We start from the raw sequence: 66123 nt of genomic DNA on the forward strand, positions 1-66123 counted from the left end.
TATATCAGGAGGGCTCGAGCTCCAATCACAAGCCAATCTGAGTTGCATTTGCTGAGCATCTAAATATTGTTATAACCCTATTCGCGACGCAAAAGGGTTAACTGTGTTTGATCAGCTGACATATGTAACACAGGCCAGTAATACAGTTTAGCGTGCTATAGTGAAAGGCAAGGGACAGTGCTGGCATGAGCTTTGCACTTGAATAGCGCCCGTGTTATGGTCATCTGATCATAAGCCTGCGCAGACCAGAGACAGTGTGTAAGAAAGCGGCAGTTCAAGACCGGAAAGCGTTGAGACCGGGACTGTTAGTCTGGCCATGAAGTCGGTCCTGGTTGAGTCCTCAAGTGTTGTGTAGGAGTCCAGGAAGAGATAGAGACAGTAGAGTTTTGTACGGTGATGTACAATGCAACATTTTAGTGGTTGATGTGTTGCCAATAGTCTAGTATTGGCTGTTTCATTGGACCCTTATTAAAGTACCAGATTATTTGGAGCCTTGTTGTCAAGTTCTTGATGTGTTGATGTGTTGTGTTGTGTTTAGCAGTGTTTACAAGAAGCCCTGATTAGGAGGAGAGATCGTAACAATATATTTACGCTATCACAAAAGAGAATGAACCCTTGGGCATTGAGCATGTTACAACACGAAAAATGCTTACAATGAATATGTTTTAAACAGGTTGAAATTCCTTGCTGTAAATATACATCATTTTTCAGTTTGCTTGCTTTTTATTACACAATAACTTATAGCTGCTAGGGACGGGGATACCATCACATATTTGAATCCTGGCCTACAAGTATCTTGCTACTCCACTGGTTTTGTCAGTATATGAAGTGTAGTCTTATCGTTGTGGTATAAGCTATGACTATTAATGTATTATTGTAAGTTTTATGGATAGGTATTATATCATTATGATGCGCCACTGCCCAGAGGGATAGACAAACCGTCTCGCTAAGGCCAACAGCGCTTTTTGGTCGCCTCATACTGAGACTGATGAGGCGCGGTGGCTAAACGGTAAAGCGTTTAGCTTCCTAACCGGGGGGCCCATTGTTTGAATTCTGGTGAAGACGGATTTTTAATTTCGGAAACTTTGGGTGCCCCTGAGTCCAGCCAGCTCTAGAAAGTATTTGACATTAGTTGGGGAAAACTTATGGCGGTTGGTGGTTGTGCTGGCCACATGACACCTTCGTTAACCGTGGACCACAGAAACAGACAATCTTTACATCATTATATTACTAGATCATTAGATCGCAAGGTCTGAAAGTGGAATTTTTATACTGAGAGTATGTCAATGTCAATGTTTATAAAGCAGTGGTTCTCACCACACTTTAGTATGGCTATGAGACCTGGGTTCTCTTATCAAAGGCATTTAAGGCTTATTGAGACCTTCCATCAGAGATGCCTTTTCTCTATAATGGGCATACGCTGACAAGACTACATTGAAGCCGATCGCAACCTCACATTTAAAAAAAAAAGGCTTGGTAAGAATATAATCTTGATGACGTTAGACAATTCACAAAATCAAATAAAACAAACAAAAGTATGAAACTCTCTACCTCTCTCTCTTAACCTTTCTTTAAATTTCTTTAGCTCTAAATCTTCCTCTCCCTCTCTATATCTCAGCCTCTCTCTCTCTCTCTCTCTGAATCTCTGCCTCTGTCTCTGTCTTGGCCTCTCTCTCTCTCTCTCTCTCTCTATTCAAACTCACTTTCAATCTTTCTATCTCTCTCAACCTCTTTCTCTTTCATTCCTTCTCTTTCTTTTTCAACCTTTCTCTCTTTCCATTTCTCTCCACCTCTCTCTCACACACACACACATTTCATAGACAGAACAAGGAAGTATCAAATGACCACGTATATACACTCCACAATGCACGGAGACATGGCGAGACACAATAGAACACTGCAACATTTGGTGCAGTCGAAAACTGTCTCAGTAAGTTGTTGTTTTAGTGTTCATTAAACTATGTGAATAAAGTCTGCTAGTGCTATATTCTTGTCTTTAGTGCTTCTAAGTGATCAACTATTGTCTCCTCTGGTTTCACGTTTCACAAATTTTAAACAGACAGCATTTGAATGTTTTAAAAAAATATTTCTACGGGTAGGTTTTCATTTTATCAATGGATATATTTTTTTACATAATATTATGTATGTAATAAACGATGGATGATTGTTTGATTAATTGATTGGTAAAAGGATGGATGGATTAATTGACAAATAACTTAGAGAGAGAGCGGGAGAGAGAGACAGACAGACAGACAGATAGAAAGATATATATATAGACAGATATAGATTGAATTCCTGTAGTTGCAATACTACAGAGTTTTCGGAAATGTTAATATTTCAACAAGGATAATCTTCTTAAGGGTCACTGTACAAGTACTTTACTTTCTTACAGGCAGTGCTTTTTTTTCTGACGGTACGCACCGATGCTGCGGACCGGCACCTTTTTCAATTTGGGGAAAGAATATTACTTTTCTTTCAGTTTAACGAATATTATTAATTTATTAGCAGTTAAAAGTTAGACAGTTCATCACTGAGTACCGGGACATTTTTTTTTTAAAAGCACTCCTTTCAGGTATGTTTTCATTATACATATATTGGTATATAGGTAGAGAGAGAGAGAGAGAGAGAGAGAGAGATACAGGCAGATAGATAGATAGATAGATATAGATATAGATAGATATAGATAGATATAGATAGATATAGATAGATATAGATAGATATAGATAGATATAGATAGATATAGATAGATATAAATAGATATAGATAGATATAGATATAGATATAGATATAGATAGATTAGATAGATAGATAGATAGATAGATAAGATAGATAAGATAGATAAGATAGATAAGATAGATAAGATAGATAAGATAGATAAGATAAATAAGATAAATAAGATAGATAAGATAGGTAGGTAGGTAGGTAGGTAGGTAGGTAGGTAGGTAGGTAGGTATGTAGGTATGTAGGTAGGTAGGTAGGTAGGTATGTAGGTAGGTATGTAGGTAGGTAGGTAGGTAGATAGGTAGGTAGGTAGGTAGGTAGGTAGGTAGGTAGGTAGGTAGATAGGTAGGTAGGTAGGTAGGTAGGTAGGTAGGTAGATAGATAGATAGATAGATAGATAGATAGATAGATAGGTAGGTAGGTAGGTAGGTAGGTAGGTAGGTAGGTAGGTAGGTAGGTAGGTAGGTAGGTAGGTAGATAGATAGATAGATAGATTGATAGATAGATAGGTAGGTAGGTAGGTAGGTAGGTAGGTAGGTAGGTAGGTAGGTAGGTAGGTAGGTAGATAGATAGATAGGTAGGTAGGTAGGTAGGTAGGTAGATAGATAGATAGGTAGGTAGGTAGGTAGGTAGGTAGGTAGGTAGGTAGGTAGATAGATATGTAGGTAGGTAGGTAGGTAGGTAGGTAGGTAGGTAGGTAGATAGATAGATAGATAGATAGATAGATAGGTAGGTAGGTAGGTAGGTAGGTAGGTAGGTAGGTAGGTAGGTAGATAGATAGGTAGGTAGGTAGGTAGGTAGGTAGGTAGGTAGGTAGGTAGGTAGGTAGGTAGATAGATAGATAGATAGGTAGGTAGGTAGGTAGGTAGGTAGGTAGGTAGGTAGGTAGGTAGATAGATAGATAGGTAGGTAGGTAGGTAGGTAGGTAGGTAGGTATGTAGGTAGGTAGGTAGGTAGATAGATAGATAGGTAGGTAGGTAGGTAGGTAGGTAGGTAGGTAGATAGATAGATAGATAGATAGATAGATAGATAGATAGATAGATAGATAGATAGATAGATAAATAGATAGATAGATAGATAGATAGATTTTGTTAAAATGTTTCTTTTTCCAGATAATAGATAAATAGATAGATAGATAGATAGATAGATAGATTTTGTTAAAATGTTTCTTTTTCCAGATCCTAGTGGGCTAAAAGTATTTTTTTACAGAAATTCTTTTTAAAAAAATTCTCCTTTCTATTGGTTTTGAACCCCAAAAAATACCTATAAAAATCAGTACTTCCTACCACTTATAAAACAAATCTAGTATGTCACTGAATAGTCCTAGTGATCCTGGAAAAAGGAGGATATTAGCTTCTGCATATTTCCCGTTTAAGTCGACTTTGCTATGTATTTCTGAAAACGATCCTGTTTGATTTGGTCAGTCATTGTCAGCTGTTCACATATTTGTATAATTACTTCGTTAGTACATCTAATAATATTGAAAACAAAATATAAATAAAATTATTCTAATACATATTTGTAGACGACAATTTGAATTGAAGGTCCGTCTTCTATTTTGTTTCCTAAAATAGTTACTCGCTAGTTTGCAAATGAGAGCGAAGCCTATGTATGGGCACAGCTTTGTGGTCAAATGGTCTACATTTAAATAACACTTTCTACATTGTAAAACCAACCCTAGACCAGCGTCATGAAGGCAGATACGGTTTTGGATAGCTTTTATTACGAAGTCTGTCTGTCTGTCTGTCTGGTATAATTTTTGTACATTTCATTTCTCCAACACCCATTGCCGTTTTGTTGAACTTGAAAGTTGAATTATTTATTGAACATAACCAAACATGATTCAGTAAAAAAATATAGTGAATAAATTATTAGTAATTAATAATTTTGTTACTTAGCGAATAAAGGAAATAAATGCTAATTGAGACATGCACATATTCCACAAATCATGTTTTGTAGAAGCTTTTCTCCCATTTCCCATTCTCGGGTCACGTTGAAATTGTTTATTATTATTCATAGTTTATGACAATACATAAATCAATTAAAAAAAATAATAATTCGTCAATTTATAAGTGGTAATAAATTATTTTTGTTTTATATAGAAAAGGGAGTTTATTCCTGCACAATTTAGATATATGGCAGTGATGTTGAGGTTCTTCCCCTTAGATAAGATTTAAATATTCTGCTACTTTTGTCCTGGGTACATTCCGTTGGCTACTGATGTTCACGGGCATTGACTACAAAGTGGCCAAACTTATCATTCCCTCGTACTTAGTAATCCGGTCACTTTGATATTCATATGACCATCATAGAGCCGTGCGCACCATGGATTCCACGCATCTAGTACCTGCGCGTAATTCCCTCAAAATGTATGAGGTCTAAGTATATCATTTATATTATGCTTATTAATAGCGATGTATAAATAACATTTCTATTATTGAGCATTCACCTTGAGTTGGGCGCATAAGGTCAAAGATTTGGTACCTACCAAAGGGGTATAATTGACAGTCACATGAAACGTACCTGCGTTTCCTGCTTTATAGAGCGAATAATTCGATCCGCACTATTAGTGGAGCGTAAGAAAAAAAGCGAACTCAGGAAGAAACCAAGTGTCAGAAGTTGATAGTGTACACGTATAGCCCATATCTATCCAGTTTTATAGTTTTCTTTTTACAATACCTCTATTCAGGTAACACATTCATAGACACGGATCTCGAAATGGATATAACGATTTTCCTAGAAATTTGACAGTTGATGTATATCGTTTGGAAAAGAATCACGAGCTTGTTGGCCACGCTCGGACAACTCTCATTTGAACATTATAATTTTTCAAAGTATAAAAAAAATATTGAATATGGCAATAGGACTAGAACATCTTTATCTTGAATAGATTGTCTTCGGGTATTGAATTATGTCGATCCTATTCATCTTCTTATCCTATCTTCTATAATACAGACGTTATTTCAAAAAAGAAGATGATTACGTCCTACGCGTCATGCATTTAGTCATGCATATTAACCAATGACTTAAATTCTGCCAAGTCACTGGTTTTCCTGGCTAGCTCAGGCAACCCATTCCATGCTCTAATAGCACTAGGGAAGAAGGAGTATTTGTACAAATTTGTCCTAGCATATGGAGCGAGGAATGTGCCTTTATCTTTGTGTCTTTCGGAGTATTTTATTAAATTTTGTTTTTTTTATTTGAAGATTATTGTTCAGTATTTTATGTATAGTTGCTACTTTACTTTTGAGTCTTCTGTCCTGAAGGCTTTCTAAATTTAGTAATTTTACTAAAGGTGTTACTCTGGTTAAGTGTGAATATTCGTTTGTTATGAATCTCACTACTCTATTTTGTGTCTGTTCCAGTTTCTGTTATCTTGAGTTGAGGGGTCCCAAACAAAGGATGCATATTCTATTATTAAATTAAATAGATAGATAGATAAGATAGATAGATTAGATAGATAGATAGATAGATAGAGAGAGAGAGAGAGAGAGAGAGAGATCGTTATGTACGTAACCCTTTTTATAAGCTGTTAGGAAAATCGATCTTAACTGTCTTAGAAAATTAATAATCTTTAGTTTTCAAATTTTAGAAATAATGCAATACCATTTTGAAAAATTTAACTTTACCTATGGTAGGGCTTTAATGAATTGGTATCATGAACTTTATCATTTGTATGTTTATAAAATGGAACTCTGAATGTAGAACCTATCAGGAAAAAAAAAAGAACGGGTCTTTAAATTTTTGTGAAACATGATAATAAGCCAATATATCGTTATTTGTTTTGTATAGAAAGTTTGTCTATTTTAAAAAACAACAACATATAAACGGTATTATAATAAAAATATGGCGGCATTCTTGATTTTAGCAGAGAATAAAAAGATTCTGAAACTACTGCTAGAGATTGGAATATCCATAAAAATATTTACCAAAAAAGATAGGAAATAAAATAAGTCAAAGGTAAAGCTAACTACACTGTTGCTCACATTAAAAGTACAGAAATAAAGCCATTTTCTGATGCGTAAAAAATATAATCGTCTAATATCCCATTAATTATTTATAAAACCATGAGTTTCTAATAAACTAGTTTCATAACAATTTCCTTTCGCAGACGAGTGTTGGGACTTGAAATGGATCGCAGATTGAATAGGGTTGGGCCTCACTGCTGTATACTAAACGTAACTTAGTTAGCATTAAGGCCTCACACATTGGTTAGGACGTAACTTACACCTGCTGTCTTTCCTGCCTAAAGAAGTTTAGTTGTAATACAGTTTACAATACAGGGTCCGTCTTAGTAGAGTTCTGTGCCCGATAAGTACATGCTGCGTTGAGGCATTTGTAAGCTCTTCGGTGATACATATATACCAATACCTCATCATCATCTCTCTATCTCTTAAACTGACTCATTCTCTGTGTCTCTTTCTGTCTCTTTATGACACACTCTCTCTCCAGAGGCGGACACCCACCAAACAACAAAACAAAACAAAAAAAAAGGACTTTTTAAAAGCCAGGAGCCTGCTCTATCTGATCCTGAGGGCTGGGAATCTATTTACACTACATAAAGTAATCTCTCATACACTTAAGCTTAGGGCCATGTGTCGTAGCAACCAAAGGTTTTAATCTAGAGCCCTCGAGATAAGTAGATAGATGTTTGAGAACTTTCACGACAGATCTACATACATTTAGTTAAACATGTTCATAAAAAAACTTTTAAATTTCGTAATAGTTCATTCAGTTCGATTATGTCAATTAAATGTTTGAGTATTTATCGATAATAAGATTTTTTTAAATTAAGATTTTATTAGAAGCAATATTTGTGTATAGGTCATGTACGACATGGCAACGAGCTATTGGTCTAAACTGCCCACAGCTTGTGACGATGCAGGTCATTGTTCAGGCCTTCTGTAACAAATAGCCTCGGCTCGACACCCGACGAGAAAAGAGTTGTGTTTGCTGAGTGCCTAAAGGCAGCACGGAAAGCCTTCTCCCAGGTACCCCCCACCCAACTGGTCCACAAAATGAGATTGGACCGTAGCGCTCTGAGCATGCTATAAGCAAGAAAGTTGCGCTATTTATATTTAAAAAAATAATTTTGTTGTCATGGGATTGTCTTTTAAAACTACGTTTTAATATGAACGAATATTTTGTTTTGTTTTTTCTACTAGTGTACAGGAAAATGGATACAGAACCAGAGACTCGTTCGTTCAAGGAAAAACTGAAACTTCTTGAAACACAAACCTCAGGTGCACTTGAAACAGAAAGAACAAAAACTTTAGTCAGACAGAAAACGTTTGTAGCACTTATGACTAAAGCTGATTGCCCAGAGCCAAATAGCTCGGTTGACGTTCTACTCAGAAACAAACCCCCATCAACGCCAGTGCTTAAGCCGAAGACCTCACTAAACGCAGTGACTCAAAACACGCATGCACCAGAGACAGCGTTTCTACCTCATGCCTGTGTAGGCAAAGCATCCCAAAATAACTCCTCTTTGAAGACAGGATCAAACGCCACACTAGACACTATCAAAAACGTGAAACATGCAAGAAAGCCCATGCCTCTTCCAAAACCCTTTCAAACAGGTCATTCTTCTGAAACACAAGACGAACCTAATAAGGCAACAATCCCGAGTAATGCAGAACTTTCCAGCAAACCACGAAACTATACGAACGTTTATGTTTTTCAAATCCCAGAAGACAAACAATCACTTCCGGGTCACGACAACAAAACAAAGCCAATTTATTTGACTGCTAGCGAATCTTTAGATACATGTTTCACCAAACGCAAAAGAAATCCAAGGGATGACTATGAAGACTATGCAATAAATATACAAACTCCTATTCTCGAAAATGAGGATGTTTGCCAAAGAGATTCAGACGATGATTATGAAAACAGCGATTTTCGTTTAAACGCCCAACTATGTGTGGTTGACAGTGGGAAACAAACTTCTTCGTATGATGAGTCAAAGAACGTGTTAAGTTTAAGGCAAGAAAATTGTTTACAAGAAATTTCTCCTGAGAAGTTTTACAACACATTGCCTAAGCGAGACGACTCTGTCCAGAAGGTGGTGGTAGGTTTTTTTTTTTTTTGTTCTACATGCCTCGGACGTTCGTTAAGAATTGAGGACTATAAAAGCCTAGCCCAAACGTTATGGGGGACGGAGGGGGGATAGAGAGCAGGGGTTCAAATCCCGGACTATCAAAAGACATTCCACCGTGCATACCACACAGCCAACCAAATGTCATATTAATATTTTAAATTATTGTCATTCTATAATTTCATCTAAGTTTTATCTTTATTTATTTTTTTTACTCACTCGGTCACAAACAATAGACAAGTCTTTCAACAGGTCTCTGCTGTTGTTGTTTTTTTTAAACTAAGAATTCAACTTACAACATGGAATCCTCATATTGATGAAATTATTTAAAAAATCAAGCGCAAAATTAGGGTTAAATAAAAAAAATGTTTACAAATCAAACAAGAACATATGCGAAACGCTATTTAACTTGAGTTAGACAAATATTAGAATCCGTATCTTATGTTTTGGACCCTTCAATTCAAGAAAATACAAAATAAAGCAGAGAGATTTATAACAAACGAATATTCCATTTCATTAGAGTAACACCAATAGTAAAATCACTAGACTTAGAGACACCTCAGGGCAGAAAAATAAAAAGAAAAGTAGCTATAATACATAAAACACTAAATCATAATTTACTTAAAGAAAAACAAAACCTATGAATTGCCTTGAGATACACAAAGCTAGAGGCAAATTTCTTATTCCATACGCTAGAACAAATTCGTACAAGTGCTCCTTCTTCCCTATTGCCATAAGAGAATGGACTGGGTTGCCTGAATCAGCCAGGAAAACCAACCACAGAGTTTAAGTCATTTGATTAACATGCATGACTAGATTGACACATGAAATGCGTAGGACGTAATTATCTTCTTGTTTGAAGTAACGTCTGTAATATTTAAGATAAGATGAAAAAGATTATATATATAAGATTTAAAAATGAGTTGTAAACTATGACAAAGAAAACACATACTTTTGTACTTTTACTTTTCGTATTGTTCTATACTCTCTACAACACACGATATCTAGCTCAATTTTTTTTTCTGTATTATTAGCCTTATTTATATGTCTTTTAACTGCTGGAAAAAAAAATGTTTCTTGGGTTCGTTTCATTGTGGTTCGTTTCATTGTGGTTCGTTTCATTGTGGTTCGTTTCATTGTGGTTCGTTTCATTGTGGTTCGTTTCATTGTGGTTCGTTTTAATGTGGTTCGTTTCGTTTTCTCAGTTTTACACTTTTAGGACGCTCCTTCAGAAAATGATGACATCAGAGCCCAAACCACCTGAAGGACGGGGTGTGGGGGGGGGAGGGGGACGCCAGCGTCAGATTCTAACCCGGGACCATCGTGACAATAAGAGACATTTCTGTTCATTTTAAGACTAAAATAGTTGACTTTAATTCGCGTATTTCTTATTAAGAATGACTTAGAACGTTTAATCATGCAGCTATTTTCACGAATTAATTACGGTATGTAGATAAATCAAAGTGGCACTAAGCGATTCTTATTTCATTTTTCAATTCGTTGCTTGAAGAGAGACTTTAACGCTTTTAGTCCCAACAGAGGATAGCTGGGACCATTGTAGCATGGGGCGAGAAGTCTGGAAGGTTCTCAAAGGCCCAAACAGAAAGAACGAATGGTGACAGTTAGACAGAAAAGATCAGGCTATTTTGCCACGGTATCGCAAGGGAAAGCAGATGCTAAGCAGATGGGCAAGAAATGGGGACAGTTTGAGAGACTCACCCAGAACCGAGATGCCTGGAGGAAGCTGGTTGGTGGCCTGTGCTCCAGAAGGAACCACAGGCAGAGATGATGATGAGATGAGACCGCACGGGGCACTGTCTGATAGGAGCCTACTTCACTAGGATCCGGGAGAACAACAATCCCAGATGTCGACGCTGCACACGGGAGATGACTGCATGGTGCTCAGAAACACATTCGAAGATACTAGCCTTGGAAAAAATAGAACTAGTGCGTGCAAAGGTCTCGCCCTGTACGGAGACAGGCAAACTCTACAGAACACTATCAGATACCTGGACCTGTGCTTTAAGGGGTTAATCTCTGCAGTTAGCTTTAGTGAATGGAGGCTTACAATTGTATTTCCCTCTCTCTGACATGCGCATTCAGAGGTGCCGTTGATATAAATCACACTCTACTAAGATGCAATAAAATTGCACAGTGTGGATATAATTTTCTTGAATATAATTGTTTAAAATTTCGAACTTGAAATAATAAATTTAGATAAAATACAATTCAGATACATGATATTATAATATTAATAATAATGCTTATCTTCGAGTCCGAAAATTAGTGTGGAATGTAGTATTTCCCGTGGATGCGCAGCCCCAGCTGTGACCTACATATTTTGCCTCAAGCAGAGCAAGCATAACCATTGTCCGAAGATGGTCGATTTAGATTTTCTTTTCGCCGTCTGTGTCTGTCCTCGGCAGTAGATTTTCTTTAGGTCTCAAATGTGTATCTTGCGGCTACTATAACATCAGTATTGATTAAATAAGCTAACCAACTATATACTTTGCACTGGCGACTTCTAGAGTAGTTTATGCTATTCGGACACATATAGGCCAAAATTTCAAAGTTTGATAGCATTATTTGACAATGGTTCGACATAGAAAAGATAATGAAGTACCAAAATTTTCTTTAGTTTAAGGAGAATAAGGATGACTTTGTACACCTAACCTATATTTGTTTTTATATTTAAGGTTAAAGAGGCCATGTGTTTTCATTTAATTCAGACAATTTTGACCCAAATTATTTATTCCGGACACCATAATTTATTTCAGACAGTCTTTATATTTAAGCATTAAAAAAACTCAGATTTTAATTCTATATTGACATTAACTAAATTTTAAGATCCCCAGGCATAGCCCCTCACAGGAAACCATTAAGATGTTTCCCTATTATGCATAAATACGAACACAAAAAAAAAAAATATGAACACACTTATTCTACAAAAGTTAGGTCACTGGGATAGTGACTTCTACAGTAAAAAAAAAAAAATCCGCGTCAACTCTTCTTTAAAAACTCGACGCATTGAGCCTAATCTACGCATGTATTCGCAATGTCGAAGTGACAATTTAACATGCCTACAATTATGTAAGGCCGGACCTTTCATACTATATTAAAAGTAAAAGGTAAAGTCCCATTTATACTCAGCGATCAATTGGGCAGATCATGTAAAGGTCAGCTGTAGGGCAGATGATGTAAAGGTCAGCTGTAGGGCAGATGATGTAAAGGTCAGCTTTAGGGCTGACGATGCAAAAGCTTTCTGTAGGGCAGATGGAGGTCTAAAGGTCATCTGTTGGGCAGATGATGTAAAGGTCATCTGTAGGGCAGATGATGTAAAGACCATGTTTCTGTTGCCTATTGCTATTATTATTATTATTTAAGAATAACAGTTTGGCTATTAAAGACGATATGATGATAATAGTAATATATCTTGGGTCTTGGGTTACAATCATATAAAAAAATTGTTAAAGTTTGAGTTTTTAAGGAACTCACCAATTATCCGGTCGCCGCTCCCTGATTAACGCCGCCTTCACAGGAAGAATTATCCAGATTTTTAATCCAATATAGTGAATTAATAATCCCGTGAAAGAAATAACTAGAACAACACTGCAATGACTTCACAAACAGTAAAATAACTCCTTCAACTTTCAATCCTTTGTTCTTTACTTCCAAACGCTCTCTCCGCCCTCTCCACATGTGCGTCTGCACGAGACGCACACGAACACACTCTTGCAAAACAAAAGGAGTCATGCCGACCTATAATAATGTGTACTAAAATGCTAATTAAAGGGGGCATAAATGGTTCACTACAATTTCTATATACCTTAAAAAAGGGGAGACAATATCGTTGTGCTTATTTCCATGAGCTAATCTTGTCATCTGGGTTCATTATACACTTTAATTCGGGTAATTGGTTTTCTTATTTGATTCAGTCAGCATTTTCCATGCTCGAATGGAACTAAGAATGAAGGAGTACTTATAGGAATTCTTCCTAGCATTAGCCCGTAAGTTAGTGTAACTGTTACAATAAAATTTGAGTCCCGCTCTCTCATTCTCTCTCTCTTTCTCTCCCTCTCTCTCAGCAAACCGAGCAATATAAGCTCCCATATTGTCTTCAATCCAGAACAAGGTTTAGATATGCATAATATCAAGAAAAATAGATTTTGATATATAATCTCTCCTAATCAGGCCTTCTGCCTTCTCCGGTCTTGAACTGCCGCTTTCCTACACACTGTGTCTCTGGTCTGCCAGGCTTATGATCAGATGACCATAACACCGGCGCTATTCACGTGCAAAGTTCATGCCAGTACTGTCCCTTGCCTTTCAATATAGCACGCTAAACTATATTACTGGCCTGTGTCACATATGTCAGCTGATCACACACAGTTAACCCTTTTGCGTCTCGAATAGGGTTATAACAATATATATATATTATATAATGTTTGTCTTCGAGTCCAAAGATTAATGAGGGATGCAGTATTTCCCGTGGCTAACCAGCCCTAGGTGTGACCTACAGATTTTGCCACATCCAGGGCAAGCATAACCCTATATTCAGATAACAAGAAATTGTAAAATGATATAGCCTCTAAATCCGGATCCGGGAAAACTGTTTATTTATATTCCAGAACGATGCAGGCCTAGACAAACTGTCAGAACCAGAAGAAAGTGTAAAGACCCCAAGGTACGATCAAAGGTAAATTGTATTTCTGTGTCTTTTTCTGTAAAATGTTACCCATGTTTTGGGGTGTTCCCTCAGAGTTGAAGATAATCTACTTCGTACCTCAAACTTCCCCCACGACGACAGGGGATAGTAGCGGACATGGTATGTACCCTGGACAATCATGTCGACAAAACGGCAGTCCAGCGCGCATAATATTCTTGTGACTAACTCTTTCTCTACTCATTGACGATGGCAACATTGATTTGACCCCCATGAAACTAAATTGACTTTTGGATTTATAAAATGTAATTTGTTTAGTGTAAAAAGAGCATGCATTTCTTTATAATTTAATACCAATTATAACATTTTCTGATAAAAAAAAACAAAAAAGTTAATCAAAGTTTAATCATAACAGGAAAGTGAAATACAAACAAACATAATGAATAATACTACCGAAACGCGAAAAATAATTACGAAGAGAAAGAGTTAAACTTGACATTGATTCTACTTGTTATAAAAAAAAAAAAACAATACTGGGTTAATGTACTCGTTTTTACAGCCTATAATTGGAAAAAAATGAATTCGATCTTATTAAATGCTTAGGGCGTAATTATCTTTATTTTTGAAGTAACGTCTTTAATATATAAGATAAGGTAAATTATTAGCATATTGTACCAGTAGCTCTATATAGCGTTTCAATATTAAACTGTAACATTTACTAAACTGTTTCAAGTTAATATATTCACGTCTTTAATATATAAGATAAGGTAAATTATTAGCATATTGTACCAGTAGCTCTATATAGCGTTTCAATATTAAACTGTAACATTTACTAAACTGTTTCAAGTTAATATATTCACTAATATATTTCTGTTTGATTTCGTTTAGAGGTCATGACACAGCCCATATAGATCTTCTTTTAATTGGAAAAACTGGCAATGGGAAAAGCGCTCTGGGGAACTCTATCCTGAACAGAAACGCCTTTGTGAGTAAGAACAGCACAAGTTCAGTCACTAAGATTGTTTCAAGGGAGACTAGCGAGGTCAACGGAAGAATTGTTAGCGTGGTTGATGGACCTGGAGTCGGAGATACAGACTTAGGAGCCGAACAAGCTCAGAATTTGGTCATTGAAGCTTTATCAAGTGCAGTGGCAACGAATCCCAGAGGATTCCACGCCTTTTTGTTAGTCCTTAAACTTGGGGGAAGACTTACCTCTGAAGAAATGGATACCATTAACTTTTTGAAGAAAATATTAGGGAAGAATTTCTTTAGAAAGTTTGGTATTTTGGTGATGACCTGCGGTGACCAGTTGGAAAAAGGAACGGATTTCCAGATATGGGTATCAAAGCAAGAAGGAGTCTTGTCAGATCTTGTCAAAGAATGCAATAACAGAATTATTTTATTCGATAATAAAACTGAAGACAAAGAAGAGAAAGAAAAACAGTTGAACGATCTAATGAGAATCATTGATCATCTTGTCCTGGAGAACTGTCGGTATTCAAACGAACAGTTTGACCTGGCTCGATCAACACGAAATGCAATCATCTTAGAATCAAAGAAGCCGGTCATAGTGGAGGAGTCGATGCTTGAGGCCAATCTAATAATGCAGGGAATTGAAAGTTGCCAGGTTGACGCCATGGACACCAAATCCACCATTCGTTTAAATGTACTTTTAACACGAGCAAAGGCTTTGCACAAAAAGCTTATTGTTGATGATAAAAGCACGGGGGTTTTGAGAGAAATGATTTCACACGTGGAGTCGGTTCAGAATACAATCCAAGTTGAAATACAATTGTCTCAGAGATTGTCTGAGATTTATAGAAAGATGGAAGAAAAAGAGTTGCAGTATTCCAGAGATGTACACAACAAATTAGGGAGAAATTATAACACTTTGAACGAAGAGATGTGGAGAAGGGAAATGGATGACTGCTTGGCGAAGAACCAATCTCTGCAGGCGGAAAAAAACAGATTGTTCCAGCAGTTGAAAAGCATTGAACATTCAAACCGAGAAACGTTCTTGTCCAAAGTGCAGTCCAAAGTGTCTAGAGCATTCATGTTTAAAATGAAACAGAAACAGAAGATCAAGCAAAAAGAGCTTCATAAAAATCTGGATAAAAATTACGACTTGGTTTATATTTAAATGAACTTTATAAATGTGTTCAGATCTAGCATAGAGCTTATCATAACGGAATTGATTTTTTTTAAGAGAAAAAGTAACCTAATGGTTTGTTGCTCACTTCATTGTAATATCTCTGATTTTAGATATTATTGAATGTTAATACGTAAATAATGGTACATTTTATTGTTTATTTGGTTATAAAAAGCATTCAACTTAGACCAAACTTGTAAAAATGTTTGTAAAATGTTTTACATGTTTCGGATGTTACTTCAGAGTTGAAGGTAGTTTACTTCCTAGTCCAAACCTCCCGCAGGACGACGGGGGATGGGAGCGGGCAGGATTTGAACCCTCGACCATCGATAAATCCGAACGACAGTCCAGCGCGCAAACCGCACGACCAGGCAGCCATCCTTTTAAACTTTTAAAAACATCGTCACTTCCTTAGACAATAAAATACATATTAATGGAAACAGATTATGTCAACAAAAACAGACACTATAGATTAAGAATGAAATGTAAGTTTTGGTAGTTTGTTTGTTTTTACATGTTTCGAATGTTCGGACATTTGGGGCCCTTCTAAAGTTGGGGCCGGGGGGACTTTCAAATTATGACTCTACCCTCCTTCCAACCTTAGCTACGCCACAGTCCAGGACGCATACAAGGCAGCCATGTCATTCTTTGGTGTTAGCAAAACAGCCTTGACTCTATTTTACCATGCGCTCATCGGCAGTATTTTAAGTCTTAACACCTATGCCTTTTTTTAAATACAAACATTAACACACACACACAAAAATAATAACACATCCAAAATGGCAACAATGAAAGAAGACGTAGACTCATTTTAAATGTAAAGCTGACAATTAGTGTAAAGTTTCCATTTTAGACCTTGCTATATATATATATGGACAGTCGTTGACTTGTAGTACCAGATTGCTGGTAGACATTTAAAACGCGTTATATTTTAAAACTTGAAGTAACTTAAATAACTTCTTTGTCTACCGTTGTAGATATAACTTTTATTACACTTTAGTCAAATTTAACTTACGATGAAATAAAATAAATTTGGTAGACCCTTGCAATAATATAAAATTGTAGGCCTATTTTTAACAAAATCTAGCTCACTACAAAAAACACGTCTTTTCACTCTGGCTTTCTGGAGTCGTGTGGTGTACTCAAAACAGCTTAAGACAGTGCCGCATATCCTGCATCATTCACAGTGCATAGCCCCCAACCAATCTCTAAATTCTTTTAACCGTCACTAGAGAAACACAAAAACACACACTCCATAACAAAAGCAAAAATAAATTTTACAAACTTTTCCGATCGCTGTTTTTTAATTAACTTTTATTCTGAATTCCAAGCTTTCGTATTGAATTAAATTATTGTAAATCTTTAGTTTTTCCATTTCATCAACCATCATCCTTCAAATCTTAAGGTCTTCTGAAAATAAGCGTAAATGTACATACTTTGTTTTAAAAGCATTTTGACTGATTTTAAGATTATTTTTATATGTCTTTATTTTCTTACATAAACAATGAGTGTTCTAGACGTGCTCTTTGTTTAAGAGACATTGCAGATATTTAACAGACCACATTATCAGCGTGTACTTACGAAAGCTGTTGGCACATTGGTAGGATGGCAGGCACGCTTCCGACAAAGGCCTAGTAAACTATATAAGCAGATGATTAGACCAGACAGAAAGGATGTGTGGTTAGACAAATTTAAAATTAAGACAATTTTGAATTTAGAACTAACATAGATAATTTTTAAAAATATCAAAATTCAAGGAAATTGTGTCATCTCTACATCGCGTCGGTCAAGTCTTAATGCTCCACTACAGCACACAATTTACGTTCGTCTCTGGTTTCGACACTTTAAGTCAACCTGTAACAATGAATCGTAACATTCAGTAAGCAATGTTCTACGTTTTATTTTGATATCGTTAAACTAAACGATGTTACTCTAACACAGTGTTGCCCAAAATAAGGCCCGCGGGCCATATCCGGCCCACAACGTGCTTCCATCAGGCCCGCCGAATCGTCGGCACAAAAGATAGACCCCCCCCCCCCCTTTCTAAAACAATGTTCAAAATGTATCTTTTCTTTACCTACGTTAGGGCCTTCACTTTTTTCTAAGACTAATGGATTACTATCTAGACCAAGGCATTTAACATTTGTGCGCTCATGAAATAGGACTATACTGACAATAGAATCTACTAGGAAAAGTGAACAGATCTTTACTTTTTTAGTAGCACATGATACCATTGCTAGCCAACATGTTTGTTTTTATAAAGAAAGTCTGAGGCTGTTTTAAAAATACAAGAATAACAAAATATAAACAGAACTTACGCCATTTTTTTTTTTGGAAGTGTAAAGAGAAAACTCAGATATCCGAATAGTTCAATGAAAGTAATTGATCCTCGGGTTTGAAATAAAATAGTTTCAGGTCAATTTCATTAAGTTTATGTATCTTTTTCATCATGTGGCCCGCGACACGAGTGTTGGAAATTAAAATGGCCCCTCAGATTGAATTAGGTTGCTGCTCTAATAGATATAGTTATATTGATGTATTAGATCAAAACATTTTTGCAATAGATAAAAGAAATGTTTACCTCAAGACTATAAGGTTTATCATATTAATGAACTGTTCAAGACCTAACAGATATCAGATTTATGCATAACACGCGCAAGAACGCCTATAATTTAAACAAGAAGAAAAAAAGAATACCAATAAATAATAATTATTAAAACCGTAAAAAAAATGTAGTGGTCCACACGTAGTGTACAGTAAGTGCTGTTCTCTTCCCACACTTGATTGTCTTCCCCTGTTGTGTCATTGTTTTGTGTGTGCGTGTGTGTGTGCTACTTAATTGAATATTGAGCTAGTTATGCATAGCTTGGCCTATTACAATAATCCTTTGAGAGAGGGAGAGATGGATAGAGAGAGAGAAAGAGAGAGAGAGAGAGAGAGAGAAAGAGAGAGATGGGGAGAGAGAGAGAGAAGGAGAGAGAGAGGGAGAAAGAGAGAGATGGGGAGAGAGAGGGAGAGAGAGGGAGAGTGAGAGAGAGAGAGAGAAAGAAATGTATAAATAAAAAGAAAGAAATAGAGAGATACTGGTAAAGTTCTTAATCCGGACACTCTATAGTCTATAATTGTAGGCATTCTATAGTGTGCCTTGGCGTCAGTTTCGGCCTTGGGCCAATTTGACCGATTGCTCAAATCGGGACCCGCGCCTGGTAGGGACCCGCAATTTTCATTAAGCATATCCATGCTCTTGTCACATGCTTTTAATGATGTAGGATGTTATGAGTTAACATATTTAGTGTCTTGTACGATAGGCGTATTTTTAATTAACCAGCTGGCGCCTAATGAGATTAAATTTCTTCCCATGCATGCTGTTTAACAGATGTTCATATAATAATCTAATTCTAAATTATAGTACCAGATGTTATTGTAAAAAAGATTTAAAGATGGTCCTCTCAAGTATTTATTAAACATGACCTTGTGATTCGTAAACCCAGCCCTGCTTGGCATTGTACAGTATGTATGCGTTTTTATTCTAGGTTACGGTGGTCATATTTATTCAGGAGTGTACTGGTGGCGTGAAAATACTGCTTATCAGAAGCCATTTAATGTTGAAGTATTAAATGTTGTTTTAAATATCTTATGTCACACGCGAAGGGAATTAACTCTTCTGAATACTTAGCTAATTATATGTCAGACATTATTTTGTTGTTTCCCTTAGATTTTGTTTTTCACTGTCAAAGGTCACAATAAGAAACTCTGTACGTTGAATCAAGACGAATTTTTCAAGGATGCCATATTCTTTAACCATTGTCAATAATGTTTCTGGATGGCCGGTCTTAGATAATTAAAGGCCCTAGGGACCTAGGCGAAATGAATTAAGTGGCTCCAAATGAAAAAAAAATAAATAAAACAGCGAAAGACTCAAATTATGCATTTAATAAGTGAGGTTAGGACATAGCTTTGCATGAGGTCTTGTGGGACATGTTCTCCGACAAAATGAACTATGCATACCAAGAGTTGCGATGACATGGAGGCCTATACAACAAAAGCGCAAACAAGGACGTCCTCGTAGAACTTGGCGCCACGCCTTCATGGAGGACCTCAGAACAGTAGACACCAGGTGGGAAGAGGCTTCAGACATTGCTAGTGACAGATCTTTGTGGAGACAGCTGGCCAACCAGTGAACCAAACGACGTGGGAGGACATAAGTCTAAGTCTAAAAAAATCCATAAATTGCAAGATCTGAAAGGATAAATTTACTTATACTTTACTAATTACATGACGTCTCTGTGTATATGATATTGAACTAACATGACGTCACTGTGTATACGATATTGTAATAACATGACGTCACAGTGTTATATGATATTGCACTAACATGACGTCACTGTGTATATGATAATGTACTAACATGACGTCACGTTGTATTTGATATTGTACTAACATGACGTCACTGTGTATATGATAATGTACTAACATGACGTCGCTGTGTATATATTATTGTACTGACATGACGTCATTGCGTATTCGATATTGTACTGACATGACGTCACCGTGTATATGATTTTGTTCTTACATGACGTATATGTGTGTGAAATATAATGTGCTAACAATACGTCTCTCCGTATATGATACTGCACCAACATGACGTCTCTGTGTCAATGAGATTTTACTAACATGACGTCTCTGTGTCAATAATACTGTGCTAACAGGACGTCTCTCTCTCTCTCTCTATATATATATATATATATATGAAAAAATGTGCTAACCTGACGTCTCTGTGTATATGATACTGTACTAACAAGACGTCTATGTGTTAATGTAACTGTACTATCAAGATGTCTCTGTGTAAATGTAACTGCTCTAACATGACGTCTCTCCGGATATGATACCATACTTACATTAGGTTAATGTGTTTATATCATCTGTCCTATAGGTCGCAAGGTCTGAAAAGGGAACTTAACTTAGTCAACCTAGTTTACTTTAACATTAACATTGAGGACAAGATTCCCTTTTTTTTTTCTGTAAAAGTAATTATTTGTAGTTCTGCCCGAGGCCCCCACCAATTGGAGGCTCTTGACGGCTGCCTAATTTGCCTATACCTAATGCCCTGATCTGTTACTAAACTTAAATAAAGAACGCAATATATAGGTACATGATATTAAAAGGAGAATTTAAGCAGTTGGTTATTGCGCTGACCACATAACATTGTCCTCAACTATTAGCTACAGAAGTAGGGAACTTCCTTAAAGGAAAACATATAAACTAAACAAGGTTACACGGACAGTTTGTGTACAAACACAAACTCAAAATCGACCCCGCAGTGGTCCACTTTGGCAGGTAAAAAGGCAGGTTTCAATATTTTCAGAAAGAATATCAAAATGAAATTCTATCAAAGCCAAATAACAGAGAAGAATGGAGAAAGAACGTTGAGAGATCTTGTATGAAGCCCCAACGATTCAACAGACTAAGGGATAAGTGCAGGTGAAGTTAAATGTGAACCTGGCCTAAATTATGTTTTATAATGAATATCTAATTGATCTAATTGTTTGTATAGGGTCAATCTCTTATTCAAAGCCTCATAAAAAATAAACGTTTCGTAAAAAAAAAAATAATCCTTAGTTAAGTGTCTTACAGACATGAAGAATGGAGAAAAAGGTTGAAAGATTTTGTGTGGTGCCCTAGTGGTCCAGCAGACCAAAGGATGGGTGAAAGTGAATGTGAAGTTAGATGTGAACCTGGCCTACCTGATGTTTTATAATGAATATCTAATTGATCTACTTGTTTTTGTAAAGGATCAATCTCTTATTCAAATCCTTAAGAAAGAAACATTTCGTTTTAAAAAAAAAAAAAATAAATAATGTAACTATGGTTAGAAACATCCTGCAGTTTGTTACTATTAATAGTGAAAAGTTGTAAAAGTGGTGTATTTTTTATGAAAAAAAAAAAACTGCATAAAAGTGATTTAAAAATATTAAATGTTATGTTGTCGGATTTTCACTACCTTTTCTAGTTTACGAGATCTAAACGGGACGGACGGATGGACGGACAGACATTCGACACAAAACTAATAGCACCTTTTTCTCTTTCGGAGGCCGCTAAAAAACATCATTCAAATTAGAGCCTTTATATTAATTGAAACTCAAGTGCTGATGGGAAATAGAAGCAATTTTTTTTTCTGTTAAAAGAAATATAAACTGTGAAAACAAGAAAAAATAAGTATAACCCTTCACCTTCACCCTGCCTAAGTCTATTGGACCATTGGGGCACCACACAGGATCTGTTGACATTTGTTCTCCATTCCTCTCTTTACCTTGGTTAGAATCTCATTCAAATCCATCCATTATTGTTGTCTTCTTATCGCTTTCTCTGTCTGCCTCTTCTTCTTTTTTTGCTACTGTTCCCTAAAGGAAAGTCTTTGAGAGCCCTGATGAACTTGTTATATGGCCATAGAGTTTTAGTATGTCATTTTGAGAGTAGTTAGCAGGTCATCGTGGCGTCTAATATCTGTATTAATCTTGTCTCTAATCTCTTCAAAGAGGATTAACCAATGTCCCTCAAAGAGCTTTGCGCTCCGTGCTTATTGTGGTTCCAGGTTTCATCCTAAAAGGTAGGGTCTGCGGGCTTTTTCTGTGCACGGACAAAATGTTTGGAACTCATCCCCCATCGATCTCAAACAGACAACATGCTATACTACATTTCAAGATTCTAGAAATAAAAAATTACCCTTTGGGCCAGGATTTTGTGATGTTACTATCACAAACGAGATACAAGACATAGATAGCAAAGACAAGGAGACACAAACACTCTTTTGTTTTCATGGCAATCAAATCATTAAATAGAAAAAAAATCTGATATCAGAGTGAGTCTGGTGTGAATGTACATTTTGTTTTTTTATATTTATTACGTTTTGTTTGGTATAATGCACAAATTGTAAGCCAAATTTCCTTACAGACAATAAAAATTATTATTATCATCATTATTATTATTATTATTACTATTAGTTAAGAAGAACATTAAGACCTACATGTATAAAACTTTTTAGATTATTTTATTATTTTAGCTCTCGTGTTTATGTTTGTAATGTTATCACAGCGCCTTGAGACTACATTTTGTTTGATGACAGCGCTTTATAAAAAAATATTAAAAATCAAAGTTAATAAGTTTGGCTCAAATCCTTTTAATGGGTGAACTGTTTGTTTGTTTGTTTTTTTTTTGTTATCTGTAGACATTGGCTGCAAATTAACATGTCATAATATATGCATTACGTTGTTTATTGTTATATGATATCAATGACACTTTCATCTTGTTCAGCTTAATTCTTCCAATTAGTAGTGTGAATTATAAAGATACTTATTTTGAAAAGTGCAATCTTTTAATCCGTTATGTTAAAAGTCATTTAAATCAAGTCTTCATTTAATTAACAAATATGTTTAATACGATTTAGTAATAGCTGAGATTCAATTTGTTTTGAATGACTATTAATTTAAAGCAATTGCATGTCAATTATAGACCTTCAGATCTATTTTATACCCACTCAAAATTAAATAATGGGGGGAAAAAGTCAACCGGCGGTTAAGAAAAATGATTTACTCCACAGACAATTTGAGCATTGTAACCCTAACGTTCTAATCCAGCGGTTCTCAACCTTTTAAGCTCGGCGACCCCTTTTTACAATCCCCCACTCTGCCGCGACCCCCCTCTCCACACACACATACAGCAATAGATGGGTAGGCAAAAGCAATCCATATTTTTAGGGTCTTAGGCGACCCCTGGCAAATGGTCAATCGACCCACAGGCTGAGAACTCCTGTTCTAATCAAACATAAAATTATACTCCACGGACTCACCGATTGAACGTCACCTGCATATTAATAGGATGAAATGAAATAATTTCCAAATGTACACTGGGTCACGCATTGAGACAGATGTTAAATCTATATTTCTATGTTAATTTAATTCTGATTATTATAGGGGTTACGCCATATATTAGTGTAATGTAATTATTCCTGTCTTGCATATGTAATTTACTTAATTTGTTGTTTTTTTTTTTCATTTTAGTATTAAAATTAATTTTGGTTTTGGTAAAATAGATTCATCGACATAAAACTTTTTCCTGCATCTTTTTAAAAATGTGTCTTGTTAACTGAATTAATTGCTGCCTGTGTGGATCACTTCGGGGGCGATTTTGAGTTTGTTTTTCCAGACAAACTGTCTTTGAATTTTTTAAAATTTATTTGCGCCGGGGGGCAAATTAATTTTATCTTAGTTTGTCTGCTTTTCCTCTTTTTCATTACTTCTTCTTACTCCACATAAATATTTACAGCTCGTCTTTCCAGACCAAATACTTTGACCTCCTACATCAGTTCTTTAACCTATCAGCATGTATTTTATCAAACAGTAATAGGTTTGTGCCGTTTAAATTGATTCCCAAATAAAAACAGAAATGAGCTTGGTTAGCACACCAAAAACAAAACAAGAATCATGGTGACGACATTAATTAAAATAGAGCTGGGAGGGGAGGCTACTTAATACGTAACCAGGAAAAGAAATCAGGTCCTTGTTACAATCTTCAGAACAAAAAATAAACTCTTATTTAGGTTGCACATTCATGGGCGAGACATAGGTGTACACGGATCTCGAAAACGGCTCTAATGGTTTTCCTAGAAATTTGACAGTTGATGTATAACGTTGTAAAAAAATTTACTAGCTCGTTGTTCACAATGGAAATTTCTTAGTCTGACCGTTCTAATTTTGTAAGTATAGAAAATCCATTAAGTATTTTCTCTAGAGGATTAGAAAATCTTTATCTTGAAATGGTTACGTTTCGGGTATTTCCGCATGTATACCCTATTTTTTTAAATTTTAAAGTTCCGTAACATTTTGAGCACGTCTTCTATGTTTAGATTTAAAGGCATATCATTAGAATATTATAAAGTCTAGTAGATTTATACAATCGCTTAACCATGATTTTTTCCTCCGTGGGTGTTTGGAGGGGGGGGGGCGGGGTACACAATATAAATTTTGTTTCAATGTGACATTCATTATAAACAAATATCGGTTTGTAAAACTATATAAAGCAGGTATAGTATTTACAAAAAAAAATATATTGATAAGTGTGCTGTATTGCCAGCCAGTAGTAGAGACAAATTATATTCACAGTAAACAGTAACTTTTTTTTTTAATTCGTACTAGACTGCTGCATAATAAATTCAGCTAGTTACAATTGCTTCCTTACAGACTGGGTAAGATCAGTGGCGTCATTAGGGTCGGTGTAACCAGGTGCGGATATCTCAGGGTGTAACACCCCTTCAAAATCTATTTCCCCCCAAAAACAAAAACAAACAAAAAAACACCCACCCAGCCCATCCCCACCCCTCCAAAACGTTATTTGTTTCTTTCTGTTGAACCATAATGCTGTGAGATAATTAATTGATTGTGACTGTAAAATGTTTGTCGAATCCATTATAAAATATCATCATTTATTATTTATAGTTAGTAAAATTATTGAAATTAGGATCATTGAATATTTAAAACACGCATAATACAATAGTTAAGCAGAACTCGAAATATAATATTTCATTTTATTTTTTATTTTAATTTCTTCTATAATTAATCAATCTAAATAAGTGTTTGTTTTAGATCCAAAACTATTTTTTTTTTGTTTTTCAAAAGCTCAAATATATAACACGTAAAAAAAAAAAGGAGGGGGGGTAATTAGATTTTAGAAGAGCAATTAGAATCTTATACCGTAGTCATTGTTCAAGTACAAATTAAAAGGAATTAAAAAATTATAAATTACGCTAACAAGCTTTAATCGTGAATCCTTTTTTTTTCGTAGTGCAACTTTTATGTTTATAGTAGGCTCAGAGCGCTATGGTCTACTCTCCGTGGAGGGAAAGACTCTTGTATTGTTGACCATTGTTCACGTGTAGCCCCATACTGATGGTAGGAGACTTATGTCGATTTAGACGTATTGTCTTTGAACGTCTTAAAACTTAAAATAGCTGGAATAACTTCTTTCTAATCTATACTAAATATAACTTCTTTTTTTCTTTTTTTATCATATTGAAAAATTTACCTTCAGATGAAATAAAATAAATGCAGTAGATTTTAGAAATAATATAAAATGGTACTTTCAACTATATATCTAACTCGCTACAAAAAAACACATATTTTCACTTCGGCATTCTTGAGTCGTCTTAGTACTCAAGACAGCTTACGAAAGTACCACTTGTCTTGTATCATTCACACTAACTAGTCATCTACAAATTGCTAAATTTATTTCACGGTAACCATGGAAATACAACACACACTACATTACAGAAACATTAGTTGACAATCGTTTTATTCTGAAGTCCAAGATTTTTGTCTATTTTGTTTTATTTCTTTCATCAATCATTATCCTTCTTAAGATTTTCTGAAAATAGATTTAAAGTATTTGTTTTAAATGCAATTTTATCATTTAACATTATTTTAAGATGTCTCTAAAATAAATAAAGATTACGTGTAATGTTTGTATAATATGTTTAATGTTTGTAAAATTTTAAACTGTTTCGGGTGTTCCTTCAGAGTTGAAGATTATCTTTACATCCAAAGTGCAAACATTTGAAGATAATCTTGACAACCTACAACGTGGTCCGAACCTTCTGGAAGACGACGGGGGATGGTATGTGGAAAGGGTATAACCCAGAAGCCATTGAGAAAACTGAATGACACTTCAGCGAGCATATCAAACGACCAGGTACCCATCAGACTTGGGGACTCTCACGATGTTTTTGTTGAGTGTTAGATAGCTAGTTTAGTGAGTTGGGTTGCGCCCTTTGTTAGACCGACAGTGAACGTACATTTATTAGTGACGACATAGACTTTGGGTTAGAGATTAGGATAGACTTTTAATTAATCAGTTACCGCTAGATTCTCAAGGGGATAACATCGCTCTATAGTGACAGACTAGACTGTGGCCCATTCTGTAAGTAAACGTTTGTTTCAAGTTCACCTTTAGTCAACTTGGTCATTGAGTCTGTGTTCCTGTTTAGTACCTTATCTATATTTGTGACGGTGTGCATGAAGAGCTCGCATATTGAAAATACATCATACAAGGTACGCACGGCGCTTAGGCTACATACTCATTTTTAGGAATACTTCAGCTACATCTGACTACACATGCATCCGTTACATGAGATAGACTTAATTGGTATCTTCTTCTCTCTGACTTGTGCATTCGGAGGTGCCGTTGATAAAACGATACACCACTAAGTGGCAATAAAATGACTCAGTGTAGATATAATGTTCTTGAGTGTAATTCTTTAAAACTCGAACTTGAAACATTGAATATGAATAAAAGAAGTAATGATCAATTAAACTCACCTAATATTTACTTAATCTACCTAGAAACATCTAGCTCTTACTCTGAAAGTCATAACTCTAAACCTACTGCAACTAACTAAAAAAAACTTCAACTACTTTCCTTATAATCTCGTCCCCTAAACCACTAATTTTTTTTTCTCCAATGCTCAGGCTATCATCCTTTACATTTCATTTCACTGTCAATTGTGACCTCTCCTAACTCACTCTCTTGCATCTGAGCTCAAGATACTCTGATAGATTAGAGATGTTACTTCAAAAGGGAACATATAATTTCAACTAGATAATGAAAAATTGTCAAAATAACTGATTCAAATGTTTGAATTTACAAAAAATAAAAAAAATAATAATAATAGAATTAATTGAAAAATGTATCAATAAGCGAAGCTTTTTTTTTTTTTAATTGATATTTTGAGTTAACTTCAATTTTTTATTTTGTTATATTTGGCTGTTTTGGAGTTTGTGGACCACTGCTCTAGGAAAACAATTGAAAAAAAAATGTAACTAATTACCTACACTCTCCCCTTATTGCACGCAGTAGCGGCCATTTACCCCTTCCGCAGTTACCACGGAAGTCGTCACCCTCCATGGCACCAAAACTAAAACCAGCTAGACTTGTTTTCTTAATATACTTGATCTAGAATATATATATAACAAAAAACGCATTAAGATATAAAAGCAAAATAAAACAAGGTTACAAAAGACAGTTTATGTGGAAACACAAACTCAAAATCGGCCCCCGAAGTGGTCAATACAGGCAGGCTTCAATATTTTCAGAAAGAACATCCAAATGAAATTATATCAGACAAATGAGAGATAAGGATGGAGAAAGAAGGTTAACAGATCTTGTGTAGTGCCCCAACTTTCCCGCAGATCTAAAGGATAGGTGAAAGTGAATGTAAAGTTAGATGTGAACCTGGCCTAACTAGTTCCCCTTTCAGACCTTGTGGTCTAGTGGTCTATAGGGCAGATGATGTAAAGTTCATCTGTTTTTGTGGCCTACGGTTAACGAGGGTGTCATGTAGCCAGCACAACGACCAACCACCTTTAATTTTTTCCCCAACTAATGTCAGGTACCCATTAGAGCTGAGTGGACTTAGAGGCGCCCAAGGATTTCAAAGTTAAAAAATCCCAGTCTTCACCAGGATTCGAAACCGGGACCCCCGGTTCGGAAGCCAAGAGCTTTACCGCTCAGCCACCGCGCCTCCCCTGGCCTAACTGATGTCTTACAAATGATCTAATTGTTTTGAAAAATGTTCAATCATTTATTCGAATCCGAAAGATGAATAATGAAAATCTGATTAATCGCAATACAAATTGATTAGGAAAATAATTTTTACAAGATTACTATTCGTTTTAAATTAGGTCTAACTTATAATGCATTGTAATTAGTTTTTTTTCTTTAAAAAACCGCTACCATAACTGATTTTAAAAATTAGATTTTTCGCTTTCAGAAAAAAAAAAAGTAGCCGTTGCATCAGAACCTTGAATGGTCTAAAATATTGTGATGTCGGATTTTCACTATCTGTTCTAGTTTACGAGATCTAAACGGGACGGACGGACAGTCGGACAGACATTTCGTACAAAACTAATAGCGTCTTTTCCTCTTTCGGGGGGAGCTAAAAACTAACTCTATTTAAATGTGTAACCCAGGCATGTCAAACACGACGTATGCGACCCGCGACCACTTTGCATGCGGTCCGCTTGGCCACCTAAAAAAATATAAAAATGATGTAAAACTATTACGCTGGAAAATAAGAGATGACAAGCTACTTGAATTAAAAATAGTATTTTTAAATTGAACACGAGAATGAGTCTCCGGTGAAAGCAAGCTACATTTTGTCAAACTTAATTGCAAGTCATAGCAAATCATTTAGTGAATGTGATTTTATGAAGAAGCATTCAAACAAAAAGCGTTATCTAGGAACACTGTGGCTGATAGAATAGATCACGTGTCAGCAAGATTGATTGAACAATTAAAAAATAAAATAGTTAATTTTGAACATGAAATGTAAACCTGTTGAACATTTTAAAACTGACAAATCGGTTCGGAATTTGGCTTTTTCAGCTGATTTCACTGGTCACCTACAAGACTTTGAATTTGAAACTTCAAAGTAAAGACAAAATTGTCACAACTGCGTGTAATCAGCAAAAAATTACGATTGTGGATAAACCAAATATCAATCGAAAATAATGTTTACATCTTAACGTGTCAGGAACTAAAAAAGATTAATTATGGCTACAACATTTGGTAACTAGGTTCTACACCTGGAATCGTTAATGATGCTTTCAATGACCGTTTTCGTGACTTCGTTTCATACGAATAAGATTTTTCGTTGTTAGTATCTCCTTTCTCATTTGATTCTGAAAATGCTGCTGGCATTGTGCAACTAGAGTTGATAGAATAGCAGTCAGATTCTTTGTTGAAATCGAAGTATATAGAATTGGCTGTGCCAAAATGTTACATGTATTTACCTGGCCTGAACGGTACTTTGAATTGACGAAATTTGCAGCCAGAATTCTTGCTATGTTTGTAAACACTGATCTCTGTGAGTAGTTCTTCTCCATAATGTAAGCTACAAAAACACCTCTACGTTTGAGATTATCTGATTAAAATGTGTCATCAGTGATGAAAGTGGCAGTGACAAACAAACTTAAATCTGATATTGATAAACTTGTATCCCAGAGAAGAGGTCAAGCATCAGGACAAAGAAAATTATGCGTTATTATATAAATGTTGTATTACCAACTAGTATTAGAAATTTAGATAACTAATTAATTATTGTATTCTGTTGTGTTGTTTCTAATGTATATAAAACTAGTAGGCTAATTTGACACTGAATTTTTTACTGCAGCCCCTCAGATCATAGAAAGTTGGGTTATTTTGTGGCCCATACACCATTTAATGAGTTTGAAATGCCTGGTGTAGCCATCCCTATGACATGCCTGGTGTAGCCATTCATTATGACATGCCTGGTGTAGCCATCCCTATGACATGCCTGGTGTAGCCATTCATTATGACATGCCTGGTGTAGCCATCCCTATGACATGCCTGGTGTAGCCATTCATTATGACATGACTGGTGAAGCCATCCCTATGACATGCCTGGTGTAGCCATTCATTATGACATGCCTGGTGTAGCCATTCCTATGACATACCTGGTGTAGCCATCCCTATGACATGCCTGGTGTAGCCATTCCTATGATATGCCTGGTGTAGCCATTCCTATGACATGCCTAGTGTAGCCATTCCTATGACATGCCTGGTGTAGCCATTCCTATGACATGCCTGGTGTAGCCATCCCTATGACATGCCTGGTGTAGTCATTCCTATGACATGCCTGGTAAAGCCATCCCTATGACATGCCTGGTGAAGCCATTCCTATGACATGCCTGGTGTAGCCATCCCTATGACATGCCTGGTGTAGCCATTCCTATGACATGCCTGGTGTAGCCATTCCTATGACATGTCTGGTGTAGCCATCCCTATGACATGTCTGGTGTAGCCATCCCTATGACATGCCTGGTGTAGCCATCCATATGACATGCCTGGTGTAGCCATGCCTATGACATGCCTGGTGTAGCCATTCTTATGACAGGCCTAGTGTAGCCATTCCTATGACATGCCTTGTAGCCATTCCTATGACATGCCTGGTGTAGCCATTCCTATGACATGCCTGGTGTAGCCATCCCTATGACATGCCTGGTAAAGCCATCCCTATGACATGCCTGGTGAAGCCATTCCTATGACATGCCTGGTGTAGCCATCCCTATGACATGCCTGGTGTAGCCATTCCTATGACATGCCTGGTGTAGCCATTCCTATGACATGTCTGGTGTAGCCATCCCTATGACATGTCTGGTGTAGCCATCCCTATGACATGCCTGGTGTAGCCATCCATATGACATGCCTGGTGTAGCCATGCCTATGACCTGCCTGGTGTAGCCATTCTTATGACAGGCCTGGTGTAGCCATTCCTATGACATGCCTTGTAGCCATTCCTATGACATGCCTGGTGTAGCCATCCCTATGACATGGCTGGTTTAGCCATTCCTATGACATGCCTGGTGTAGCCATTCCTATGACATGCCTGGTGTAGCCATTCCTATGACATGCCTGGTGTAGCCATTCCTATGACATGCCTGGTGTAGCCATTCCTATGACATGCCTGGTGTAGCCATCCCTATGACATGCCTGGTGTAGCCATTCCTATGACATGCCTAGTGTAGCCATTCCTATGACATGCCTGGTGTAGCCATTCCTATGACATGCCTGGTGTAGCCATTCCTATGACATGCCTGGTGTAGCCATTCCTATGACATGCCTGGTGTAGCCATTCCTATGACATGCCTGGTGTAGCCATTCCTATGACATGCCTGGTGTAGCCATTCCTATGACATGCCTGGTGTAGCCATTCCTATGACATGCCTGGTGTAGCCATTCCTATGACATGCCTGGTGTAGCCATTCCGAAAACATTAAAACATTGTTTTAACATCGTTGTCCAAAAACTTCTTGCCACCCAATACGCCGAAAGTCGTCAGGGGAAATAATCTAAATAAGTCGCCGTTTAATCAGGTCGGTAGAATGTAGGTCTGTTGTCCAACTTTTGCTGGCCTTAGGATTCCAAGTGCTATGCACAACAATACACAACAATTTCAAATGGTGGAACCTTAAATTGTCGATATTGTTACATTCTTATCTTCTCTTTCAAAAGTTATTAGTACATTATATTTGCCTTCGCAAGTGATTTGCATTTTGCAGATAAAAAAAAAAAACACCATTAAACTTTCAATTTCGGTGTAAGTCTGAGAGAGAAAAAAAAATAACCTAAAAAAATACTGAGAATTAGTATGAAAGCGAATCCAAATAAGTGGTAGGTGTGTTTGGTATGAGTGAAGTGACAAGTTATTAACCCTTAAAACGCGTGTGGTAGTTTAGCCTCTAAACATCAGACTTGTGTTTGCACTCATTGTAAAACAGTTCAGCACTTTAAAGGGTTAAACGACTAACTTAGAGGTTTTGTTGATAAGCCAGCCTCTCATTCATAGTGTCGAGAGAAGATGCTTTACAACTGCTAATATCCCGATTACTTTTATATGTATGATAGAAGTGGGCTCGCTACCAATAAATAACACAATCTATTTAATGTTGTCATGTGTTTCTTTAGCCAGCGGTTAATGCCCAGGGTGTCATGTGCCTTTACTTTCTCCAACAAAGTCAAATTCACTTCACAGTTGAATGGACTTACGGGCGCCCTAAAAGTCACAAAATTAAAAAAAAATCCATTATTTACAACTTTTAGAAGCCAAGTGTTTAACCACTCAGCCATTGAGCCCCCTTTAAAAAGCGTATAAAACTAACATTGGGTTTCTCCTCAAAAAAGCTACGTCGAAATAGCGCTGACAAAATACTTTCTCCGAACTAACGCCAACAAGATATCTGTAGCTGCAAATTGTTGTAACTCTTATATCTTATCTTATATAATACAGACGTTACTTCAAAAAAGTAGACGATTACGTCCTACGCGTCAGACATTTAGTCATGCATATTAACCAATGACCTAAATTTTGCCAAGTCACTGGTTTTCCTGGCTAGCTAAGGCTACCTATTCCATGCTCTAATAGCACTAGGGAAGAAGAAGCATTTGTGCAAGTTTGTTCTAGCATATGGAACGAGGAATGTGCATTTTTGTCTTTCTGAGTATTTTTATTAGATTTTGTTTTGTATTTGAAGATTATGGTTCAAAAATTGTCAAATCTTTATCAAAATATCTTGAAAATACACTGGTGGACAGAGAATTATGGAATTTGCAGATCTTAGAGAGAATGTCGAGACGCTACACAGGCCTTAGAGTGGAACTCCCAGGGGGGAACGCGTGTAGAAAGGCCAAGAACGCAGTGCATTAGAGGAAGCCGAGATGACAGGAAAGAGGATTTATGGAGAATAGACGATTTGGTCATAAAATTGACCTTATCAGGATGATCCTGGAATCGCATGGCAAGAAACATCTAACGGAGCTTCTGAAAATTTAGACGCTGACCACACTTAAAACACACACACACACACACATTATCACCGTTAAAAGCACAAAGAAATTGATTTTCGTACTTTTTGACAGCAATTACACGGGAAAAAAGTTTATATAAAGTGAAGTTGTATCAAGAAGTTTGGGTCAGAGAAATAATTTGTAATATCTAGAGTGCTAGAACAATGATGCTTGACCTAATTCGACCTGTTTCAACACTTGCGTCGCGGTCCATATATACCGAAAATCAAGGCCAACAAAAAAAAAAAAGCAAATTAACCTAAAACTATTTGATTAGATTGAGATCTAGTATTTACATTTATTAAAGGGATATTTGAAGTTTATCTTTTGGGTTTTTTTAAGAGTCTAAAGATAGTTTCTATGTGCTCTATTGTCATTTTACGACCGACTCATTTTTTGTCTTTTTATGGTAAATATTAACATCAATACCTCAATCTCTAGGCATAGGTTAACAATCTTTTATTAGCGTCTTAAGTCAAGAATGCCGACATATTTGTTTCATAATTCCGTTTATACGCTGTTTTTACGTAACAACCCAACACGTTGGTTTATTTTCATGTTCCACAAAAAGTTAAGACACTTTTTTTCTGGTAGATTCAGAGCCTGCCTTAGGGCGATTTTACCGATTTCTCCTAATTCGCCCAGTGCTATACAAGAGCCCGTAAAATACATTTAGCATATGTTTGTTAGTTTGTTAAATGTTTTACATGTTTCGGATGTTCCTTCAGAGTTGAAGATAGTTTACTTCCTAGTCCAAACCTCCCGCAGGACGACGAGGGATGGGAGCGGGCAGGATTTGAACCCTCGACCATCGATAAATCCGAACCATCCTAATCAATATCAATATCTGTCATGGCTCTTTTCACAGGCTATTTAAAGATTTAGGGCTTAAAGGGTTAACATGCATAGTGCATCGTAGGATTGACGTAATTTTAATTAACCCACTAGCACCTATTGCATGTATCAAGCCATATATATGTTGTATAATAAATATTCACATAATGATCTAATTTCAAGTAACAGTTGTTATTGTAACAAAAAAATAAATAAAAGAGGGGCCTGTAGGCATCCTTCAAAGTGTACACGACAATGTTTACGCCCCTAACTTACATGTTTTAACCTTTTTTAGAGAAAAGATTTTCTACACTTTGTGTTGACGTTTTTGTGGACCCGCTGGAAAAAAAGGGAAATAGGCCGGATCTGGCTCACAGACCCTATTTTGGGCATCACTGATCTAGACAAATAATAATAAATCTGTGCCATAACAAATATGTTACTAAGCTTAAACCAATTCACTCTGGCTGTTTTTCTTTCTATGTGGTTAAAAGCTTTTTCTCCAGCATCCGTTTTCGGATCAAGCTGAAATTTCGCTCTATTATTTAAACAATTTCTTTTGGCATATCAAACAAGGGAAAGAAATTCTACTTCAATGATAAGGTGGTATAAGTTGAATAGTCTCCCTTATTGTCCTGTAGAAAGACAGGCAGAGTGCGTTGCTATTTTATTTGAAAACAAAAGAACGACCTAGGTCAAAATTTATATTTACGAAAGATTTACCCTTTCTTTTACACTGAATTCATCATCATAAAATGTTAACATCCTGTCATATATATGAAAAGGGCTTATATTCGAGGCACGTGCAATTTGACCGCCTTTTCTCAGAAAGTCACACATCTAAAACAGGAAATAATCATTTTAGGTTTATTTATTTACAAATACGAATTTTTAACATATTGTCTGGTTACAAATTTTTTTTTTAGATAAAGCGAGGAAATTTTATCGGTTAAAACTAACGAAAGTCCATTTAATTACAATCTTTCAGCTAAGCAATACCAGTATAACAATAGCAAGACACTAGCATAAACGTCTCATCTACAACAGACGAAAACACACACGCACAAAAAACTAGCGCTGAATGAATGTGGCCCTATCTTTTTTTCTGGGTGATGACGTAGGACCTTGAACCAACCTGGCTTAGAGGATGACATAAGGCCTTGAACCAACCTGGCTTAGAGGAAGACATAGGGCCTTGAATCAACCTGGCTTAGAGGATGACATAGTGCCTTGAACCAACCTGGCTGAGAGGATGACATAAGGCCTTGAACCAACCTGGCTTAGAGAATGACATAGGGCCTTGAACCAACCTGGCTTAGAGGATGACGTAGGACCTTAAAACTACCTGGCTTAGAGGATGACATAGGGCCTTGAACCAACCTGGCTTAGAGGATTTTTTAGCCTTATTATAGATAAGCTGGTCGTATCGTCCATCCATTGGACTTTAAGGATTTTATGTCTTGGAAAAGCAGCTGACGTGAAAATATCTATATTTTAAGAATATATGATGTTTTTCAATCAATGTATGTCATTTTGTCTTTGAAGCATTTCACCATACTAGCAGTTAGTGATAAAGGTTCTTATACTAAAAATGGTATTAAGCATCTAGAACGATGGGCAGAACACTACCTCGATATCTATACCACACAGAATACATTAGATGATGTCGCTCTGACTCCTCTGCCAGATCTTCCAGTATTGAAATGCCTAGATGAGTTTCCAAGCCTTGACGATCTCAATAAATCAATAAACTGCATGAAAAATAGAAACTCTCCAGCAGAAGTAGTTAAGGTCAACGAAACATTCCTTCTCCATGAGCTCTATAATCTCCTCTGCCGCTGCTGGGAAGCAGGTCATGTCCCACATGATATGAGTGACGCAAATGAAACTATTTCAGGAAAAATTCAGAGAGAGAGAGAGAGAGACCCCTTTATAAAGTTTTTGTGGATCTGTCTAAAGCCTTTGACATGGTCAGCAGAAGTGGCCTTTTCAAACTCCTAAGGAAACTAGGTTGTCCACCAAAACTACTGAAGTTCATTAAGTGGAAACAAAATGTACTGTCAAATTCATGCACCTTTTGAGGTTAGCTGTGGTGTCAGGCAAGCATGTGTGCTGACACCTACTCTGTTTGGCATATTCTTCTCCTGTCTACTGCATTATGCGTAGAACGACATCAACAAAGGTGTATTTCTCCATACATGATTCTCTAGAAAACTATTTCATGTATCAAGGCTGTGGGCTAAAACCAAGTTTAGGAAAATACTTTTTAAGTAGCTCCTGTATGCTGATAATGAAGCTTGTGGCTAATACTAATATTTAGCTTCAGTCCCTGGTCGACAAACTATCTGCAGCTTGCCAGATGTTCAGCTTCAATATTAGTTAAAGCAAGACTAAGATACTATTTCAAAACACCAATACTGCACCTCACGTAACCTGTAATGGCCAACCACTATAAATCGTATCCAAAGATGCTCTGCTGGATAAAGACATTAACATCGAGATATCCAAAGCAAAGGGCACTATGTCCAGCTAAACTAATATAAAATCAGATTTAATTTAGCTTTTATTCTTTTTAAATTCCAACGCAAACAGACGGACGCACGGAAAGAACAAACTTACTTCACCATAGTTCAAAATTCTGACAAGTTTATAATTTGGCTCTAATCCAGGTGCTCTTCTGTTATAATAAAAAAGGGCTTGCACTTCAACGCTGACTATTGTTTTTGACTTTACTCCACCTACCGAAATAATCCATTGGCTATAATAGTCCTGATGGGGAAAAAAAAGATAATTTAAAAAAAAAAATTAATTTTATGTTAGTAGATTGTATAGCTTTATTATAAAAAAAAATATTAGAAATAATTACAAATACATTAGAAATATTACGAATGACGCAAAGGGAAAACAAACCTTTTTTCTACGTCACACTGCATGACGATTCTCTAAGACAAAGTGAGCTATTAATGCGACTCCATTTTTTGGTACATATATTTTATCTGGTTTATTGTTTAATTAGGTACCGGTAACCATTTTGTGAAATAATATTCTATGAAATTTGTATTGTTAATTCTTAATTTGTTTTCATATTTATCATATAGTTTCTGCTCTCGCTAGCGTTATCATAGTATAATACTAACTACTATAAATATATTAATTTTAACTAAAAATGGAAAAGAAATACTTTGAAATATTTGACTGCTGTAAAAGTTTTAGTAAACTTAAAATTTTAGTAAAAGTATTGAGCGCTGTGCTTTGTATTGTATAGTTCAAAAGTAAACATGGAAAAAGAAAGTGAGACAGAGAAACTAACAAGCAAAAAAAAATATCATTAAAATAAAACATGGTTACAAAGACAGTTTGTGTGGAAACACAAACTCAAAATCGGCCCCCGAAGTGGTCCACCCAGGCAGGCTTCAATATTTTCAGAAAGAACGTCCGAATGATATTATATCAAAGACAAATGAGAGAGAAGAATGGAGAAAGAAGGTTGACAGATCTTGTGTAGTGCCCCAGCGGTCCAGTGGATCAAAGGTTAGGTGCAAGTGGATGCAAGGTTAGATGTAAACCTGGCCTAACTAGTTCCCCTTTCAGACCTTGTGGTCTATAGGGCAGATGATGTAAAGTTGATCTGTTTTGTGGCCTAAGGTTAACGAGGGTGTCATGTAGCCAGCACAACGACCAACCGCCTTTACTTATCCCCAACTAATGTCAGGTACCCATTAGAGCTGGGTGGACTCAGAGGCTACCAAAGATTCCAAAGTTGAAAATCCCAGTCTTCACCTGGATTCGAACCCGGTACACCCGGTTCGGAAGCCAAGCGCTTTAACGCTAAGATACCGCGCTTCCCCTGGTCCAACTAATGTGTTATAATTAATGTAATTGTTTTGAAAGGCTCAATCTCTTACTTTTACCTTTCATATAGAAAAAAAATGTTCGAAAATTGCAATATACAAGATTACTTTTCGTTTTAAATTAGGTTTAACTTATAATGTATACTAAATAGCTTTTTCTCTTTAAAAAACTTCTTGCATAAGTTATTTAAAAATTAGATTTTTCGCTTTCAGAAAAAAAAGCCGTTGCATCAGAACTTTGAATGGTCTAAAATATTGTGGTATCGGATTTTCACTATCTTTTCTAGTCTACGAGATCTAAATGGGACGGACGGACAGACATTTCACACAAAACTAATAGCGTTTCTTCCCCTTTCGGGGGCCGCTAAAAATGCTGATATTAGGTTTACTTGTATAAACTATTTTGGATCAATCATGTAATTAAGTTTGCAAGAGATCTAGACTAACAAAAAGAAATGTGTGCGATTAGAAAAATATGTTTTCCAATCATTTTTGTTTAGCGGTTAGGGTTAGGGTTAGGGTTCATGCATTTAGCTTAATACGATATGATCCTATCACTTGTCTGGACCAGTTTGAAAAAGGTAGGGGTGAGAAAGAATGGGGTGTCTGGATAATCGCTTTTCAAACGTATTTGTAAAAGAAAGTTACCGACTTGAATTCGAACTCAAAGGCTAAGGCCTCCTCAACGCCTCAAACCAATAAAGTAACCACTGTGCCTCGGAAAGGCATATAAAAAAAAGGTTTTATAGTTATTTATAGTTCTTCAGAAAAAAAATAAAGAAGACTTATTTAGCTTATACCACCTTATCAGTCAAGTAAAATTTATTGTTTTGTCCGGTAAAAGAAATTATTGTGCACATACATATTTCAGCTTAATCCGAGATTGGGTGTGGGAAAAATAACGTGTACAAACTTTTACCATACACACAGACTGTCTTGGTTGACATTAACTCTTTCTCTTCGTAATTATTAACCACATTCTGGTGGAATCAACGCTGCTATCGTCAGTTAGGAGAGAAAGAGTTAACTGTTTTTCGTCGTCCTCAGGTCTAAAACAGTGAAAAGCACGAAACGTTCAAACAAACAAAATGAGTTTATTTAAGCGTTTGTAAAAATGAATGAAATGAGCTTGCAATAGCTTGGGAAAAAAAATAAAACGCCATCAACCGCTAATCATATGGTTCCCTTCTATGCAAAACGTTTTGCTTTTACAAATGACTATTGCAGTTAAACTATAATTTTTTTGTCTCCTGTAGTTGTTTGGGATTTTTCAGACCTGTATGTGACAGACGGAAAATTTTAATAGAGTTCAGAATTGGAGATGAAACTAGATAATAACTTAATAATGTATTCTAAAACTTACTAAGTTAAAGGTGTCCTCTGGGTCTAGTTTATAAATTCTACTGTGGTGACGACGACTAAGTTCATCTATTGTTTCCCAACCTGTCCAATAATCGTCTTCACCATACGATAATATGTTAAATATCACGAAATCCGAATAGCTGAGAGCAAAATTAAAACAGGCTCTGAATGTAACTACAACTCTATTTAAAATAATATACAAAGGAAATCGACAAATTACCAAATGATATGTTACAAATAACAGGTAAACATGCTTTAAGCCTTTTTAGCAGCCCCCGAAAAGAGAAAAGACGCTTTTAGTTTTGTTTGGTCTGTCTGTCCATCTGTCCGTCTGTTCGTCTTTCCGCCTGTCCCTTTTAGATCTCAGAAACAAGAAGAGAAAATGGGGAATCGGACATCATGATATTTTAGATCATTCAAAGTTCTGATGCAACTGCTACTTTTTTCTTTCCGAAAGTAAACCATCTAATTTTAAAAATTATCCATGCAAGCAGATTTTTCAAAAAGTAAACCACTTTTAAATGAAAAACTTCAGGTCACACACTTCTACATTAATAAATCAAGCTTCATTCATAGATTCGCGCATTAATTAAAAAAAAAATTGCATCTAAGGTCACTGATACATACAAACATATAAAGAGGACTCATAATGAAATGTGACATGTCCACGTGTTACATATTGAATGAGGTTGCTTGTAAGAGTACCCCAGGTAACATAATGATGGAGATTGATGCTAAAAGAGCACCCCATTCAACATAAAAAAAAATTGAAAAATTAATTTACCTATTATCGGGTATAGATCACGTGTTTCAATTAGACTTATAGCTAGGTTTAGGTATTTTAACCGTATTTTAGATCAACAGTGTATTTCCTAGGTTATTAAGTATAACCTCCAGTTATACCATAACCCTAACCCTAAGCCTGATTTGCTATGGTGTGGTCCTTACATCCATGGCATTGGGCTGTGGGCTTTGTGAGGCCTGATCGAATTGTGGCACTGAGCTTAAGGTGTGCTATGTCTCATTTGAATAATATGTATAACCTTTTTTTTTGCCATTGTAAATACCATTAATATCGATTCATCGTTTATGTCACATCATACCATTACTCCACTAAACATTTTCTTTGTTATATGTAATCTAGTAATTGATAATTGACTAGTATACGTTACTATTAGTATTATTCGTTCTTTTAGTAATTATTTTGTAAATTGACAGCTAGACTGTTAGGGATGTCCAGACAGACGAGCCACGACTAAAGTACAACCCCGACAGGAAGTAAAAAATCAGCGTTGTGGTGGAAAATCCGGCATAGCAAGTCAAACTCATCTGACACTGCCCTCCCCACTCTAGCCCTCTTGAGGGGGGAGGGCGGTCCTATTTTTATGGAAAAATCATAGTTAATGAGCAAAATTAGTTGAATCTCTATATAATATAAGATACATATTGATATTTTAACCCATTTGTATATTATGTCGCACACACACTCTAATCTCAAATTTTATCAGTAGTAAATATAAAATTAAAAAGGAAAGGGTTGTGCCAGGTGGGGGAGGGCGATACAAACAATGACCCTCCGCCCATCGGACAAACCAATACTTTTTTCTTTTTGTATTTTAGTTAAGAAATTGCATAATTAACCCTTAAAGTGCTGAGCTGTTTTACAATGAGTGCATAAACAATGGAAGCTAAACTACCACACGCGCCTTAAGGGTTAAAGGTTACAAAGTAAACTGAAAATCGGCCCAATAAGTGGTCTACCTAGAGTGTCCTAGAGTCTTCACCAGGATTGGATCACTGAATTTCTCGTTCCAAGTGTTTTACCACTCAGCCACATCATCTGCTTATATTCATTTAGCGTACACTTATATTTTTTTAAATTATAATTATTAACCTTATCCATACATTCAAAATTAATTACATGTAACACATAATAAAGAGAAACTAAAAAAAGATTCATTCTTCTCACAAAATTAGATAAATTGCCAACACGAAAAAAAAATAAAAAAGTTTGACCTATTTTAGTTAGGTAGTGAGCTAGCTTTGAGTAGGTCTACTTGGACCAAACAGTCCCCTCGCAAATTAAAAAATTAATATCTCCATCATTGACGTAGCCAGGGGGAATTAGGGTTCAAACCCCCCACCTCCCTTAAAGCAGGGGGGAGTCGGAATTGAGTGACTGATTTTGTGCTTCGATTCTTTTTATTTTAGATGAGATTTTAAAACTAAACCATCACTAGCCACGGCGCAGCAAGGGGGTTTTGAGTTTAAAACCCCTACCAAGGGGTTTTGCAGTCAAATCCCCCTCTTCTATAAAACAACCCCCCTTCCCCCCCCCCCGAAAAAAAAAAGAATGCAAACGACAATTACCTTATTCCAAGAGCGTAGCTAAGGATGATTTTTTTTTAAAACCACCTTCAAAATTTACGATAAAACCCCATGTATCGATATAAGTCTATCCATGCATCAGTCACCCGATTCTATGAGCATAGCCAAGAGGGGATTTGCGTTTAAAACCCAATCCATCGGTGTTTAGAGCAAAAAAACACCTCTACAATATAAAAAAAAGCTAATTACTTACTCAAATTTATAAAAGCGTAGCCAAATGGGTTTAGAGTTTAAGCCTCCCTAAAGCTAAAAAATACCTCTTCAAAATAAAAAAATCAAATCTATGAGCGAAGCCAAGAGAGGTTTTGAGTATAAACCCCCATTCGGAGGGGTTTGAAGCTGAAAAATACCCCTTTAATATAAAAAAAAAAATTGCACACTCAAAAAACTATGAGCGTAGCCAAAGGGGTTTTGAGTTTAAACCCCTTCCAGCGAGGTATGATGCAAACAAAAAAATACCTCTTTAATTTAAAAAAAAGCAAATTACTCACTCAAAACACTATGAGCGTATGATCAATAATTTAAAATATATATATATATATAAAAAAAAAAAAAATATATATATATAAAATATATATATATATATATAAAAATAAACAAATATTTAACAAAAAAATACAAAAAAATAAAAAAAAAATAAAAAAAAAATAAAAAATAAATACAAAAAAAATAAAAAAAAAAAATAAAAAAAAAAAATACAAAATAAAATAAAAATTAATTAATTAAATATATATATATATATATATATATATATATATATATATATATATATATATATATATATATATATATATATATATATATATATATATATATAATTTTCAAAAAATTAAAAAAAAAAAAAAAATATAATAAAAAAAAAATTAAAAATAATGAAAAAAAAAGAAAAAATTAAAAAAAAAAATAAATAAATAAATAGAACATTTAAAAAAAAAAATTAAAACAAAAAAAAAAAAATAAAAAAAAAAAAATATAAAAACAAATAAAAAATGTAAAAACAAATACAAAAAATTTAACAAAAAATATAAAAATAAATAAATAAAACAAAAATATATTTAAAAAAAAAAAATTAAACAAAATAAAAAATTAAAAAAATATATAAAAACAAATAAAAAAATATAAAAACAAATAAAAAAATATAAAAACCAAATAAAAAAATAATATATATATATATATATATATATATATATATATATATATATATATATATATATATATATATATATATATATATATATATATAAAATAAGAAAAAATAATATTAAAAAAAATATTTTAAAAAAATATAAAAAATAAAAAAAATATTCAAAAAAAATTATATAAAAAAAGAAAAAAAAGAAAAAATAATAAAAAAAAGAAAAAAAATATAGAGAAAAAAATATAGAAAAAAAAATATTTTAAAAAATGGAAAAAAAAAGAAAAAAATACAGATATTAGAAAAATACAAAAAAAAGAAAAAAAAAAAGAAAAAAAAATATTTAAAAAAGAAAAAAAAAAAATATATATATATATATATATAAAGAAAAAATATAAAGAAAAAAATATTTAAAAAAAAAAGATTTTTTTTTACGGATTTTCTTGAGGTTTTGAATAGGAGATTGACCCTTTACAAAACAATTAGACCAGTTAGGCCAGGTTCACATCAAACCTCAACTTCACTTTCACCTATTATTTGGTATGGTGAATCGTTGGGGCACTACACTAGATCTGTCTACTTTTCTTTTCTTATCTGTCATTGGCTTTTAATAGAATTTCATTGTTAAATAACCGCAGTTCCCGGTTTGACCTTAGATCAAATGTTATTATACTAAAAAATGCATTGTTAAAAACTAATCGTATATGAAATAAATTCTACTTTCTAATTATCAAATATCTAAAGCTAACTTAATGTAGTGCTTACTTAAACGTTCTTGGCACATCATAATCTTTTAGAATAATATTGGTAAAACCAGGCAAAGTTCCAAATAACAAAAGTTTTGGTTTATCATTTCCTTTTGCTTCGTCGGTGAAAGCATTTTGAGCGTCCTGAAAGGAAATATAATAAAAGGTAACACATATGGACAAATTCAACCAAGACCAGAGAATAGGCCTTCGCTTTTTAAAAACCTTAGAACAGCACTTACAAAGCTCAACAACAACAGCAAAAAACTGTTATTCAATGGATACCAGCCCATATACAACTAGAAGGAAATGAGAATGCTGACACACTCGCCAAGTGTGGGAGAACTAACTCACAAATAAACTCTGCACTCTATGCAGAAGAAATTAATTGTAAATAAAATAAATGAGAAATGGACGAGCTCTCATCCAAATTACAAGAAAGATGACGCTTACTATAAGCTATCCCGACAAGACCAACATCTAATCTTTCGACTCAGGACCTGACACAACAGAATGCGACAACACATGTACCGGAAGCTCAAAATTGGAACCAGTGAAATCTGCCCATGTGGAGTATCACCAGAAAATGCCGACCACGTCCTCCAAAACTGCTCTCTTTACCAAGAGGCCCGTATAAGACATTGGCCCCAAATCACCCCAGTAGAAAGAAAACTATATGGAGAGCTCCCTGATTTGGAAACCACTGCGCAGTTCATCTCATGTATTAGTCTAGTCATCTGAACACTCCAACATAACAATGAGAACGATGAAGAAGAAGAAGAAGCTTTTACCTTATCTGATGGACCGTTGCCCTTCCTCAACGTGGCGCCCGGGTGGGAACGGTCGCGAGAGGGGACGACTAGTCCAAAGGGTAGCACAACAAGGCTCCCGTATGAGTGCCTAAAAGGTGTTGACAACAATCAAACTTTTTCTTAGTGAGCTGAAAGGTGGTCGGCTTAACAGAGATGCCCCACAATAACGTTTCTTTAGAATTCTTACGCGATGTTTTTAAGTCTTTTTGGAAAACAAAAGTGCTATTAACCTTTTTTACCCTACAACGTAGAGATTTTGCATCAATTGATGCATCGTACTAAAGCCATAATAAATATACTAATTGCAATATTAAATGTCAGAACGTAACCATTTTAGAAGTCACACTGCAGAGACTTTCTTCCAAGCCAATAATAGTCTAACTGTTTTACGCAAAGGATACAATGTAAAACGTACGAAGTGAGCTGTGGTTTTCTATACAGTTTTAAACGATCGTTCATTTTCGTTATAACAATAATATTCTCAAAATGACTTCGGGTATATATCCTTCCTTAACAAATTATTCGTCCGAGCGAGGCTCAGTCACCTGGTACTATATGTTTATGGTTACAGGAATGCATATGGATGGCTGCCTGGTCGTGCGGTTTGCACGCTGGACTGTCGTTCAGATTTATCGATGGTCCCGGGTTCAAACCCTGCCCGCTCCCATCCCCCGTCGTCCTGCGGGAGGTTTGGACTAGGAAGTAATTATCTTCAACTCTCAAGGAACATCCGAAACATGTAAAACATTTTACAAAAAACATATAAAATGAACGGTCATAACATAAAGAGCTCATTTAGTGACCACACACAGGCATCTTTGTCTTCGTCATGTTTCCTGATCAACGATTGGCGTTGATATAGTCTGACCGAGTAAGTTACGAACAGTTAGTTTGCTAGTCCTACCGGATTGTGCACAACAATTATAAATGCTTACACTTATTAAGCTGCGATTAAACATTTGACTATTTCGACACAAGGTAAACAAACGTAAATAATAATAGTTTTATTTAAATCATAATAATAAAAGATAGCACAAAAAAATAAATAAATAATAAAGTACTTAAAAAAAAAAACACTTTTATTAAGTTTGGATTGGTAATGTAATTAAATTTGTAATTCCATAGATTTTTTAGTTGAAAACCACCAAAATAATAATTTTGACGATAAAACTTTCCTTTACGAAATAAAATCTAAAGCAAACTACAGTCATCTAATTCAAAGAGCGTAGCCAAGAGAGGTTACAAGTGGCTGGGCTCCATTAATGAAGTGCAGTGAAAATGTGGCTCAACAAAGATGTATAAGTCGGATTTTAGAAGTCAGTTATAGAGATCAGATCTCAATCAAGGCAATCCTATGCCGAACTTGGAGTCGACCCCTTAGTATGGTTCTGAAAGAGCATCGCATGAGGTTTGCGGGACATGTTCTCCCACATAATGAATTACGCATAATAAGAGTTGCGATGACATAGAGGCCGTTACGAGGAAGAAGCAAACAGGGACATTCTAGAACAACTTGGCGCTACACTTTCATGGATGTCCTCTGGGCAGGTGGGATGAGGCTATGCTAGTGGTTTTGTGAAAGCAGCTTGCCACCCAATGCGCCGAACGATGTGGGAAGATCTAAGTCAGTTAGAATAGCACATAAGGTTTTAAATCTTTTTAATAGTAGGATAATTTAATGTAGATACCTCAAAATATGCATTTTGATGGCTTTCAATACCGGAAATAGTGCTTGGCGGCTGGGCTCCACTCCACGCAGGAGGAGCTCAAAGCGCTCTCCTAGACACCCTAGCTGGTGGCGGGAAGTCAACATTTATTCCACTAACTTAATTAACGAAGAGCCTATTCTAGGGTACAATAAACGTCTTTCGAAAGAATGAAATGTCAGAATGTAATAAAGATCAATTCTGTACACAAACACACACATATATATGTACATTGCAGGGGGGGGGGAGAAAAAATCCCCCCCTAAAAAATCATAGCTATACCCATGGATTTCCATAACTTCTATATTACCCTCTTTAAATGCAGACTGACAAGTTAGTTGTTCACTGTATAATATTTTTGATTATAAAAGTTGTTGATATCACATGACCAGAAAACAAGAATGTGTGTTTCAAACGCTGCCACGTGTTGAAAAGTTTTAAAATTTTTAATTAAACGTTTTAGCTAGTAACTGAAAAAAAATTAATTAAACTACGATTTTAACAAAAATATTTTTTCTAGTTAAACTTTCTTAATTATTTTTTTTTAAGTTAAAAATTAAAGCTTCTAACTTTTTAGTTAACTTTTGCCCATCACTTAGAACGTTAAATGTGTTGCGAAAAATTGTATTAACTCTTTCTCTCCTAACTGACGATACCAACGTTGATTCCACCAGAATGTGGTAACAAATTACGGAGAGAAAGAGTTAAGCTTGGCCAATAGAAACTAACCTGTAAGAAGTCAGCAAATCTATGTTTAGTGTAAGTAGTGTGTGGATAGACGTCGTAACCAAAGCCATAGTTCAATTCTATTGTCATTCCTACGAATCTATTATCACGTAAATGTCTTATACACGCTTGAAAAAGCTCACTTCTTTTTGCTGGGTCTAGATACATTTCATAAAATGTTTCAATATATAAAGTCATTACGAATTTCAATTTTGGATTTTGTCTTTTAGCTTGTGACATCCACGAGTACCTGAAAAATAAAATTCAAGAGTATTTATATTGCAATCAGAATTTTGTTTGGTTTACACACAAAAAAAGGTTTTCAACTTTTTCTATTTATTTGCAGTAAATGTTAATAGTTCAAAATTATTTTTCTATTGCGAGTCATAATTTGTGAGATGTAAGTACTTTAGTAAGATTAAGTCGAGATCATTTGAAAGCAACAAGATTTTATAAAAAGATAAAATTACAAAAAGAGTTTTTGTTATCATACAAATTCTGAGTCTGTCCTTATTAGATTCACCTATAGTCAAGAAATACTCAAACCATGGTTTTGTTTTTATTGTCTAAAGGAAAAAAAAATATCAAAAAATATTTTTTAAATGTTTTTAACTTACAAATAAATAGACACAAATAAATAGAAAACCTATTATTGATAAAGAGACATCTAGAACTTTGGCATGAAAACTAAATGTAATATTTAAGATTAGTGATTTTTAATATTTTGTTAGCATTGTTTTATTTATTTAAAAAAAAAGCAACTTGTTACTAATTATGAGAATTCTGCTTGTTGTATATTCATTTATTTATTTTTTATAAGGATAACTAAGCTTTTTAAAATCTTTTCTAGTTTACTTTATGCAAATAATACAGGTGTCAGACAGTCAAGACCAAGCTAACAGCGGCTTTTTATAGTACAAGGGACGCTAAAAACAACAACAGCAACAACAACAAAAGAAAACATAAGATACAACATTATTTAGTACACGGAAGGCATGCCACTGAACAAACTATTGGGTTTTAAACTCAAAACCCCCTTGGCTGCGCTGGGGCAAGTGATGGTTTAGTATTAAAATCTCACCTGAAATAAACAAAATCAAAGCAAAAAAATCAGTAACTAAAGTCCGTGTCCCCCCCCCCCCTCCTGAACCCCCCCCCTCCTGGCAACGCCCATGCTATACAATACTGCTTCACTTATGTTTGCGTCAAGTATATAAACGTATACATTTAGTTAACAATTCAAGCAAATGTTTATTTGCAATAAGAGAATGATCTTTGTGTCTAGATCCATCGAAAATTCGTAGCAGTCTATTTACGATGATTTATAGTCATAGCTTTTCGCTGCATATAATTTGCAAATAAATTGCACCCAAAAATATAAAACAAAATAGACAATAGCGAACAGGGCTTCAAAAAAAGGCCATCAGTATTGGAGGTGAAAAGCTGACTAGTTTAAGTAGCTTTAAATACCTCGGAGCTATTGTCTCAGATGAGGGAACGAAACCTGAACTACTGGCCAGTATTACACAGTCCACAGTACCCCTTTCAAAACTTAAAATAATATGGACAGACAAAGGCTTAGCCCTCGGAACCAAAATCAGACTGATGCACTTCCTGGTCATGGCCACATTTTTATATGCTTGTGAGTCTTGGACGCTGACTGCAGAGCTAGAGAAAAGGATCCAAGCAATGGAATTTAGATGCTACAGAAGGATCCTTGGTATCACATTTAAAGACCGCATCACAAACCAAGAGATTAGAGACAGGGATACTGCAGCGATTGGACTCTATGATAACCTGCTAACTATCGTTAAAAATCTATGACCATATTACAAGATCTTCGGGGTTAGCTAACACTTTCCTTCAGGGATATGTACCAGGTCAAAGAAGAAGAAGAGGCAGACAGAGAAAGCGATGGGAGGACAACATGGAAGAATGGACGGGAATGATGTTGAAAGAGGTTTTAACTAAGACAATGGACAAAGAGGAATGGAGAAGAAGGGTCGACGAATTTTGCGTGGTGCCCCCCACGGTCCAGCAGACTAAGGGATATGTAAAGGTAATGGTAAATGTATAGAGTGATTTACGTATTAATGAATTATTGGCAAAACAAAAAAGGAAGAGACTTACATTTGTCTGACTTGGGGTTTTACATAAATCACATTTTCTTCATTTGTCACTAACCCTATCGCGATGATAATATAAGAGCAGAGATTTAGGTCGATGTCTGAAGTAGTCAGCCTTGATTGAGAACCAATAAATGGGTTTATCCTGCACATTAACATTTCGCATTGCCCTTGATAAAAATAAAACATTAAAAATTAATTTAATAAAAACAATGTCTAATCATTTTCACACAAAAAAAAATTATATAGTGCTATTTTGTATATTATTATTATTAAATACTTTCTACAATATTCTTACTTTAACCTTAGAACTATAGTAATCATGGAGCTATACAACCTTTTATCTATTTCTGTTTCTGCCTACATTTTTATCTAAACATCTAAAGGTCAAGAGGAAGAATTAGGCCAATAAAACAGGACTTTTTATATGTATATAGTTCGTCCATCGTGGTTCGATGATGACCACTTTGTCATCCAGAGGGCTGAGGGCTTTGCACTGGGGTTTTATGCCTCCTCATGTGGCTGGTGAGACCTATGTGAGCCCGAATGTTCGGCCGCACACTGAGCAGGTTATTCCAACTGGAGCTAGTGTCGTTTGCCTTACTTTTCTTCTCTGGCGTTTTTCTTCTGCCATCGTGGTTCTCTTTTCCTCAGCAACCTGTGCACCAGTTTTCACAGCTCGACGCCATGATGCTCTGTCATGTGCCTCTGTCTCCCAGGTGGCTGGGTCTATGCTGAACGCCTTCAGAGAAGATTTGATGACCACCTTTCGAGCGCTTTCCTTCGGTTAGTTGGACATACAAGAGTCGTTTAGGGATGCTATGGTCTTCCATTCTGCAGACGTGTCCTGCCCATCACAGCTAGGACTGCATCAGGATTGTGTGGATGCTTTGCAGACAGCTCTTTGAAGGACTTAAGTATCTAGTATTGTGTCTTGCCATTTGACATTCAGTCATGTGGAAGTGGTTCAGTTTCTTTGCATGTAATCTGTACACTGTCCATGTTTCTAAGCATAGAGCAATGTAGGGAGGATGACGGCTCGATAGACCCCTAGCTTTGTATTTGTGGTGATACCACGTCTGTTCCAGACATTTGTAGACAGTGTGCCGTAGGATGCACTGGCTTTGGAGATACGAAGGTCTATTTCACTATCGATTTTTCCGTTTCTGGAGAGTGTGCTGCCAAGATATGTGAATTTGTCCACTACGTTTATAGTGATGCTTGGATCTGAGTAGGCTTTCCCAGAAGCAGGTAAATATAAGACTTCAGTCTTGTTTGTGTTAATGATAAGGCCAAAGTCTGAGCATGCTCTTGAGAAGTCACTGACGATGCTCTGTAGATCATTTTCAGAGGAGGCATTTAGGGCACAGTCGTCAGCAAATAGCAAGGACCTATTAACCTGGTCATGTACACACAGACTACGTTTAGCAAATAAGACTAGCCGAAATGCGCATTCAAGGATGGCCATTCTTTTTATGTCTTATAATGCTATAGATTTGCAAGGAGCCTTATTTATTTTCTTCCTCTGACAGTTTTGCTAATGATTTTGCAAGTGGACTGAAACTCGTGTATAAAATGGTCCGCAAAATCGTAAGGAGCCAATTCACTTCCTGCAAATGACTTTTCAACCAAGGAATTATATTTGGAAGTCTCTAGAGCTGCAATCCTTCAGTTTCAAAATTACTAGAAGACAGTTTTTTTTTCTGTTGTAGTTATTGTTTAATATCTTTTTTTAGGTCTAACCGCTAGGCTGCTCTTTTACAGAGAATGAAATTTAAGTACCTTTCACGTTGTGCTCGACCTCCGGCTTCATCGTTAGTATCAAGATGACTGAGTTTACATCTTTTTGAATGTTTCCCATTAAGAACTAAAAAGTAAAGCTCCATTTAAGACCCTGTAGTCTATAGGGCAGATGATGTAAAGTTCATATGTTTCTTTGGCTTAGGTTTACGAGGGTGCTTTGTGGCCAACCACTTTTATTTTTCCAACCAACGTTAGGTACCCATTAGAGCTTCATGAACTAAGTTGCGCCCAGAGATCCTTACATGAAAAATCACAGTCTTCACCAGGAATCGAACCCTGGACACCCTGTTTGGAAGCCATGCGTTTACCGCTCAGCAATACGGAACAATTATTCCGAAACGCAGGGAGTTACCATTGGCCCACAGTTTCAAGTGTCTTCGCCTCAAATTGTACAACAGTTTCAAATTATCCGGTATCACAACGAGAAATAAAAGATAGATTTTTGATTGCACATGAATTTTTTGCTTAAATTAATTTAAATTATAGATTAATTTTTTAAAAAATTAAAAAAAAAGAAAAGAAAAAAGTTTTTCATTAAACTTACCTGAACTTTGATATACAAATGTTAAAAAGAGGAAAGATAATGCTATTGCTCTCTCCATACTAGGAAAAAAATAAAAAATAATAATTAGTTAGGTTTTAGTATTAATAAATCAATTTTTTTTTTAAATTTTAAAGTTGTGTTTTTTTCTCTACGTCGATCGGTCGAATTTTAACCTCAACTTACAATTTAATTTCTTCTTAATTTTTCTGAATTAACAGTGCTTTTTTTTTTTTGGGGGGGGGGGGTTTTAGAAGGGCTTTTTTTTATAACACTTTGTGCTAAAATGTTAAAAGGTTTAATTAGTCAACACATTTTCATTAGTTTAAAGATAGGCCTACTCTTGTGTATCTTTGGCCTGCTTGTAAATCCCTTCCCCCCCCTCCCAAAAAAAAAGATAGGTAAAATAAAAGCGGTACGTTTTGTCTTGGCGACGCAGTTTTGGTGGGGGGCGCTGGGGACGTTTTGTTGCGAGATATAATTTGACGATAATTTAATAAGCCCGTAGCGTTTATAACGTATTTATAGGGTATTTATTTCACTCTACCATAATATTGTATGTTAAGTATGAATTCTAACACCGTCCAGCAAATTGTTGTTTTTTTTTATAAATATAAAGGTTTTGCTTATTTCATGACTATAGGCCTATAATAAGTCAGATTCCTGAATGGTAACGACATGTTATCCCCTCCCCTTTATCTATATGTGAGTTTTGCTAATTTCACTGGATGACATTTTTCGATTTCTTTCCAAAATCAATTATTTTATTTGACATTAGTGTAATACTTTCATAAACAAAAACCATGCTAACATCTAATACTTTTTTACGCTGCCTGACGACAATAACTCCACACATAGTAAAGATCAAGACACGGAATGTGGTCAGTACAAACTCTGACGTGAATCCACAAATGTAAACAAACACCAGGGGCGACAATAGATAGAAACTAATTCACTACACTAAGATACTTTGAAAAGATATATTTTGAGAAATTGGGTAGGGGGTGATTTGGGTGACACATCTCGCATTGACGAATGAACACATGAAGACAGAGGTAGTGAAGAAAGAGAAATCTGCGAGACTTGATTGGATTAATGAGTGGGTTGTGGCATTGACAAGAATACAAACTTTTTGTGTGTGATTATCCTATTCTGAGAATGCCTGATCCTTTTCTTCCGTTCTTTTTCTACAGACAGATGCGTCAGAGAAAGGCAGTTCAGGTGTACTTAGTCAGAGAAAGGCAGTTCAGGTGTACTTAGTCAGAGAAAGGCAGTTCAGGTGTACTTAGTCAGAGAAAGGCAGTTCAGGTGTACTTAGTCAGAGAAAGGCAGTTCAGGTGTACTTAGTCAGAGAAAGGCAGTTCAGGTGTACTTAGTCAGAGAAAGGCAGTTCAGGTGTACTTAGTCAGAGAAAGGCAGTTCAGGTGTACTTAGTCAGAGAAAGGCAGTTCAGGTGTACTTAGTCAGAGAAAGGCAGTTCAGGTGTACTTAGTCAGAGAAAGGCAGTTCAGGTGTACTTAGTCAGAGAAAGGCAGTTCAGGTGTACTTAGTCAGAGAAAGGCAGTTCAGGTGTACTTAGTCAGATAAAGGCAGTTCAGGTGTACTTAGTCAGATAAAGGCAGTTCAGGTGTACTTAGTCAGATAAAGGCAGTTCAGGTGTACTTAGTCAGATAAAGGCAGTTCAGGTGTACTTAGTCAGAGAAAGGCATTTCAGGTGTACTTAGTCAGAGAAAGGCATTGGCCATTGTGTGGTCTATCCTTGAGCGGGAAGGCCTGGCCATTGTGTGGTCTATCCTTAAGCGGGAAGACTTGGCCATTGTGTGGTCTATCCTCGAGAGGAAAGGCCTGGCCATTGTATGATCTATCCTTGAGAAAGAAGGCCTGGCCATTGTGTGGTATATTATTGAGAGGGAAGGCCTGGCCATTGTGTGGTCTGTCCTTGAGTGGAAAGGCTTGGCCATTGCGTGGTCTATTCTTGAGCGGGAAGGCTTGGCCATTGTGTGGTCTATCCATGAACGGGAAGGCTTGGCCATTGTGTGGTCTATCCTTGAGTGGAAAGGCTTGGCCATTGCGTGGTCTATTCTTGAGCGGAAAGGCTTGGCCATTGTGTGGTCTATCCTTGAGCGGGAAGGCCTGGCCATTGTATGGTCTATCCTTGAGCGGGAAGGCTTGGCCATTGTGTGGTTTATCCTTGAGTGGAAAGGTTTGGTCATTGTGGGGTCTATTCTTGAGCGGGAAGGCTTGGCCATTGTGTGGTCTATCCTTGAGCGGGAAGGCTTGGCCATTGTGTGGTCTATCCTTGAGCGGGAAGGCCTGGCCATTGTACGGTCTATCCTTGAGCAAGAAGGCCTGGCCATTGTGTGGTTTATCCTTCAGAGGGTTACTTAGCGCTGCGTTCGTCATTTGCGCTAATTAGTTTTTGTGTAGTAGAATGATCTCCCCTTGTTGCTTGTCATTATTTCTTGTGACGTAGAGTGAGTGGGCGTATGACTCTTGTCATAGGTCGTCTGTTTCATTCTCTCCATCTTGTACTATAGAGACGAGTTGTGGTTTTGGGGAGCTCTTGAATTTCTCCTTGTGCTTATGTTACTGAACAACCTTAGCGTTTGCCTTGGATATATTCTTATTGAATTATATTGACCCCTGTTTAGGGTGAGTTTTATTTTTATTTTGTATAGTTATTACTATTTGGATTCGATCATAATAGTAATTCTATAATTAGACTAGATGATTAGAAGAATCTTTTCTTTTATTTTTCTTTAGGGTCTTAGTCTTAGTGTCAAGTCTTAGTGTCAAGATTCAGTGTCAAGTCTCAGTGTTAGACTCAGTGTCAAGTCTTAGTGTCAAGACTCAGTTTCAAGTCTCAGTGATACACTCAGAGTCTTAGTCTCAGTTTTCAGTTTCAGTTTTCAGTATTGAGATCTTAGCTTGAGGCTACATGACTGAGGTTTCCAATTCCATCTCAGTCTGTCGGACGTTTCAAGTTTGTTTTACGAGTCCGAGGTTCCAGACTGCGGGTGGCTTTTTCCAGACATGGTGGTACAGTTCGAAGATGTGAGCTTTGGTGTTACTTTGAACTTGTACTTGTTTATTGTGGATGAACAGTATCTTGGATAGGAGATATATGGACTAGTCATGAAGTTGTTGTCATGAAATATTGTTGAAGGCAATATTACTGAACTTTATAATTTAAGGTGAATTTGTTTGTTTGATGTATTGTAATCATAGTATCAGTATTGAATTTCTACATCATATTATATGTACTTATATTTGCTTATCATATCATAAATCAGAGGGCATTATCATTGTAAATATTTCATTAGATTTAATTCATATTTTTATTTAAATCATCATACACTTGGTTTGTTGGTGTTTGTACTACTAGGTGTGTATGGTGTGACTGTCGGGCTGAACTTGGGCCTAAAATATATTACAAGTTATAATTATATTATAACACACACATTGAAATAATATTAATTTTAATTACCTAGACACATTTGGAATACTTAATAATAATTTAGTAATTTCAAAATACAAAGATCATGACAGATGGATGGATAAAATAGGAATTATATCATTCTCGAATGGAACAATTGTTTTGAAACGCTGCTGGAAGGAAGTTTCCGTTGGTCTAGAATTTTAAGAAACTTAGACTCAAATCTAACAACAGTTTAAAACTATCCAGCATCTTAACCTGAAATAAAAGCTTGATCTTTGCTGCAGGCTGCACATGAAAATATGTTTTGCATAAGTTAATATAAATTATATTTTTTAAGTGCCATTCAAAATATAATTAAAAGAAAAAAAAACAATTTTTAAAAGCTTACCTGAACTTAGACACACAAAAGTTAACAAAAGAAAATATTGCTATTGCTCTCTGCATACTACAAAAATAAATTATTATCATTCCGTCCGACAAGTTTAAAATAAAAAAGAATTTACATAGAAAAATAAATAGCACTTTTGTAGTATGAAATGTCAAGAAAATTGTGTAATTTCTCTGCATCGGATCGGTCAAGTTACAATGCTCCACACCAAATTTAATTTCTTAACTAATTTTGAATCTTTAAGTCATCGCTTGTAACAATGTATCGTAACAAATAGTAAACATTGTACTAAGTTTTATTTTGATATCAAAGTTGAATAATGTCACGTTGACAGATATAGAAGCAGTTTCTGCTTATATAAAACGTTTGTTCTATACATAAAAGAAATGCGTACCATAAGACTATACCCACCACCGTGGTGATAGATGGTACAAGACATAACAGATATCAGACGTATAAATAGCAAGCGTGATAACTCATATTTAAACAAGTAAAAAAAAAATAATATCAACAAAAAAAAACAAAAAACAATTATTTAAGCCGTAAATAGCTTTCGCGACCAACACGTAGTGTACTGCAAGTGCAGTTATCTTCCCACACTTAATTATCTTCCCCTACAGTGGGGTTACCTTGTACGTGCGTGTGTGCGATGCTGAATGAATATTGAGCTACGTATACACATATTAGCCTATTTCAAAAATGCATCTCTCTCCTTTGAGAGAGGGAGATAGATAATTATATAGAGAAAAAGGAAAAGAGAGAGAGAGGGTTACTGGTAATGTTACCAACTCGGCCACTCTATAGGTTAACGTCATTCTAGGTTGCGGTGGTCTCGTTTTATAGGAGTGCACTGATGGCATGAAAATACTTTTTTTTTCAATGGCCTCTTAATTGTAATATCGTAATGTGTCACACTCGAAGGCCATTAACTGTATTTATTATCTAATTTAATGTCAGATATTATTTTGTTATTTCCCTTACATCTTCTCTATAACATCGAGGAAGGGCATTAACCTGTTTTGATTATTTGGCTCATACAATGTAAGATATTTTTATTTTTTTCCGTTAGCTTTTGTTATTCAGTCACGGGTCACAATAAGAAACGCATAACGATATGAGCTATTATCTTCTTTAAGCTGAATGCGACCAAAGACTATAAGTTATAGACAAAACTGATTTTATATTCAATATCATCATGACGATTGTATAATAGTAGTATCAAAAATAATCTATATATATATATATATATAATCCTCCTCTTCGCTCAACAGTTTGGACGAGAAGTAAGAAGAAGTAAGAAGTAAGAAGAAGTAAAGGAAAGATCACTCTGTTATTTCTGCGGATAGTCACCCCTCGAAAAAAACAAGAGGGGGGGGGATAATATAAATATCTAGGCGTTATCATCAACAACAAGCTTTCATGGGAAGACCACCTTGGAACTCTGACAAAGAAAACAGCCCAGCGACTCAATCAAAACAATAACGGAGCGGTACAAAAACTCGTTCGTACCTCACTCGGTCAGACTCTATCACCGCCACTCATTGATCAGGGAACATGAAATGCACCAAGATACCTGTGTGTAGTCGCTGAATGAACTCTTTATGTTGTCTGTTGTATTTATGTGTATTTTTCTGTTGTGTTGTCTTTATATGAGAAACGAGTCCTTGTAATCACAACAAATTTCCGTAAAGATCAATAAAGCAGTCTTTGTCTTAGTCTTAGTCTTAACAAGTATTGACACATCGCTACTGATTGCTGCCTGGTAGTGTCGTTGGCGCGCTGGACTTTCAAGCCCTGCCCGCTCCCATCCCTCTTCGTCCTGCGGGAGGTTTGGACTAGGAAGCAAACTATCGTCAACTCTGAAGGAACATCCGAAACATGTAAAACATTTAACAAGCAAACATTTTACAAACACTAAATAGCAGCGCCGGACTTCACCATTGCGACTAAGAAGTCATGGAAAGAGAACAAGTAATCTACTATGTATGTTTACAGGTCACTAAATACCAGGGCCGGACTTAATCATTGTGGAGGGGGCCCTTAAACGAGTGTCTGGAGTGAGTCCCCCAAAAAATTAAATATTACGCCACTGTCATGTAATCTGGATCTTTACGTTGTTATATAAGTCAGTCACCCTGTTGCATGTATTCCACACAGATTATTAACTCTTTCCGTGCGGGCTTACTCTCAATTTCAAGGAGTAGCGCTGACTAGTGCCGTGTTACTCTCAGGAAGTAACTTGGTATATAGGGTAGTTTATTTCACCATCTATATCCTTGTTAAACTTTCTTTTTCTATTTATTTTCTAATGCGAGAGTGATTGTTCTAGGATTATATCTTAAATTGGATGCCGCTTATTTGATTTTTATTTTCAAAGGAGCTGAACTTAGAAAAATCTTTTTTTTTTCTATTTATTAGTATAAAGGTAAAAAACAAAATTGGTATTAGTATATGTGACAAGATACGCAGAATCAGGTTTCTCTTATATTTTAAGAATATGCAGAAAAAATACAGATTACATATTTGTACTTTGATTTCTCCGGAGATAAATAGTTGGTTTTTTTTTTAGCATACCGGTTATCCTAATAGTAGCTTACGTCATATGGCCTCAGCGCCAGCGACGCTCTGAACAGGGAGAGGTGATTACATCACACCTAGTTCTGCTTTGAAAACTACGATCGTACGTATCGGTACGGAAGAAGAAAGGGAGAAAATAGCCACTGGTACGGTACGGTAGGAGAGAAACACTGGCACTGGACTCCATAACAGAATGTAATACTAGTGGACTTATTGTGAGCTGGCGCTCCTAGATCTAATTTTTTATCTATTTATATCTGTATTTTAATTTTTGTAAACTGTCTAGGCTAGTGCTGAGTGCATGCCTGTCTCCCGCCAGCTCTTTAACTTTAAAGTTAGTGTAGATGAGTCATGACCTGGCTCTATAAATAGAACGGATGCGGCCGTGTCTTGTCCCTTTTTCCGGTGTTGACCGCTGGTCAGTGCTTGATTAGCTGGTCTGTGTGACCAAGCAGTGAGTTAGAAAGTTATTTTTAGTGTTGTTCCTCTGTGGACGTTTTCTGTGTGGACTGCCTGTAAGTTGAGAAATTGTTTTATTTTTACTTGATATATTTTAATTAGGATTGATTGTTGTTAGATTGTTTTGATGTAAACGGATTAGTGCCGTGCATCACAGGCTTAATTACTCAGCCATTGTCTATGATGGAATAGGAAACTCCATTAATCTGGATAGCGCCCCCCCCCAGCTATCCCTAATAATCCCCTTGTTGCTTTTCTATACTATGTCTATTTGTTAATGTTTCTAAAAGTATTTCCATTAATATTATAATGATTATTGTATATATTTTTTATGTTTTTTTATATTTGTAATTGCAGGCTATAATTCCTGTCTGCCTGTCTGCTGTAGTTCTGCTTTACTGCTGCTAGTAGCTTACCGTTTAGTGTTGGGGTAATTTAGGTTAATTGAGTGGTTTATTGTTTTGTAGTGGGTATATTTGTTTTATTACTGTTTTTTTGTGTCAATGTAAATAAAGTGTATATATATTTTGTTTTATAAATTTAGTTGGTTGTTTCTCTTAGTTAGCTAGATTAGTTTAGTTTAGTTTAATTGTGCTGTCTGGTTGCTTAGGCTACTCTAGCCCCTTGGTCGCTGACCGAGGTGCACAGATTGGGCCCACCCAGTAGAGCTACCACCTGCCTACTGTTATAAATGAATAAATAATGAGCAGCAGATACCACAAAAAGGCCTCACTCAGTTAGCGCCACCCTGACCTGCTCACATATGAAAAGAGAAGGGGAAGCGGTAGGTGGAATCACTACTCACCCCCCCCCCCCCGGAGTGTACCCAAAATAAATCACGAAGATATTCTGAAGCGTATAGCAGCAGCGATCAAGTACTTAGCAAAAACAAACTCAAGCTTACGTGGTCACAACGAAAAAATGAATTCACCCAATCCTGGGAACTTACTTGCATCTTTGAAATTTCTTGCAGATTTTGATGAAGTTATGAAACACCACTTACATAGAATTGAATATGGGAATACACAGTATTTGTCACCGGAAAATCAAAATGAGTTCATTTACTTGATGGGCAATAAAGTTAGGGAATCAATTGTTGGGAAAGTCAAGCAAGTTTGTTACTTTTCACTCATGCTTGATTCTACCCCAGATGTTTCTCATCAAGATTAGGTATACATAGTAGTTTGTAATTTGGATGTTGATAATTTTCCAAATAAAAGAGTCATGCATTGTTTACTTTGAAGTTTTGAAACCTGATGGACAACATTATAAAGAACATGTTCTGAAAACTCTTTAAGATATTGGAATGGACATTGATCTTTGCAGAGGTCAAACCTATGTTAACGCAGCCACAAGGAGTGGCCGTCTGTCTGGACTGCAGAAACGTCTCCTTGACAAAAATGCAAAGGCAACATTTCTGAACTGTGATAATCACTCTCTGAACATGGCAGCTCTTCATTCTGCCTAGATAGATCCATCAATTGTCACCTTTTTTGAGATCTATGAGCATATTATGATACATTCATCTGTTTCTTTGGCCTACAGTTACCGAGCAACGTGCTATGAGGCCAACACAACGACCAACCGCCTTTAATTTCCCCAACTAAAGTCAGTTACCCATTAGAGTTGGGTGGACTCAGTGGCGCCCTAAAAATCCCGAAATTCAAAAGCCCAGTATTCACCGAGATTCCAAACTAGTGTCTCAGGTTCGGAAGCCAAGCTCCTAACCATTCGACCACCGCGCCCTCTGTGATTGCAAAGATGTTCTAAAATATCTCTAAAATCCGAAGCTAAGAGCTTGATAATTCAGCCACCATGCCCACAATAAAGTCTAACCAAGTTTATTTCAACACCAATAAGAAGCTCTAGGCGGTTGTCTAGTTGGCATATGACTAAGACCGGCCCTGTCGCTACTCTTAAAAACGGAAGACAATATATATTTATAATATATTATGGATTGAGTATTAAAGCAATAGTGCTAAACACATGACATAGTCATCAACTGTCGGCCACAGAAATAGGTGAACTTCACTTAATTTAATAATTATTAAGACAAATGACAGATAAGAATGGAAAAAGAAGGTTAACAGATCTTGTGTAGTGCCCCAACGGTCCAGCGGATCAAAGGATAGGTGAAAGTAAATGTAACGTTAGATGTGAACCTGGCCTAACTAGTTTCCCTTTCAGACCTTGTGGTCTATAGGGCAGATGATGTGAAGTTCATCTGTTTTTTGTGGCCTGCGGTTAACTAGGGTGTCATGTAGCCAGCACAACGACCAACCGCCTTTAGTTTTCCCCAACTAATGACAGGTACCCATTAGAACTGGGTGGACTCATTGGCGCCCAAGGACTCCGAAGATGAAAATCCCAGTCTTCACCAGGACCAGGATTCGAATCTGGGACCCCCGGTTCGGAGGCCAAGCGCTTTACCGCTCAGCCACCGCGACCCCCCCCCCCTGTACTAACTGATGTCTTGTAATTGATCTGATTGTTTGAAAAAGGCAATATCTCGTAGTTGAATTATTAAGGAGTAGATTAGCTCTAGCTATGAATAAAACAATGTAAAAAAAAATGCATTTTACAAGATTACTATTCGTTTTAAATTATGCCTAATTTATAATGCATACTAAAGAGGGTTTTTTTTTTCTTTAAAAAAATAGTAAACATTTGTTTGTGTGTAAATATAGTACTTAGTATAACAGAACTTACATAACTTAACAATACAAATATAAAAACAAACATTTTTGACAAATAAACTACAACTGTTTGCATAAATGTGTTAAAAATATGGAAAACGGTCGTCTCCCCTAATAAAGAGCCTGAAGTGTTTGAGTGTTTCATAGTTAATAGTTGTAAAATTGGTGTATTTTTTATGAAAAAACTGCTTGAAGTGATTCAAAAAATTATATTTTTCGCTTTCAGAAAGAAAAAAAGTAGCCGTTGCATCAGAACTTTGAATGGTCTAAAATAGTTACGAATCTCACTATTCAGGCTCACTGCAAACTGCACCTTTCACCACCAACTTAAAGAACTTGACAACTCAGGGCTCCAAAGTAACGTAACACTCTTAATAGTTGAATAAATAACAGCCAATACTGTACAATTGGCAACACCTACACTGTACAGATATCTCTCCGATAACACCGTTCCGCCGTATCAACTCTTGCACTGGCCTCTCCGTCTCGTTCCGGGCTTGCACTGGGTTCAACAGTTCAGGACTGACTTCACAAACTAGGATCGTTGTGTCGGACTCGATCGCAGACCAAGATCAAGACGCCAGTCGTCTCAACTGTACTTGACAGTACTCCGCACTGAACCTTCGTAATGCTCCGTACAGAACCACACCGCTGAACAGTGCTGCAGTCGACCGGACTGTAGTGAACCGGGCTCTGAACCGTCTTGACTGCGTCACCTCCGCTCTTATATAGGGTCCCTACTGGCCTTCTCGAACTGGACAGAACGCCGCTCGACGTTTCTAGGTGGTCAGATGACTACAACTCTCGTGACGCTCCTGAGCTCTGTTCATGACGGCGATCCTTCCCAAACTGTCCTGTTGACACTCGACTCGGCTGACCGTCGTAGCTCGTCACGGTTGACCGCTCGTCTAGCGCTGGCCTGGGGCGATTTGCGTCGGCTGACTACACACACACACCACTACCCCTCTCTGTGCCACCACCAAGTTTATAACAATATTGTGATGTCGGATTTTCACTATTTTTTTCTAGTTTACGAGATCTAAATATGACGGACGGACAGTCGGACAGACATTTCACACAAAACAAATAGCGTCTTTTCCCCTTGCTGGGGCCGCTAAAAATCATTAATCATTAATAAATATAGGCTTAAGTGTTGGGGGGAAAACTAGAAATACTTTTTTTTTTTCTTTCAAATGAAATATAAAATGGGAGAATAAAAAAGCATACTTTAACAAAAAGACTCACCATTCACTTTCACCTTTCATCTATCACCATTCACCTTCACGTATCCCTTAGTCTTTTGAACTGTTGGGGCACCACTTATGATCTTTCGATCGTCCTTCTTCATTTGACTCTGTCCTGGCCATGAACAGAATTTCCTTGGATGGTAGCCTGTCCATTTATGTTGCTTTCTCTGTCTGCCTGTTCTTCTTTTTCTTAGTAATATTCCCTGAAGGAAGGTCTTTGCGAGCCCGGAGCCCTTTTAATATGGTCAATTTTTTTTTATGCGTTTTTAACAGTAGTTAGCAGATCATCGTGAGGTCAAATCGCTAAACTAATCCTGTGTCAAATCTCTATACGTCATCGACCAGCTTTTTTATGACAATCAAGTTAAATATGTATGGCTAAATTCATTTACTGTATGAACTCTTGGGGTTTGTTGTTGTCATCTGTAAACAAGAGCTAAAATGTCCATGTTATGAGATGTTCTGCAATACTATGGAGTATAAAAGATATTGATGACATCTATGTCATTATCAGTTGATTACTTCTAACTAGCTTTGTGAGTTATAAATATACTTATTTTTTTTAAAGTACAGTCTTTATATCCATTATGTTTAAAGTCATTAAATCAAGTCTTAATTTAATTAACACACATTTTAGTAAAAGCTAAAATTTAATTTGTTTTGAATGACTATTAATTTTAAGCTGTGACATGTCAATTTTTGAACTTTACTGCCTATATCTTTTTAAATCCACGTTCAAATCGAACAGCGATGGGTAATTACACAAATAGATGTAATATACTTTAACAGGGGCACAACTCACCATCTGAAAGTCATCGACACATCAATAAGTTGAAAAGAAATGTTGTCCAAATACTTTTTTTTAATGTTGTATTGTGTGTTTAGCAGTGTTTACAAAACGCCTGAGTATGTGAGAGAGGAACGTAACAATATATAAGGAAAAACTTTCCCTATTTCCAAAACAAAAAAAAATAATTCCCAATCGTGCCATGTGTCCATGCTCCGGAGAACTCCAATCTTGTAGTTTGTTTTTAATTTTTAAAACTGAAGATCCTGTCAGTTTCTAGAATTTCCAAAAACACTTGAGACAGAAATACCGTGTTCAATTTTACAGGAAATTAATTCCATCTTACAGACTACATATTTTATGTCTGTGGTCTATAGTTTAAACGATAAAAACAAGACAATGACTTAACTATTTCACTGATATAAGAGAATGTGACTGGACAATGACTTAACTATTTCACTAATATAAGAGAATGTGACTGGACAATGACTTAACTATTTCACTAATATAAGAGAATGTGACTGGACAATGACTTAACTATTTCACTAATATAAGAGAATGTGACTGGACAATGACTTAACTATTTCACTAATATAAGAGAATGTGACTGGACAATGACTTAACTATTTCACTAATATAAGAGAATGTGACTGGACAATGACTTAACTATTTCACTAATATAAGAGAATGTGACTGGACAATGACTTAACTATTTCACTAATATAAGAGAATGTGACTGGACAATGACTTAACTATTTCACTAATATAAGAGAATGTGACTGGACAATGACTTAACTATTTCACTAATATAAGAGAATGTGACTGGACAATGACTTAACTATTTCACTAATATAAGAGAATGTGACTGGACAATGACTTAACTATTTCACTAATATAAGAGAATGTGACTGGACAATGACTTAACTATTTCACTAATATAAGAGAATGTGACTGGACAATGACTTAACTATTTCACTAATATAAGAGAATGTGACTGGACAATGACTTAACTATTTCACTAATATAAGAGAATGTGACTGGACAATGACTTAACTATTTCACTAATATAAGAGAATGTGACTGGACAATGACTTAACTATTTCACTAATATAAGAGAATGTGACTGGACAATGACTTAACTATTTCACTAATATAAGAGAATGTGACTGGACAATGACTTAACTATTTCACTAATATAAGAGAATGTGACTGGACAATGACTTAACTATTTCACTAATATAAGAGAATGTGACTGGACAATGACTTAACTATTTCACTAATATAAGAGAATGTGACTGGACAATGACTTAACTATTTCACTAATATAAGAGAATGTGACTGGACAATGACTTAACTATTTCACTAATATAAGAGAATGTGACTGGACAATGACTTAACTATTTCACTAATATAAGAGAATGTGACTGGACAATGACTTAACTATTTCACTAATATAAGAGAATGTGACTGGACAATGACTTAACTATTTCACTAATATAAGAGAATGTGACTGGACAATGACTTAACTATTTCACTAATATAAGAGAATGTGACTGGACAATGACTTAACTATTTCACTAATATAAGAGAATGTGACTGGACAATGACTTAACTATTTCACTAATATAAGAGAATGTGACTGGTTCTGCCAATGAACTTTTATGAAAATAACAATTCCCTTTGTAATTAGGTTTAAATTTATTTTTGCCAAGGCACTTTAATTTTTTCTTTGTCTGCTATTTCCTTTTTCCTATCTACTTCTTCTGTTTCTCTTTCTCTATTTCTGTCCACTTCTTTTTTCTTACTCCACATAATTATTTACAGCTGGTCTTTCCAAGCCTAATGATAAAGGCACATTCCTCGTTCCATATGCTAGGACAAATGTGTACAAATACTCCTTCTTCCCTAGTGCTATTAGAATGGATTGCCTGAGCTAGCCAGGAAAACCAGTGACTTGGCAGAATTTAAGTCATTGGTTAATATGCATGACTAAATGCATGACGCGTAGGACGTAACCATCTTCTTTTTTGAAGTAACGTCTGTATTATATAAGATAAGATAAGATAATAATTTGGCATCCTCTATAAGTTCTTATACCGATCTGCATGTATTTTTGACATAGTATTAAATGTGTGCCTTTGAGATTGATTACCACGGGCATCGAGCAAAGTATGTGGAAGGAGATAGCCCAAGCCTATACTGGAGAGTCAGAGTTTGACACAGTTCGTGCATAAATATGCATCTGTCCTAGGGCTAGCTGACAAGGCAGCTTTATTTTTTTTTTCTTTTAAGAGAGTAGTGAATTAAAATGACCTTTGACCACTGGGGTGGTAATTTGCATACGGGCGAAATGACTCTGGATCAGAAAAATGTTTATTTGGACATTCCGATGGTCTAGAGGTTAGTTATCGCTAGTGGTGGTGTCGAATCTAGAGTCACGGGTTCGATCCTCGGCATGCCCTTATTTTCGTAGCATTTTAATTCACTACTTTCTCTCTTAAAAACTTGGTCCCTGGTGCTGTTATTTATTTAGGTTTAATATATGTATGTCTCCTTGCTGTCCTGTCCTTTGTTTGACGCCCGTATTTTTTATGTCTCACTTACAGACATCTCTGTAGGTTAGTCTTTGGCGGCCCTTGGGTCTGACTCCCTCTGCAAGTTCAGCGAATAGTATGTCTGAAGGGATTTTTCCATCTGGCATACGAGTGACATGACCAAGCCAGCGTGGTCTTCTCTGTGTAAGAATAGCATAGATGCTGTGCGTATTGGCCCGTTTCAGAGCATCCTGGTCTAGGATTTGATTTCTCAGGGAGATACAAATTTATTTTTATATTGGTAAACTTGCCGTAAGTCAGTCAGTACTAGAGAAACATTATATTCACAGTAGACAATCAACGTTGGTAACTTTATTTTAAAATAAACCCGTAGTATAATTTCCAACTAGGCAGCGACTCCCAAAAGGAAAATTTATTATTTAGAATTTAATTTAATTGCTTTTCTATTTGTCAGGGGGAGGTAAGGCGAGAATGAATATGTTACTTCAATATTTTGGTATGATAGTTATATCCCTTTGTTTATGTACAGGCCCAGGTTATAAGTGTGAACAGTCTGCAAGTGTTGTGAACTGAATGGTTAAGTCTTCATTGAATGTAAGAGATAGTGTGTTAAGTTAGTGAGGTCTTGCTCCCGGTCCAGGAGGGTTGGACAGTCGCTTCCTGGACTGGTGTTTATGTATTATTTACTGACAGTTAATAAATATAATTGTGTACTTATTAAGTATTTAAGTATTATTTGCATTTCCATGGATATCTGAGTTGAAGTTAAAGTGTATCAAGTAGTAGTTGTTCTTATTTGTGTAACAAGTATTTGTGTAGCAAGTATTAATGAATTAATTGAGTATTCATACCCTCAAGTCAAAGAGTACAAATGAACCCCTGACACTATTGTGTCTTCACTATACAC

The 66123-nt window shown here is 36.0% G+C and overlaps 3 protein-coding genes across 5 annotated transcripts; 1 reads left to right on the plus strand and 2 right to left on the minus strand.

Annotated features, from left to right (window-relative positions):
• The first annotated feature begins 1800 nt into the window (after window positions 1–1800).
• Window positions 1801–16426, plus strand: LOC106072365 (uncharacterized). 3 transcript variants are annotated; one of them, XM_056014453.1, is made up of 4 exons: window positions 1801–1930; window positions 7887–8788; window positions 13444–13511; window positions 14367–16426. In XM_056014453.1, coding segments are annotated over exons 1-4 (2223 nt in total). In that variant the 5' UTR covers window positions 1801–1929; the 3' UTR covers window positions 15619–16426. The 3 variants fall into 3 exon arrangements, with proteins under 3 accessions (XP_055870428.1, XP_055870430.1, XP_055870429.1); XM_056014455.1 differs by having other exon boundaries at window positions 13444–13499; XM_056014454.1 differs by having other exon boundaries at window positions 1813–2095.
• An 8880-nt stretch (window positions 16427–25306) lies between these two features.
• Window positions 25307–55333, minus strand: LOC106068186 (chitotriosidase-1-like). Its single transcript, XM_056014859.1, has 10 exons — window positions 55290–55333; window positions 51072–51130; window positions 48729–48894; window positions 46602–46848; window positions 43374–43498; window positions 39087–39225; window positions 36492–36641; window positions 34596–34712; window positions 27503–27627; window positions 25307–26043 (listed from the first exon to the last, which is right to left on the minus strand). The coding sequence occupies exons 2-10, from the start codon at window positions 51127–51129 to the stop codon at window positions 26034–26036; spliced, it is 1137 nt and encodes a 378-aa protein (XP_055870834.1). The 5' UTR covers window position 51130; window positions 55290–55333; the 3' UTR covers window positions 25307–26033.
• On the minus strand, window positions 52779–53471 carry LOC129923413 (translation initiation factor IF-2-like). The gene has a single exon (XM_056014287.1). The coding sequence runs from the start codon at window positions 53469–53471 to the stop codon at window positions 52779–52781; it is 693 nt and encodes a 230-aa protein (XP_055870262.1).
• Window positions 55334–66123: the final 10790 nt, after the last annotated feature.

Source organism: Biomphalaria glabrata, chromosome 16, assembly GCF_947242115.1.
Source record: "Biomphalaria glabrata chromosome 16, xgBioGlab47.1, whole genome shotgun sequence".
In the NCBI taxonomy this organism is placed as follows: Eukaryota; Metazoa; Mollusca; class Gastropoda; family Planorbidae; genus Biomphalaria; species Biomphalaria glabrata.

What these genes read in the sequence shown, in the direction of transcription:
- LOC106072365 (XM_056014453.1), top strand. An exon ending in ACTCTGTCCAGAAGGTGGTG is followed by an intron (nt 8,789 to 13,443) that starts GTAGGTTTTTTT and finishes TTTATATTCCAG; the next exon opens with AACGATGCAGGCCTAGACAA. An exon ending in ACCCCAAGGTACGATCAAAG is followed by an intron (nt 13,512 to 14,366) that starts GTAAATTGTATT and finishes GATTTCGTTTAG; the next exon opens with AGGTCATGACACAGCCCATA.
- LOC106068186 (XM_056014859.1), bottom strand. Translation starts at nt 51,129, where the DNA reads ATGGAGAGAGCAATAGCATTATCTTTCCTCTTTTTAACATTTGTATAT. An exon ending in GATGTGCCAAGAACGTTTAA is followed by an intron (nt 39,226 to 43,373) that starts GTAAGCACTACA and finishes TTTTGCTCTCAG; the next exon opens with CTATTCGGATTTCGTGATAT. An exon ending in AATTCAGTGTAAAAGAAAGG is followed by an intron (nt 27,628 to 34,595) that starts GTAAATCTTTCG and finishes TATATATTCTAG; the next exon opens with ATCAAGTATATTAAGAAAAC.
- LOC129923413 (XM_056014287.1), bottom strand. Translation starts at nt 53,471, where the DNA reads ATGACGAACGCAGCGCTAAGTAACCCTCTGAAGGATAAACCACACAAT.